This window comes from Aquarana catesbeiana, linkage group LG04 (assembly GCF_042186555.1).
Source record: "Aquarana catesbeiana isolate 2022-GZ linkage group LG04, ASM4218655v1, whole genome shotgun sequence".
Lineage (NCBI taxonomy): Eukaryota > Metazoa > Chordata > Amphibia > Anura > Ranidae > Aquarana > Aquarana catesbeiana.
Window position 1 is genome coordinate 643774284 of NC_133327.1, and position 72089 is coordinate 643846372.

Here is a 72089-nt window from a genome sequence, read left to right on the forward strand (position 1 = left end):
GAATATTCAAATTCCTACAATAACCCAATCTTGATAATAAACAAATCTAACCATTAACTGTGAATTACCCCTGTAACAGCATACTTACTTTAACTTGCGCCTAAAATACTAGCACCTTAGGCCACCGGCCCCCTACTAAAAATCACACACAGGGGTTGATTTACTAAAGGCCAATAGACTGTGAACCTTGGAAAGTGCAATTGCACTCTGCAAGTGCAGTTGCTCCAGAGCTTAGTAAATGAGGTAAAGCTTCACTTTGCAAAGAATACCCAATCACATGCAAGGAAAATAAAAAAAACAGCAGTTTTGCTTGCACATGATTGGTTGATGAAAGTCAGCAGAGCTTCTGCTCATTTACTAAACTCTGGAGCAACTGCTCTTGCCGTGTGCAATGGCACTTTTCAAAGTGCACATTCTTTTTGCCTTTAGTAAATCAACCCCTCAGTGTTGACATTCCCAGCTCTAAAGCCACTTATCCTAGCTAAAGGGTGTTTCTACATGTCTGCCTGTAGTAGTTCTTTGAAAAACTGGGGCTTTTCTTGGGGATTAGTCATGGCTGGCAAGCAAGCAGGTCTGGAGCTAATGCACCTTAAAGGAAACATGTACTGGGTATAGGTGTAGAGACACAGGTGCTGAGACTACTATTGAAAATGCTATTTGCATGTCTGCTTTTGCTCTAAATACTTTCTGATTTACTGACCTCGAACAAGCATAAAGATAGTGAAGTCAAAACAAAATCAGGGCTTCAGATCAGTTTAGTGCTACCCTCACAGGGGCCGCTTGGTAGATTGGGTTCCCTGTTCTTTTGCCTCAACTCTTTGTACGACATTAGCCGCTCTCAGAAACTAGGTTAAGTCAATGGTAAATGCACGGCTATTTGGGGCACAAATATAGATACACTGCACAAAACTAAGGTCCAGTATCGAAAAACAAACACCAGACTGGTTAGTGGTAAATTAACCCAGTTTATTGTTAAGGGTTGCAGTAAATAGCAGTATGCACATAAATAAGTAAAGTATTACGTCAATCACAGTTCACTAGACATTATGTTCACTAGGCTAACTCTGCATAGAATGAAGTTATATGAAGCTGAATAAGAGTAAACCTGGTAATCTACAAAATCAGCAATAAGTATTATTTCTGGCATTAGAAAACAGTAACAGCCATTATAATACTGCAATGACTCCTCTGTAAACAGTGGGCTATATCCACTTTGGAGTGCACTCTATATAAATGGTAGTGAAGAAATGTAGGACTCCCTAATAAGGTACGTACTGTGGACAATAGGCAAAGTTCTTGTGGAGCAGCTATCTGAATGAGCAGTCTCCAGCCCCTGTTCTTCAGCTGGCTAGAGTTGGGGCCCAGTCTTTATGGTGGTGGACATGAGTACAGTCCCAGTAAAGTCTACTTGCAGTAAATAATGCCGCTGGAGCAACTCTGGTCCTCAGCACATGACCTCAGGCTTGTAGCAGGTTGATGTACAAACAGGAGCAGCAATGTGCACACCTCAGTCACCTCGCAGCAAAGAGGAAAGTGCTTGGTATTCAGCCTGTAAAAATACAGCTCTCTTCTCTTTATACCCAGTTCGCATTGGGAATTGGTTGTGCTCTCAACGAAACTGTCAAACCATCCAATGGCTGGTGTCAACTGACCACATGTGCAGCATCATGGCAGTTGTAGATTAAACAGAGGCAAAGATGGCAGCTTCCTGGCTGAAAACGATAGGAGGGTTTACTTACACTTTAACTGCCATAGTAAGGTTTCTGTCCCGAACTTCATCTCCTGTGATTTAATGCTGCCAACAATCAAGTCTCTTGAGTTCCTTTTGCTTGTCAGCTCCCCATGATGGATGAAGGTAAGGTAGTGTTAACCCATTCAGCTGAAGTCCATTGGGAGTACAAAGGGCACTGCAGCACAATGACCTAAATCACTCTCTGTCTCCGCCATGCACCTGGCTACATTAGCCATGCTTGTTCTAGGCCAGTGTCTCAGAGAATATTGACGCTTTTGCCTAAACCAGTCAATCTTAACTAGGGTTGCGTGGAACCCTGTGGTTTCTCCAGACATTGCTATGAGGAGTTTCCTTGAGCTGTGGCTGATTTGCTTGCAATTTATTGGTGTCTGCACAGTTCAGGGGTCAATGCCACTTGACAAAGCCAGCAACATAACACCAATTATTTTTTAGCTGTATGCAAGGGTGGCATTTTGACCTGTAAGTGTTGCATTCTTCCTACCCAATGTAAGGGACATTTTTATTGTTGACCCCTAGTAAATTCACTTTAGTAATGGTTTCCAAAGAACTGAAAATTATTTTAGGGGTTCCTCTGGGGTAAAAAGGTTGAGAAATGTACAGTGCAATAAGGCAACAAACATTTTCAGAAGGAATGTTCAGCAATTGCAGTCTCTGTATCTTTTCAGTACAGGTTTTAAAATTGATTATACACATTTTAGGAAAAAAAAAACACATAGGCTATCGATGCTAAGCACTTTGTGAAAAAGTTTGCTGGCTCTCTCTGACTTTCTGACCTGGAATAAGGAAGTAGCAAGCAATAGTCGAAACTCCTGTTCTGCACAGGGATTGATTAACTAAAAGCAATTAGACTGTGCACTCTGCAAGTGCAGTTGCTCCAGAGCTTAGTAAATGAGGTAAAGCTTCACTTTGCAAAGAGTACCCAATCACAATTTCTTGCATGTGATTGGATGATGGAAGTCAGCAGAGCTCCTGCTCATTTACAAAGCTCTGGAGCAACTGTTCTTACAGTGTGCAATTGCATTTTGCAAAGTGCACAGTCTATTTCCCTTTAGTAAATCAACCCCAAAAAGTCCTATATAAGAATCTGTTCTGGCAATCGGGCCAAAAACACTTGAACAAGAGGGACAGTAGTCCTTTAAAATGCTCTCCCTTAGGCATTTGCCTAGTTTGCCTTTACGGCAAATGAAGTTCCCTGTGTTCATTACAAAGTGTGTTTTAAGTTATGTAACTCAGAGCTGAATTCTAAGAATACATTTTTCATAATCCAGGAGGACAGAGTGCGTTGCTCGCAGACCACAGGAATGTTCCACCACACCCTACAGCGTTGGGGCCAGATGGAACAGGCTCAGCATGGGTCTCCGAGCATCAGGTCCAGCATTGGATTCTGTGTCTGATACATTTGGCTTCTCAATGTTACCAGGCCTTAAAGAAAAAAGGACACTGCATTTTTACAGAGCATCTATTTTGAGTTACAACTGCACTGTTTGCCTTAAAGGAAAGGTGAACTAAGGTATCATAAAGGCAGCCATATCTGTCTTGATAATTCAATTGCATCAGTTCATTCAATGGCACCTAGCTGAATATGAAGTATGTAGATCAGGAGATATTTTTCTAACCTGCATGGCAACCAGGCAATGAGCATTTTAAAAGGAGGACAGCAATAGCCACCTACATATCTCTTAGTTTAGGTTTCTTTTAAAACCAAACTCCAGGTGGGACACCCCCTACCACCTTTGCTTTCCTTAAAAATTGTGTTCTGTGGTCCTGTCCTGCAATGTCATGGGTCTTCTTCCTTCCTTCTCTGGAGGTGAGCAGGTCTTAGATGCTGCAGAGAAGGGCACCACATAATGACATGAGTGTGGTTCTCAGTAGCATTCTCCCATATGCCTAGGTCAGCTTGATGATGAGCTCCCCGGGGGCATGTCCTTGATGCCCTGGGCTCACAGCAAGTGGGTAGAATGATGCTGGGTATCATTCAATCCAGAAGCTGACAATGAATTGCAGAGCAGTAAGTCTACAGAGGACAGCACCAGAGATAGTGTGGAGAATTGCAGCAAGAGCTAGATGTGTTATTGTAACTACTGCAGGACTTTTCTTAAAAAAATTTAATAGAGTTTGGCTCTGCAGTAAGAGTATTTACAGTCCGGCTTTTTGCGTATTTTTCTCATAAATATTGATAATTGTAAATGAAACACCAGAGGGAGATCTCTTTTTTATTGCAGTCACCCAGCCTCCTTCTCTGCATAGGGACTGCAGTGTTTCAGTGGTGCCAGCTGACTCATAGACTGCATGGCGCAGTAAAGCACAGGCAGGGCGTATCACTGGAAAGCAGGCAGCCAAACAGCACATATGACTGCCAAATGTGCACATTTAGGCCTTGTTTACATGGGGCATACTTAAGCATACACCCATGCGGGGGCTGTGTTTGCCCTCCTGGGGATGCACAGGTGTCCACTGCATTTGCATGCACGCAGTCCCATGTCATTTGCATGCACGCAGTCCCATTCATATCAATTGGGATGCAGCGGCTGCAGTGACACAGATGTTGCTTCAATTTTCCATCCATCACTTGCCTGACGAAGGGGTCCTGCGCGGCCCCGAAACGTTGCACCTCTTTTGTGATGTAACGTCTTTCCATTAAAAAACCTTCTTGGACAACTTTTTGCTGATCCATGGTGTGCTGGCGAAGATGTACGCTTGTCTGATGCTTCCAGAACCCAACTGGTAATCGCTGCAGCACCCATTATTTATGTGCCATTTGACTGGGAACGTGTGCGATTGGAATATCGAATAGGTTGCTCCAATTTTGACATGAGTGGGTGCGGATGTGTGTCCCAAAACGCAGACAGTGTGAGTATGGGTCCACACTTTCACACCCATACGAATGTCAGATTGAGAGCAGTGGTTGTGTTCATGCAGGCACTGCTTCCCAATTGTTATGAAGGGGACTACCTGCACTCGGATGCACCTATGCTTCCCCAACACGGCTCTCACATAGGTGTACACTTAAAGAGATTGTAAAGGTAAACATAACAAACATGTCTCTACTTACCTGCTCTGTGCAATGGAATATTGGCTGAGAACCACTTCTTCTTGGGTCCCCCGCCATCGCTCCTGCCCCCTCCTGTCTGTCCAGAAGCCACAGCCCATGGGGGCAATCATACGTCCTGACCCCCGAGCCCTGCTGCGTCCATTGACACAGACAGCGGTACTCGTCACTGGCTTTGATTGACAGCACTGGGAGCCAATGGCTCCTGGTGCCCCTGCAAATCCAGCGAGGCCCAGAAGTGAGGGGAGAGAAGAGCTGAAGATGTGCACAGCGCTGGATCGAATGAGGGTTCAGGTAAGTAAAATGGGGGAAAGGGGGGGGTGCTGATGCCTACACCTTTTTTACCCTAATTAAAGAAATGCATTAAGGTAAAAATGTGTAGGCTTTAGAACCACTTTAAAGAGGGAGTAAACCCTGATGGGTTTAACTTCCTCTTTAGTCCCCTGCACAGTAAAAGCATAATGGGCTAGTATGCATCGCATACTAGCCCATTATGTGGCACTTACTTGCAAACGAAGTCCGCAATGTCCCCGCTGGTGGAAACATCCATCTTTGTCCCTCTTCCTTCCGGGGCCGCGGACTCCGGCTTTGTGACTGGCCGGAGCCGCGTGACGTCACTCCCAAGCATGCGTGCAGTAGCCGCCAGTCACGGCACACGTTGGGGAAGAAACGGCACGGAGAGCCGATTCTTTACTGCGCGTGCGCCGATGATGTCATCGGCGCACTACAAGGTAAATACCTCCTAAATAGCGCACGTTTAGGAGATATTTTCAATACATATAGGTAAACCTTATTATAGGCTTAACTATATGTGAAAATGTCTTGGGGGGGGTTTACAATCACTTTAAGTACGCCCATGTGAATGAAGCCTTAATTACAAACTATGCATGCAACTAACCTTTTAAAAACATGAATATATATTGATAACATTGTATACAGCAAGCTGATCTCTTTATGTGTGGCTCTAATAATGGGCTATTTAAAGTATATCTAAACCTAAAAACAAAAATGTAATATATCTTCCCTCTTAGATTGTAAGCTCTAAGGAGCAGGGCCCTCTGATTCCTCCTGTATTAAAGTGTATTGTATTTGTACTGTCTACCCTCAAGTTGTAAAGCGCTACGTAATCTGTTGGCGCTATATAAATCCTGTATACAGTGGAACCTCGATTTGCGAGTAACGCGGTTAACGAGCGCTTCGCAAACCGAGCACTGTATTTCTAAAATTCCTAACTCGGTTTGCGAGTGTTGTCTCGCAAAACGAGCAGGATTCAGGCCAAAAAGCGGTGTGCAGTACTGAGGTGGGGGGCGTCGGAGCCGAGCAGAGCCGAAAGTCGCCGATCTGCGCTGTTCGGAAATGCACGGAAAGGCCCGAGGACAGTTTGGCTGACCTCGGCAAACCTCGGAAAGGCTCGTGAACGGAGTCTTTCCAAGCTTTGCCGAGGTCCGCCGAAGTGTCCCTTGGGTCTTTTCAGCCTCTTTCAGGCTCTCCGGTGCCCCCTGCCTCTGGCCGCATGCGATATTGCATCCCATTGAAGTCAATGCGTAACAAATTATTTTCGTTTTCATTGACTTCAATGGGAAAACTCACTTTGATACGCGAGTACATTGGATTACGAGCATACTCCTGGAACGGATTATGCTCGTAATCCGAGGTTCCACTGTAATAAAAATAATAATATTTTAGCTTACCTGTCCTTAGATGAAGTCCAGGTCAGGAGAGCAGCCTGGGGTTACAACGCTGCCCATCCATAGATAAAAGACAGGAAGTGCAGGATCACCAAGGTAAAAAAAACGGAAAAAAATCTGAAAAAAGGGAAACTAATGCAGCCACTGCATCTAAGGACTGGTAAACTGCAATCTATTAAATTTGTGTTTTGGGGTTTGAAAATGCTTTAAAAACTCAGCTAGCATTTATATTTTTGTAGCTATCCTTTAGAATGAGCACCATTATAATATTGCCCAATACAGTGTTTAGTATTACTTATTTACCATTTTGTTTATTACTTAAGATGGCTGCTGATTAATGGTAGACATTGAGGTACTTATGTATACAATGGTCAATTCATGTTTTCCTTTGTAACACTTTCCCTTATAATTTACATTGCGTTTTGTGTTTCCCATGGCTGACAGGCCGGCACAATTCTGAGAATTCTGTGAATTGCTGAGGATATTAAACACGCCGTATAAAATTACTCTGGAACAATGGGAGCCATTTTGAGCCATACTTTCCCACAGAGCAAACTTCTATGAGGTCCAGCTGCTTGTTTTGCTTTCAGACAGTGACTCAGAGGTCGGAAAGTTGGACCGCGGAGTGGGCAGGCATGAAATTTGGCAGCACAAAAAAAATATAGAAACCTAATTTAACCTTTGCAGACACTTAAAGGACCATCTGGCTGTTCATTGTTCCGCCAGTGGAATAACACAGCTTTCTAAAACCAGTTCACATTTTGGTAACCCTTCCCTTCAGCTTCTTTGTGAGGACGCATTATAGGATTTGATGGCAGCTGAGAATATATTTGGAGGGCTCCAAAGTGCACCTGTAATGTAAAAATCAAGGGGATAATTCAATTCAAGGCATGGTGAATGTAAAGCAATGAGATGTAGCTTTGTACCTACATTCCTAAATTGCAGACCTTATGACAAAAACCTATGAAAATGGGACTTTAGTGGTACTAGTCATTATATACCTCTATATCCAAATGAATAAACATACATAACTATTGTATAAAAAAAAAAATTACGTTGTATAATGTTATATTACTAAATCATTAAAACCTAATTTAAAAGATATCGACACCAGCATATGTATATTTATAGACAACCACCAAATAAATACCACCTCCTAGTCTTGCTCTGCTAAAACCTCCCTTCCATATTGTCTTAACCACTTCTGCCCCGGAAGGATTTACTCCCTTCCTGACTAAGCCCTTTTTTGCGAAACAGCACTGCGTCGCTTTAACTGACAATTGCGCGGTCGTGCGACGTTGTACCCAAACAAAATTGACATCCTTTTTTTTCCACAAATAGAGCTTTCTTTTGGTGGTATTTGATCACCTCTGCGTTTTTTATTTTTTGTGCTATAAACAAAAAAAAAGCGACAATTTTGAAAAAAAAGCAATATTTTTTACTCTTTGCTATGATAAATATCCCCAAAAAATATATAAAAAAAACAAATGTCTTCTTCAGTTTAGGCCGATATGTATTCTTCTACATATTTTTGGTAAAAAAAAAATCGCAATAAGCATATATTGATTGGTTTGCGCAATCCACGCATCCACAAAATAGGGATAGATTTATGGCATTTTTATTATAATTTTTTTTTTATTATTAATGGCGGCGATCTGCAATTTTTATTGTGACTGCGACATTGCGGTGGACAGATCAGACACTTTTGACACTATATATACAGAGATCAGTGCTATAAAAATGCACTAATTACTGTGAAAATGTCACTGGCAGGGAAGGGGTTAAACACTAGGGGGCGATCAAGGGGTTTAGTGCGTTCCCTCAGCGGGTTCTAACTGTATGGGGGATGGGCACACTAGAACATGACAGAGATCACTGGAAGCAGGAGATTCTGCCATGTTGCTAGGCAGAACAGGGAAATGCCTTGTTTACATTGGCATCTCCCTGTTCTGCCTCTCCGTGCCACGATCGCGGGCCACTGGCAGACATCGAGTCCGCGGGACCCGCGGGCACGCTCCTGCAGCGCTGATGACGGTGTGACATACGTGTACGTTGTTTTGCGCACCCGTGCCACTTTGCCAACTTATATCGAGGTGAGCCGGTCAGCAAGTGCTTAATGTAGTACTGGGGATGAGGAGGAGTCTGTACTTGATTGTGCCTTATACATTTTTGTAATTTTTTTTTAAAGACATACTCTATTTCTGTTGGTGCCTATGCATCTATGGAAGAGGAATCTTAGAACATCACTGTGACAGCAAATCCTTTCACAGTTTTTCTTTCCAATTGGTGAAAAAAAACAACATTAACCACCTTACATCTTTCTTATAAATGTACATTTTAAGGTTGTATGAGACCATATTTTTATTTTTTTTAATTGCATTTATCAGGAATTTATGTTTAAATACAATTTTTGTACTTCATGATCTAACCATCATGTTCCATATATGTGAAAAATCTGCGCTAGGTTGCAAAAATATAAACTGTATGTATTAAGCAGCTAGCTAAAAACTGTGATAACAATTTGTGTTCATTATAAACCAGAAAGCAGCACTATACAACATTAACATTAACATTAATCAACATTAACAAAAGTTCATATAATCATCAAAAGTTTACAAAGGTTCTACCAATGTAAACAGTAATAAATAATTCATAGCATACATAATTCATCAATGTTCCCAATCATAAAGTGCAAAGGTGCAATTATAGGCAACTGATTACCAATAAAGTGCAAATAAATTATAAAACTATCAAAAAGTTCAAAAGTACCAAATAGTGCATAAAAATATACACACTCTTTTGTCAAAATTATTGTGACGCCTGCCTTTACACGCACATGAAGTTTAATGGCATCCCCAGTCCGTAGGGTTCAATATTGAGTTGGCCCACCCTTTGCAGCTATAACAGCTTCAACTCTTCTGGGAAGGCTAACCATTCTTCCATAAAAAGATCAGGCACTGATATTGGATGAGAAGGCCTGGCTTGCAGTCTCCGCTCTAATTCATCCCGAAGGTGTTCTATCAGGTTGAGGTCAGGACTCTGTGCAGGCCCTATTAGCAGCAGCACTTCAAGCTGCACACGAGGATAACAGCTGAGCTCAGATTTCTCCCTCCTTATCTTGCCATGTTCCTCCCCTTCCTGCCAATTTGGCTTTATAAGTCCCTCACTTTCCTTTACAGTCCATGCATTTGAAAAAGAGGGCAAAGTCCCTGGAAACGCATCATGCACACCCCCTCTCCCGAGATCCACCAGGCATTTTGACAGCTGTCACCCTCGTGTGCAGCTTAGAAGGCTGCCGCTAATATCTACACTTTTTGCTGGCTGTCTTCCTGTCATCCTTGGTCTCTGTTTGCCCAGTGATGCCTACAGCCTCACACTGATCACAGCTGCTTGGTCACAGGTGTTCCCTGCTGTTTCATGCTAACTTTTATGTAAGTGTGCGGCTTATTATAATAAAGTGTTTTTTATTTGATACTGATGTCAATTGCCTTGCTGTGTGTGCCCAACTGCTGACCTGCGGAGCCCTCTGATGTGGTCTGCGATCTTCTGCTCTGGGACTGGTGGGTCGGCAAGCCCAGATCGTGGGTTACCAACCCGCCATCCCAGAGCACCAGTGTTGAGAATCAAGCTAGCGGTAGAGGAAACATGTGGCTGCAGTAGTGAGCAGAGCCAATGCTTCTGGTATAGCGCCGGCTCCTCTCACAGGCAGAGTGATACCAAATGCACTCTGCCTGGGACAGCAACAAGCGATACCTGCAAGATTCCTGAAGTGAAGATTAAGGTCAGTTTTGAATTAAAATCAAATAGAAATGGGCATATCTGTTCCCTGCACTGGTTACTCTGGGCTGTTTCAAACTGATCAGAAGGTGCAGTGCGGTTACTGCAGGCTACCTGCACTGAGCCATAGACTTAGTTATTAGAGCTTTCAGAAAGTGCACCACACCTGCAGAATATAATAGAAGTCTATGGCAAAGTGCAGCTAACCCACAAGAAAGCCACAGGTGCACTGCACTGTAGACATGTGCAATAAGTTTAGTTCCGAATTCTTTTAACAAATTTTGACAAATTCGTTAATTCCGAAATTTCCAAATTTCCAAATTTTTCAATTTCTGAAATTCCGCATTTCCGAATTTCCGAATTTCGAATTTCCAAATTTCAGAAATTACAAATTTCCGAATTTTCAGATTTCCGAAAATTCAAAATTTCCGATTTTCGGAAATTCGCAATTTCGGAAATTCGAAAATTCAGAAATTCGAATATTCGAAAATTCGGAAATTCAAAATTAGGAAATTCGAAAATTCGAAATTAGGAAATTTGAATGTTCAAAATTTCATAAATTTAAATATTCTAAAATTTGGAAATGTGAAAATCCAAGAATTATGCCCCGTACACACGGTCAGACATTGATCGGACATTCCGACAACAAAATCCATGGATTTTTTCCGACGGATGTTGGCTCAAACTTGTCTTGCATACACACGGTCGCACAAAGTTGTCAGAAAACCCGATCGTTCTGAACGCGGTGACGTAAAACACGTACGTCGGGACTATAAATGGGGCAGTAGCCAATAGCTTTCATCTCTTAATTTATTCTGAGCATGCGTGGCACTATGTGCGTCGGATTTGTGTACAACGGATTTTGTTGTCAGAAAATTTTATAGCAAGCTCTCAAACTTTGTGTGTCGGAAATTCCGATGGAAAATGTGTGATGGAGCCCACACGCGGTCGGAATTTCCGACAACAAGGTCCTATCACACATTTTTTGTCGGAAAATCCGACCATGTGTACGGGGCATAAGAGTGTAAATCTGGAAATTTAAAAGAATAAAATTCTGAGAATTAGAAAACCTAAAAATCTGAAATAATAACTAACTAATAATAAATATTAAATTATAGGTATTGGAATTTCCTTTCATATTTGGCTGTTTATGAACGTAACAAATACGAATTTATCCGAAGTTATGAATTATCTGAAAAAACGAATGCCGTATCTAAATGACTGGAACGTAACAATCTAATAATAATAAATAACAATAATAATAGTAATAATAAAACCTTTTTATTGTTATGGCACGTTTGAGCAATATATCATTTAGTGACAACTTTGTGCAAAAAAAAAAAAAAAAATTGTCTTTTTCCCGCAACTTGTGTCACAATATAAAATATTCCATGGACTCGACATGCCTCACACATCACCCACTCTTCTAACCACTTGAAGACAAAGCCCTTTCTGACACTTTTTGTTTGCATGAAAAATTGCAAGAAAATTACTTTGAACCCCCAAACATTATATATATTTTTAAAGCAAATGCCCTACAGATTAAAATGGTGGGTGTTTAATTTTTTTTTTTCACACAGTATTTGCACAGCAATTTTTCAAACACATTTTTTGGGGAAAAAACACACTTTTTAAAATTTTAATGCACTAAAACACACTATATTGCCCAAATGTTTGATGAAATAAAAAAGATGATCTTAGGCCGAGTACATGGATACATGCTTTAAAATTGCGCACAAACGTGCAGTGGCGACAAGCTAAATACATTTTTAAAAGCCTTTAAAAGCCTTTACAGGTTACCACTTTAGATTTACAGAGGAGATCTACTGCTAAAATTACTGCCCTCGATCTGACCTTCGCGGTGATACCTCACATGCATGGTGCAATTGCTGTTTACATTTGACGCCAGACCGACGCTTGCGTTCGCCTTACCGCGAGAGCAGGGGGGGGGGGGCAGGGGTGCTTTTTTTTTTTTTCTTTATTATTTCTTTGCTTTTTTATCTTATTTTTAAACTGTTCCTTTCATTTTTTTTAATCATTTTTATTGTTATCTCAGGGAATGCAAATATCATTGCTATCAATATCAATATGATAGCAATAGGTAGTGACAGGTACTCTTTTTTGAAAAAATTGGGGTCTATTAGACTCTAGATCTCTCCTCTGCCCTCAAAGCATCTGACCACACTAAGATCGGTGTGATAAAATGCTTTCCCAATTTCCCAATGGCGCTGTTTACATCCGGCGAAATCTAAGTTATGAAATGCTCGTAGCTTCCGGTTTCTTAGGCCATAGAGATGCTTGGAGCCACTCTGGTCTATGATCAGCTCTATGGTCAGCTGGCTGAATCACCGGCTGCATTCTCAGGTTCCCTGTTGAGACAGGAGAGCCGGAGAAAAACACAGAAGACGGTGGGGGGGGTCATTCCCTCCCACTGCTTGTAAAAGCAGTCTAGAGGCTAATTAGCCACTAGGATTGCTTTTACATGAAAGCCGACTGCTGGCTGAAAAGAATGATACCAAGATGATACCTAAACCTGCAGGCATCATTCTGGTATAACCACTCAAAGTCGTGAATGCCGTACCTGAAGACAAAAAATGGTTAACAATAAAACACAGTAAATGGTAAAGTATAAAAAATTGCATACCTGAAAAGCAAACATGATAAAACATAATAACAATAAAACATTGCAGAATAAAATACAGTAAAAAAGAGCAGAACAATAGAGAGAGAGAATAGAGAGAGAGAGAACAATAAAACAACAACTATTTTTTTTTATTTTATATATTTTTTTTTGTGTTTTTTTTTTTTTACACTTTTTTTTGTAACTAACTTTTATAACTGTAACCGGTTCCAGGTTTGGGTCTCTCAAAATGCGATGGCATCTCGGGAGACCCTGTGAAAGTGTGCCTAGTCTGTGCAATGCTGTACGCTACGCTAATACGCAACTAGTGAATGGTAGCGTTCAAAACATTCACCGATGCAAAGACCAGGATTGTCAGGACAGGAGGGACAATAATAGCGGGTGTCACGCCTATATCCGCGCTTGCTGCAGACACGACATCTTTTTTGGGGGGTTCGTTGGGTAGGGGTACTCGGGAGGACATAAAGAAAATGCCTCTCATGCAGCCGACTGCATTTGGTTGGGGATGTGAATGGGGGAAGTACGGGCGCTGCAGAAGTGGTGGGTTCCCAATTATTAGGATTGGCGAATGCAGCAGGAAGGGCACTATGGGCCGAACGGGCCTGTGTTTATCTTCTTCTTGGTGGCAGCGGGACACTACTTGTGCTTGCCATTTCACCAGCTTGAACTGCACTTATGGGACTCGCCACGTCACCAAGTGTTACTGCAGTGCTGGTTTGACTACGACCGGGGTGTACTAGGCCGCTGGTGCTTGCCAGTTCACCAAAACGCTACCAAAAAAACTGTTAGCGATCGCAGGGATCAGGCCTGACTCTGCGAACGCTGCAGTTATGCGTTTAGTGTTTTGTAAGTGACAGTGATCGATCGATACTGCACTTGGGTGGGCTGGGCTGGGCCGGGCGGAGGGGCAAAACGCAGGTGCTAGCAGGTATCTGGGCTGATCCGCTAACACTGCATTTTTGGGAACCCTAAACTGCTGGGGACGCTAGTATAGATCTGATCGGATCAGATATTGATCCGTTCAGATACTATACCACTAAGGGAGGTGTACGGTGCGTGCGTGGGTGTTAGCGCTACTGGCGCTAACCTGACGCTGCCTGGGGCTGGTGCTTGCCAGTTCACCAAAACGCTACAAAAAAAACCTGTTAGCGATCGCAGGGATCAGGCCTGACTTTGCGAACGCTGCAGTTATGTGTGTTTAGTGTTTTGTAAGTGACAGTGATCGATCGATACTGCACTTGGGTGGGCTGGGCCGGGTGGAGGGGCAAAACGCAGGTGCTAGCAGGTGTCTGGGCTGATCCTGCTAACACTGTGTTTTTGGGAACCCCAAGTGCCGGTTCACACAGGGGCGACTTGTCAGGCGACCTAACCGCCTTACAAGTCGCCTCCCATTCTGTACAATAGAACAGTTCTAATAGGAGCGACGCAAGTCGCTCCGACTTAGAAAAAGGTTCCTGTACTACTTTTGGGGCGACTTGGGGTGAATTGCATAGTCTTCTATACAGAAGTCATTTTGCAAGTCGCCGTGGCAGTCATGTGCAGGTCGCCTCGGTGAGGCGACCTGCAAGTCGTGCCGCCCCTGTGTGAACCGGGGCTAAACTGCTGGGGACGCTAGTATAGATCTGATCGGAGCAGATATTGATCTGTTCAGATAGTATACCACTAAGGGAGGCGTATGCTGCGTGCGTGGGTGTTAGCGGGACTGGCGCTAACCTGACGCTGCCTGGGGCGACGCATATCACCGCCGGGCGATCAGGGGGCTAAACCTTTATTAGGTAATAAACGGCGGGTGCCCTGACACTATAAAAAATAAACAAACTAACCAGCGTCACCCGTAAGAGTTATACAGTGATCACTGGTGAAAGGGTTAACTAGGGGGCAATCAAGGGGTTAAAACCTTTATTAGGTAGTATATGGGGGTCCCTGACGCTATAAAACGCTGACGGCGAACCTATATATTTACCTCCCTAACTAGCGTCACCAGTGACACTAATACAGCGATCAGAAAAACGATCGCTTAGTGACACTGGCGATGGGGGGGTGATCAAGGGGTTAAAACTTTATTGAGGGGGTTAGGGGGGTGCCCTAGACCTAAAGGGGGCTAACACTAACTGCCCTACCACACTAACTGTCACAAACTGACACCAATGCAGTAATTAGAAAAAAAAAACTTGCTTGGTGTCAGTGTGACGAGGGGGGGGGGGGTAGGGGTGATCGGGGGGTGATGGGGGGTGTTATGTGTTCCTGGCATGTTCTACTGTGTGTGTAGTGTTGTGCACTCACTCGGATGTCTTCTCTCCTCGGCGCTGGAACGGAAAATACCGAGCCGAGGAGAGATGACATCACTTCCTCTGCTGCTGTTTACTATACAGCAGCAGAGGAATGATTCCATTGGCCGGGAGCGATCGGGAGGGGGGGCCACGAATGGATGGCCTCCCCATCACCTCTGATCGGGGGAGAAATGCCGAGCGCCTCGGGCACCGGGGGGGGGTCCGATCGCCCCTCCCGCCCGCGGGAGGCAGATCACGTACAGGTACGTGATTCTGCCTGCCCGTGCCATTCTGCCGACGTATATCGTCGTGAGGCGGTCGGCAACTGGTTAATGCATAGAATACATTAAGATAAAAAACCTTCTGAATTTAGAACCACTTTAAGGGCACCAGTGCAGAAGGGCCCTCAGTGTGTATGGCTCTTATGGTAAGTACAGCCCTTGTCCAGTAAACCATTTTAGAAAACCCTGTAGAGCTGAAGGCCGGTTGTCATCTATACACAGAAGGTATAGAAAGGTGTTTATCTGTCTAGACACAATTTTGTCACCCTACTGAGCTTTTCATTTGCAAGCAAAATGCCAGAGAAGATTGCACATGAACACAATCCTCTTTCTAGATCACAAACTTTGAATAGGCTCTTTAAATTGCATAGTAATTTACTACAATAAGCTTTTTCCTGGTGATTTAAAGGCCTTTACATAGAAGATTATTCACACATGCTGATATGTATAGAAGGACAGGAGAGGGAAAGTATATGGATACACTTGTGCTTTGAAAGGCATATGGTATATTGTATCCCTTGTTGAAAATTCTAGGGCTATTAGGTGTCACTTTGGCTATGTGTGATGAAGAGACTAGAGGACAAGCACACTAAAGCCTCGAACACACGATCAGGCGGACAAATGTGTGTTGTAGGATTTTCCGAGCGTGTGTACACAAGTGCGTCGGACAAAAGTCCAAAGTACAAACACGCATGCTCGGAAGCAAGGACGAGCCGGAAGCGGTCGGTCTTGTAAACTAGCCTTCGTAATGGAGAATTAACATTCGTGACGTGGCAAATTATGAAATCTCGAAATGCAGCGCACAATTCTCTTCTTCTTTAATAGGATAATAATGAAGCTGCTTTGCTGGTGATACTGATGGAGTTATTGCAAACTAATTTTCAAAGGCTTTTTTTTTTCTAGTGATATCAAGAATAATATAAATAATATTATAATAATATTTTTTTTAATTATTATTTGGGAAAGTTACCACAATACCATTATCCCGTAGTTTTTAAGATCAAAGATACAACTATGTTGGTGTCCCTTGTTAAAGCGGAGTTCCACACAAAAATGGAACTTCCGCTTTTCGGAACCCTCCCCCCCTCCGGAGTCTATGCCTCTTCCTGTCCCTCCGCGCTGTCTCCTGGGAAACACACAGCTCCCAGGAGAGAGCGGGGACCACTTAAAATGCGCAGCGCGACTCGTGCATGCGCAGTAGGGAACCGGGAAGTGAAGCCGCAACGCTTCACTTCCTGATTCCCTCACCTAGGATGGCGGCGCCAGCTGCCGAGAACCGAGCGGGTTCTCGGCGTCGCCTGCCGACATGGCTGGACCCTGGGACAGGTAAGTGGCCATGTATTAAAAGTCAGCAGCTGCAGTATTTGTAGCTGCTGGCTTTTAATATTTTTTTTTTTTGGCGGTGTGGGTGGACCCCCGCTTTAATTTTAAATTGTATTTTTTAAAATGTAACTGCCTACTCCCAAACTGTCATTTGAAGTAAAATACATAGCCAAGTATTATTCTCCACAATAAAATTAGACATGCTATCTGCCAACAGAACTTAACCAAAAAGTGCATTCTATGCATCCAAAAATATAGAAAATACCAAATCAAATCATTATTATTCAACCAAAAAATAAAATAAAAGCCTCATGCATGTGTCCTACTTCTTAATATAGGGGGTCAACAATGCCAAGAGTTGGTGAAAGCAGGGGTCCGTTATCCGGGGATAATTCCGAAAAACATCTGGATTTTCTGGATTATTCTCCTGGAGCTCCCGCCGCAAGGGCACATAATTGGTCACGATTAATAAAGCAACTAATTTTTGGTCCAATAACTCCTCCTCCTCCTGTTCCTGGACTGGACTTGGGTCAAAGCAATAACTCCAAGGCCAATAATAAATAACATGTTATCTCCTCCGATTCCGCAACATGGCTGGTTGATGAACGGCCGTTCAGAAACAAACTGAAAAGCGAGAAATGAAAAGTGCGAAATGAAAAGTGTGAAATGAAAAGTGCAAATCAACACTCACCAAACTTCTTCTAACACGAAATTAGCAGAAGGAGCCCAAATGGTGGCGCTAAAGAGCTGAAGAACAACATAGTACGTCACTACGTTCGTATTTGTTGGCCGTCAATTCCTTGCCATTTGTATGCAAGACAAGTTTGGGCCAACGCCCTTCAGACAAATGTCAGCGGTTTTGTTGGCCAACAATCCGATCGTGTGTACGAGGCTTAACTCTCATATCCCCATACACAGTAGGGTTGATACATACTAAAACTGGAGAGTGCAGAATCTGGTGCAGCTCTGCATAGAAGCCAATCAGCTTCCAGTTTTTTTTGTCAAAGCCTAATCAAACAAGCTGAAGTTACAAGCTGATTGGCTACCATGCACAGCTGCAGCAGATTTTGCACTTTCCAGTTTTAGTAAATAAACCCCAGTAAGTAAAATTAAATTTAGGGGCACATGTAAATCTTAAAGTGGTTGTAAACCTTCATATTTTTTTATTTTATTAAAATAACAAACATGTCTATACTTACCTGCTCAATGTAATATTTTGCACAGAGCAGCCCAGATTCTCCTCTTCTGGGGCCCCCTGTCGGTGCTTCAGGCCCATCCTCTTTGGTGGTGCCCCCATGGAAAGCTCCCGAGTCCCGCTGCTGCATCCATTACTCAGCCCCGCCCCCACTTCCGTGTCACAGCATTTGATTGACAGCAGCGGAAGCCAATGGCTCCCACTGCTATCAAGCTGCCCAATGAAGAGGGAGACAGCGGCGGGAGCTTCTGCTGTCGTGCACATCGCTGGATCGGGCACGGGGGCGGGGAAGGTGCAGCACAGAAGGTTTTTCCCCTGAATGCAAAGAAAGCGTAACTCCACTTTTGTTGAGAAAAAAACATTCCCCTCTGGGTGATCTGTGTACATTGGAAGGATTATAACAACCTTTGATGCATATTCCTACCTTTTGTTATTCTGAAGAAATCCCTGTGTGTGTGTCTGTGCCTCTGTGCTAAGTGGGTCTAATGGGAGTGGTTTCATAATTAACTGTCAGGTGTGGAGCTACAGGGCACTAATGAGGAAATCTGCTGGGCCTGCATCTCTTTAGATGGGTTTCTATTGAAAGTATCTCTCAAAAAATTACATTTTTGTTGCAAGGGATGCCTGAAATCTGACTTGTATCTTTGGCAGACTTCTGGGAAAATTGGTGAGCCAATCACACAAGCAGGAAATGATGTTTCTGGGGAGTGGTCAGTACACATTCTGTATACAGAAAACTCCAGGTACCCATATTGCAATGTACTCTCAGAAAATTACATTGGCTGCAGATTGAAAAGGAAAGGTCATATTTAATAACATTCAATTACAAAATGATTAGTGTTGCAATCATATGTGCTATAGTATTTTTTCTTTATTTTCTATTTTTATTCCCCACAAAAGTGGTGTTACCCTTTAACCTCCCTGGCGGTATGATTATTTCGGATTTTAGGTGCTGAAAGCGGTACCATTATTTTGCATGGAAATTTGGCGTTTTATATTGTAGGTCTGTAAATCTTAACAATAACACACTTAAATCTGTCCAAACAAGAGTCTAGTAGATATCCCGGGTATGATAAAGTTTGAAACACAAAAACATAAATTTTAATATAATAAATAAAAATAAATAATTAAAAAAAATTTAAAAAAATAGTAATAAAATAAATTTCCCCACAATTCACTATCGCACAATTCTGCAAGTGTTCTAATTTACTATCGCTGTTTTCTAGCTGGTCTAAAGCCACTTTTGACGTAAAGGGACACTTTTTGGTTGCTATGGACAATCTCCAGTTTCCAGGCAGAAAGAACAGTGTATATCATGTAAAACTGCATGCAGGGCATGGGCCAAAGCACTGGGGACAAAAGGGATGTGAAATCATTTCATACAGTACTGTAATCTGTAAGATTACAGTACTGTATGTGTTATGATTTTTACTTTTTTTTTAATTTGCCGCCAGGCTCCGCCCCCGTGCGTCACGCCGCTCGCAGGGAACGGAGCCTGGCACGGAGAGGCTTCGGAGGAGGACGGAGCCCTCGGACACTGCGGGTGACATCGCAGGATCCCGGGGACAAGGTAAGTAACACCGCCCCAGGATCCTGCAATGCGATCCCGAGTGTGGCTCGGGGTTACCGCTAATGGTACTGAATTTTAACCCCGAGCCACACTCGGGAAAACCGCCAGGGAGGCTACGGCTTTACAACCACTTTAAATAGGTTACTTAGTGAGTAAAAAAAGTATTTGATCCCCTACCAACAATAATTCTGGCTCCCACAGACTGGCTACAGTATGTGCTCATGTGGTAAACAGTTTAGTCCTGTCAAGAAGGTGCTCCTAACAACAACTCGCTATGTGTCTGAAAGACCCCTGTCCACAGAATCTCTTTCTTCCTTTCAAACCTCACCATCATGGGCAAGACCAAAGAGCTGTCAAAAGACATCAGGGGCAAGTTTGTAGACCTGCACAAGGCTGGAATGGGGTACAAGACCATCAGTAAGAAGCTTGGTGAGAAAGAGACAAATGTTGGAGCGATTATTCGCAAATGGAAGAAATACAAAATAACCATCTATCGCCCTAAGTCTGGGGCTCCATGCAAGATTTTGCCTCATGGGGTAAGGATGATCATGAGAAAAGTGAAGGATCAGCCCAGAACTACACGGGAGAAGCTTGTTAATGATCTCAAGGCAGTTTGGACCAAAGTCATTAAACAAACCATTGGTAACACAATACACCACCATGGATTTAAAACCTGCAGCGTCCGCAGGGTCCCCCTCCTCAAGAAGACACATGTATAGGTCTGTCTGAAGTTTACCAATGAACATCTAAATAATTCAGAGAAGGATTGGAAGAAAGTGCTGTGGTCAGATGAGACCAAAGATTTGCTCTTTGGCATTAACTCAACTTGCCATGTTTGGAGGAAGAAAAATGCTGACTATGACCCTAAGAACACCATCCCTACAGTCAAGCACGGAGGTGGAAACATGCTTTGGGGCTGTTTCTCTGTTAAAGGTACAGGCTGACTTTGCCGCATTGAGGGTTCAATGGACGGGGCCACGTATTGCAAAATCTTGGATGAGAACCTTCTTCCCTCAGCCAGAACACTGAGGATGGGTTTGTGGATAAGTTTGTGGATGGGTCTTCCAGCATTGATCCAACAATGACCCAAAACATACCACCAAGGCAACAAAGGAGTGGTTCAAGAAGAAGCACATTAAGATCATGGAGTGGCCTAGCCAGTCCCCAGACCTTAATCCTATAAGAAATATATGGAGAGCTGAAACTTCAAGTTGCCAAGCGACTGCCAAGAACCCTTAAGGATTTAGAGAAGATTTGTAAAGAAAAGTGGATCAAAATCCCTCCTGAGATGTGTGTAAACCTGGTAACCAACTACAAAAAATGTCTTACCTCTGTGCTTGCCAACAAGGGTTTCTCCACCAAGTACTAAGTCATGTTTTGCTTGGGGATCAAATGCTTATTTTACTCACTGAACTACAACTCAATTTATAACATTTGTATCGTGTTTTTTTCTAGATATTTGGTTGATATTCTGTCTCTATCATTTGAAATTCACCTATGATAAAAATGATAGACCCTTCATTTCTTTGTAAGTGGGCAAAATTACAAAATCTGCAGGGGATCAAATAATTATTTTCCCTACTGTACATATCTATAATCATTTTAGAATTGCCTTTTAAATTCTTTTAAATGCCCAATCGTGGCTGGTTCTCTTTAAGACAGTCAAACAAAGGGTCAGCCACCACCTTCTCAAAATTTGCCACCCTAGGCCCAAGGGGCCATGAGGCCTCTCCACTAAGCCAGGCCTTCTGCCCAGCATGTCATTAAAACCACTAAACACTCAACCAGATTTGTTTTCATCCTCTTAGATTTCCAATTTACAAGCTAAAAATCCTTTTCAGCTGGATCAGCATCCCTGCATCGCCCCGGCCGTCCAGACCATTAATGTCCTAACCAGTACACAGAAAGCAAGCAGGGAACCGCTCCAACTATAACATTAGAAAGGTCTCGCCTTAAAACTGTGGATTTCCTTTCTGGAGTTTTCAAAGAATGATTCCACAGTTCAGCCTTGCAGCTCGTCCAGCGGTGCTGGGATGTGTCTGCGGTTTTTGCCTCCACAGTAACCCTATTGTTCGTAGACTGCAGCCAATTTATGGAAAGAGAAAAAAATGTTTATGTAACATGTAACTTGCTTCACTTTAGAAGTTTTTTTTTTTTCTTTCTTAAAGGAAAAAAAAAATTTGGGTATGGAAGAAGGCCAGTCCAAACATAGGTTTTCCTCCCCTCTGGACGCAGATGTTGCGAGGGGAAAAAAAAATCTTTGTCTAGATACTTAAACTAACAGCATTTCCATTTATAGAAGTTGTTTTGCAATTATGTAGGTCAGTCGTGTAAGCTGAAGCAGCATATGATTACTTTTTATTAGCATGGATAGAACTTATTTTCAACACTCTCCGCGGCCTGCAGGGCCTTTAACACCCCAGAGACAATTGGCATGCCTCGGAACTCTGGGAAAAAGACAAATTAAAATTTGCATTTGTGCTATTATGCTCGGTGAAGAAAAGAGACTTTAACGTGGGGGAATCCACATTTCCTTTTTTATTTTAAGCTGATCTGGAGGAGCATTTAAAACACCACCATTTAACCGCTATACGTCGGCAGAAGGGCACGTACAGGCATATTAATGTACCTGTACGTTACCCTTCAAGAAGCATTTTGCGGGCGCGACTGCGCCCGCCGCGAGCTGCATGAGCGTGATCGCGGGTCCCACGGACTCGATGTCCGCAGGGGTACCCACGATCATCTCACGGAGAGGAAGGACGGGGAAATGCTGATGTAAACAAGCATTTCCCCGTTCTGCCTAGTGACAGGACACTGATCACTGCTCCCTGTAATCGGGAGTGGTGATCAGTGTCGTGTCACACATAGCCACGCCCCCGCACAGTTAGAATCACTCCCTAGGACACACTTAACCCCTACAGCGCCACCTAGTGGTTAACCTCTTCACTGCCAGTCACATTTACACAGTAATCAAAGCATTTTTAATCACACTGATCGCTGTATAAATGTGAATGGACCCAAAATAGCGACAAAAGTGTCCGATGTGTCCGCCATAATGTCGCAGTCATGATAAAAATAGCTGATCGCCACCATTACTAGTAAAAAATAAAATTATTAATAAAAATGTCATAAAATTATCCCCTATTTTGTAGACGCTATAACTTTTGCGCAAACCAATCAATAAACGCTTAATGTGATTTTTTTACCAAAAATATGTAGAAGAATATGTATCGGCCTAAACTGAGGAAAAAAAATGTTTTTTTTATATATTTTTGGGGGAAATTTATTACAGCAAAAAATAAAAAATAATGCGTTTTTTTCAAAATTGTCGCTATTTTTTTGTTTATAGCGCAAAAAATAAAAACCGCAGAGGTGATCAAATACCACCAAAAGAAAGCTCTATTTGTGGCGAGAAAAGGATGTCAATTTTGTTTGGGAGCCACGTCGCACAACTGCGCAAGTGTCAGTTAAAGCGACGCAGTGCCGAATCGCAAAAAGTGCTCTGGTCTTTTGCCAGCCAAATGGTCCGGGGTTGAAGTGGTTAATTTCTTTACATATTCATTGTGGGAGTTGTATGAAAATGTTTCTCTGCGTATGGACAGCATACTGTATATAAAATTTGGCACACTAGATCAAAGTATTGTCAATCAGACTGAAACCATTCAGAAAGCACTCTTGTCTTCAATCAGCATTATGCCCCGTACACACGGTTGGATTTTCCGATGGAAAATGTCCGTTCGGAGCGTGTTGTCGGAAATTCCGACCGTGTGTGGGCTCCATCGGACATTTTCCATCGGATTTTCCGACACACAAAGTTTGAGAGCAGGATATAAAATTTTGCGACAACAAAGTCCGATCGCGTCAATTCCGACCGTGTGTGGCCTGTTCCGACGCACAAAGTGCCACGCATGCTCAGAAGACATTCCAAGACGGAACAGCTCGGTCTGGTAAAATTAGCGTTCGCAATGGATACAGCACTTTCGTCACGCTGCAATGTTAAAAATGGTTTAATACAGCGCACTCTCTTCTTCTTTATAATGTGACAAGAATTAAGTAGTTTTGCTGCTCATATTCACACACACTTCTCACAAACATATTTTTTTTTTTTTCCTTGGGATTCCCTGAATATATTGTTATTTGTCACATCGTACAAAAATTTTTTTTTTTTTGTTTTGATTTAAAGCCATTTTTTTTTCGATTTTATGTTTGTATTTTTTCTGGCTGAAAGGCTGATCTTTGTTTTATTTTATTTTTAGTTTTACTCCAGACTATTTTTGTGTGTGTGTCAAGTTACCACAACACCATTATTATCTTTTATTATTTAATCTCAAAGAGATTGTTTGTTGTTGGTGTCCCTTGTTAATTTCACATTGTATTTTTGAAATGTACCTGAATCCTCACAAACAAACTGTCCTTTTTGAAGTAAAACACACATAGGCAAGTATAATTCAAACCAAAAATCCTTTATTAAGGGCTCAGAACCAAACAAAGAGGGAGGCAACGCTGGATAAACAGGAGAAATTAGCGAAGCCTGGGACCCCCAGGGCAGACATCAATTCTTGAACATCAAAATTGGTGGCCTGAGGAGTCCATATGTAAGGGAGGGCAGTCTGGTCCAGAAGTCCCAGAGATCCGGAAAGCAGCAGATGACATCTGTGTCCCCAGGCTGTGGTACCACAAGAGGCTGCATCTTTTGGCCGACCAGACTGAACCCAGGGTCCTCACTTTCTGGTCTTCCTTCCACGCTTCATTCCGGGCTGTGGCTCTGCTATTGGAGATGTGGCAGGAGGAGGAGTAGGACCTGGAAGAGGAGGAGGACTAGGAGGACCTGGAGGAGGAGGAGGAGGAGGACCTGCAGGAGGAGGAGGAGGACCATGTGTGAGTTCACAAAGGTGTGTATCAGATGTAATTTGGGCCCTCATTCCCTTATTAAGAGCCTCCAATATTAACGACTCACACATGAGTTGTTGTCCCTCTTCCATCCTCTGCATTTTATAGGCAATGATGGCAGCGAAGTCATCCTCCACGGTGTATGGTGCTCCCAGGGCCTCTGTAGCCCTCCAAAAGAGGCCTATGGCAGCCTCCTCTAGGACACTCCTCCTCCTGCCACTTTCTCTTTCCAGGTGTTGGGGAGGGACCTGCAGATCAGGAAGCCTGCTCAGCCTGGCCACCTCCTGGCTGAGATTTCCCTGTGTATGAAAAAGGGACATGGTTTTAGTTTTTGCATCATCAATCACAATCAGAAATTAGTACTTCAAACTAACATCTAGTTAACATCATTGATTGGACAACCAGCAATATTTAGAGGAATGCTATACCTGGCTCAATCTGGGCTCTTCCACATGTTGCTGCCTGGAAGGCCCAGGTTGGACGTCAGAAGCCTCAACTGGAGGGGAAGGAAGCGTGGAAGGAAGACTGGAGAGTGATGACCTGGGTTCAGTCTGACCTTCCAGAAAATGCAGCCTGTCATAGTACCACATCCTGGGGACATAGATGTCATCTGCTGCTCCGGATCTCTGCGAATCCTGGACTTTCTGGCGCTCCCTTACATATGTGCTCCTCAGGCCACCAATTAAGATCTTCAAATATGTGATGTCTGCCGTGGGGATCACCTGCTTCACAATTTCCAACAATTGATCCAGCGCTGCCTTCCTCTTTGTTTGGTTCCTGTAATGTGGGGGCTTGATCTCCCACAGACAAGGCAGCTCCCTGAACATGTCAATGAATATTGCCATGAAGTCATTATCTTGCAAGATATCCAATTTCACTGCAAGACACAACACAAGACAAACCCTAATGTCAGGCCAAACTCTACTAATCTTGTTACAATATAGGCCTCAATGTAGAAGCAGTATAGGCACAAGTATGTCTCTTACCTTCGTTCTTACGATCGGCGCCTCCAATGCTCCTTCCTCTACTCACAGATCGTACGTAATACGCACGTGTGGTACGCTTTATACACACTGCGCATGCGTGTAACTCCGCCCGCCCCTGACGTTCTTTCTAGTCTATTCCCCGCCCCTTTTCGTTCGGCGCAGTGGGTGAAGAGCACATGGCGGAGTCAGAGCAGGTGCGTGCTAATTACAGGAACGAGGAGGAGGGGGAGAAAAGCCCGGATCCGGACACGTCCCGATCCAGAAGGAGAAGATTTAAGGCCACAAATATGTCCTTTGGGGAGATGTTGGAGATGGTCGACATCCTGAAGAAGGCTGACTATGATGGAAAGTATGGACCTTACCCCAACCCCAATATCAGAAAGGCCAAGATCATTGCGAAAGTGGTCAAAAGTCTGCACAGAAATTTCGGGTACGACGATCGAAAGATCAGCTCAGGAAGCGGTGGTTGGACCTGAAATTCAGAGAGCCCGAGCAGTACAGAAAGATCCGGAGAGTGCTGCAAAAAAAGTAAGTAGTTGTGCTGTGTTCCTATTCTTTTTGTCTTTATTACGTTCGTGCTGCTCCATATGCTTTTCTTAAGTGTTGTACAGTTTAAAATGTCAATTTTAATGTTCATGGGCCCATTATTTGTTCGTATCAAACATTTTTTTTTCGGCCTCTAAAACACCATTGTTTAGGCCATATGCATTTTCCTACATTTTTTCGGGCCTACTTGGATGCAAAATATTTGGTTGTGTAGATGGCTTTGTTACTAGAATGAAATGCAAACTAGATTCTGTGTAAGGAGAGGACACTCAGCAGCTGTTTTCATATCTGGACACTGGAGCACTAGTGTGGGACACAAGAACACCCTTTTTATTAGGGGGGGCACACAGGTGCTCCAGTGTATACTATAGGGGGGCTCCATCTGTGAAGCTTGTACCAAACAGGTAAAGTATTGCAGGTTGACAAAAGACACTAAAAAAGCTACATCTTGGAACTCTGCTAAAATTGACAATTGTACCCCACTTCCAAGCAATGTTTCCTATTTATAGTTCTGCCATCAAACATCTGTGTGCTAATTATACCATTTTTGTTTTACATAGGGGAGAAAAGACTCGGAGGACACCCCTCATCCGAGGAGACCAGAGACCCCCCACCTCTGGAAGAAGGTGAAATAGCCCCAACACAAGCTGAGCAGGAGGAGGAAGAAGATGTGGTGGAAATTGGCACCACAACAGGTGAGTGTCTGCGACCACAGGCTCAGGTAAGAGATGGATGCTGGCAATTTTTTGATACCTGTTTTTGTTTGGTTTCTCTCTTTTTAGGTGATCGTGATGTTATGGATCGAGATCCTTTCACATCAGAAAGTGCCCAGATCCTGATCGGGGAGATCATGGGGTGTAATTTAGAATTGGAAAACCTCAAGAAAAAAATCAATGATGTGATTAAAAAATATAATAACATCATTGATGTTTTGGGGCGAATTTAAAACCCCACAAAATCACTATCTTTTTTTGTGTGCTACAATCTTTTAAACTTTTGAGTGATGTTTCGAAAAGACAAATTTGGAGGATGCACGCAGTGTGCCAACATGTGCTATCTGCCATCACGGGAGATCAATGGCCGCGTTTTGGGGGTGCAACCCCTTCCTCAATAATAAAGTAGATGTGAGGAAGGGGTTGCTCCCCCAAAACATGTCCCTTGATCCCCCGTGATGGCAGCTAGCACATGTTGACATTCGTAAATTGGTGTGCATCTTCCAAATTTGGCTTTTCAAGGGGTGACTTCACCCCATCTGAACGCAATATCAAACACAGTTCCTAAATATTCATGTCTGATATTGCCTTCAAGTTTTACCATATGTGAACTTTGTAAGTTCAAGTTTTTTGTGTTTCTTGTTGGTTTTACACAGGCCTGTTTTATCGTAAATGGACATTTCTATTTTTGATAATGCCACCCCAAAAATTGTTATACAACAAACATGTTGGTTTGTTTTAAAAACCGTTTCTAAACGCACATGTGATTGTGCAGGTATTAAAAAGTTTGTTAATCAAGAATGTGTGCATTATTGTCTCAACGCTACAACACTTTTGTGGTGATGTAATTGCTGTTTTCTGAGAAAATGGTGGTTATTTCCTAAGGGCAAATCCTCTTTGCACTACAAGTGCAGTTTCAGTGCAGTTTCAAGTGCACTTGTAGTATAAAAAGTGTATACGCCTTTAGTAAATAACAGCCAACAGTGCTTTGTATAAGGTTACACCATAACGCCATTTTAAGGACTCCACACATTGCTGTCAGCTAAAACAAACACAAGCAGTAAATGCCACCAAAGATTAATTTTTCTTTTTTATTTGATAAATGCTTCACAAATTGTCTGGCATATTGATGGCCCCCCTACCCGCAAAGAACTCAAGGTATCTTAACCAGACATCACGGGCACTCAGGGAGGGCAAGCCAGGACGGCCACTTTCAAGCGCCGTCAGGGTTGTATCATGTAGATTTCTGGCCTCAGGCCCAACTGAGCCAGCATAGTTGGCAGAATGTTGGCATAAAAATGGAGAACACAGCACGCCAGGATTAGATGATTAAGTTTATACTCCGCCATGTGGATGGGTGTTCCAAATGTGTTCTCCACCACTCTTCTGGCTCTGGCCAGCTGGTAATTAAAAACCCTCTGTTCCGGGGTGAGGGTCCTCATCGGGAATGGCCGCATAAGATGGTCCCCCAGCGCAGATGCTTCATCCGCAACGAAGACGAATGGGAGTCCTTCCACATTGTCCTCTGGAGGTGGCAAGTCCAAGCTGCCATTCTGGAAACGCCTGTAGAACTCCGTCTGGGTGATGACTCCACCATCGGACATCCGGCCATTCTTCCCCACGTCCACATACAAGAAGTCGTAATTAGCCGACACCACCGCCAACATCACAATACTTTTGAACCCCTTATAGTTGAAATAGTACGACCCCGAGTTGGGTGGTGGGACGATGTGGACGTGTTTCCCATCAATTGCCCCTCCGCAGTTAGGAAAGTCCCATCACTGGGCAAAGTGGGAGACCACAGTCTGCCATTCCTGTGGCGTGGAAAGAAACTATTGAGGAAAACAAAAATAATTTACTATTTTTGCACATAAACATGGCAAGCAGATTAGGCACAAACATTCTTGGCCAACCTCCAGATAGCATTTATTAAGGGAAAATTAACACCAAAGTATAAGGTACACCTATCATATCCCCCCCCCCCCCCCCTCATGGGCCATTTCTAACATTATGGGGGGGGGTGGAATTTTGGATAGGTAACCCTGTTCACTTCATTGAGAGATGAATGCCTAAATACAGGGTATTAGTTGGAACAGCCCCTCCTTAGTTACACTATTGGCAGCCCACTGGACAGGTAAGAAGTGTCATAATACAAAGATATAAATACACACTGTACACATTTGAGGACATTTGGACATTATGATATTACCTATCAAGATAATAATAGAATACAAAAACTTTAAACACTACCATTGGAAAGTATACAGGCAGGCCCTTGCACTACATGCTTTGGGGAATTCATCCATAAATCTGACCACTAAAGAGATGGGTGTAGTGTGTATGGGTTTGGCAAAGTCAGCAGATAGATGATTGAGGATAGATAGAGAATTGGGATCAGCTGACTTAGCAGTTGGGGGGAGGGAGGGTTACTAAAAATGATTTGGGGACACCACAAAAAAAGCCTCTGGCACTCTGCCTAAATTTAAAGCAACAATCACATTTCTAAACATTTTAGGGGGTGTTTGGGGTAAAGCACTACTATGGAGCTGATAAAATACATTGTTAGGTGACTGCATGAGGTGACTATAGGGGCAGGAGAGCATGTTGGGGAGGTAAGTGAAGGCAAATATGTATGAAGGAGTAAAAAAATAATTACCTAAAAAACCAGCATGAATGAGGACAAAGGGGACATTCACAGCATATTACAATCATGGTAATTAGGGAATAAGGAAAGATATACAATATCTTAGCAAACATTAAATACAATCAAATGTGATATTAAAGGATAAAAATCTTACCTTCATATACTCCTTCTGCAGGACCTGGATGATGGCAGAACAGGTCTCTGGGATAATGATACCCAGAGCCTGGGGGGAGATGCCTGTTGAGAACTTGAGGTCCTGCAGGCTTCTCCCTGTCGCCAAGTACCGCAGGGTAGCGACCAGCCTCTGCTCTGGAGTGATGGCTTGCCTCATGCAGGTATCCTGCCCGCTGATATAGGGGGTCAGCAAAGCCAACAAACGGTGAAACACGGGGTCCGTCATCCGGAGAAAGTTCCTGAAATCATTAGGATTATTCTAACGGATCTCACGGAGCAAAGGCATATGACAGAACTGGTCACGCTGAAGCAACCAATTCTTGGTCCATGAACTCCTCCCCACCCTGTTCATGGACTGGACTTGTGTCAAGGTCAGGACCCCAACACCAAGCTCCCGCACAGCACGAACTCTACGAGGAGTACGCATACGCAACATGGCTAGAAAACGGTCGGCTGCTCAGAACGAAGTAACAGAACGCACTGAAGAACAGCAAGGCCTGTGAAGAGCGACCTGAAAAACAGTAACGAACGAACAAGAACACAATGACTACTTAAAGTCAGTCGAAACTTGCTTGCACGCACTGAAGAGCAGATACAAACCCACAAGCACAAACTGAACCGCAGAAAACGATCTGAAAACCACGAGTCTGAAAAAGCGCGAATCGTCTCTCAACAAACTTTTACTAACACGAGATTAGCAAAAGGAGCCCAAAGGGTGCCGCGCTTGGTTCTGAACCGGCCTTTTCTAGTCTCGTCGTACGTGCTTGACGTCACCCGCGTTGTTGGCGATCGGAAATTCCGACAACTTTGTGCGACCGTGTGTACGCAAAACAAGTTTGAAAAAATCCTAGGATTTTGTTGTCGGAATGTCCGAACAAAGTCCGACCGTGTATACGGGCATAAGTGTGTATTTTATCCACTTGCCCTCTGGAAGGTTTAACCCCCTTCCTGATCAGGCCATTTTTTTGCTATACGGCACTGTATTCAATTAACCGACAATTGCGCGGTCGTGCGGCGCTGTACCCAAATATAATTGATGTCCTTTTTTTTCCCCACAAACAGAGCTTTCTTTTGATGGTATTTGATCACCTTTGCGCTTTTTATTTTTGGGCTATAAACAAAAAAAGACAATTTTGAAGAAAAAACAATATTTTTTACTTTTTGCTATGAAACATTCCAATAAAAAAATGGAAAGAAATCGAATTTCTTCATCAATTTAGGCCGATATGTATTCTTCTACATATTTTTGGTAAAAAAATCACAATAAGCGTATATTGATTGGTTTGCGCAAAAGTTATAGCGTCTACAATCTATAGGATAGATTTATGAATTATTCTTTTTAGTAGTAATGGCGGCAATCAGCGACTTATAGCGGGACTGCAACATTGTGGCAAACAAATCAGACACTAATGCCTCGTTTCCACTGAGCGGATCGGTTCGGGTTGTTTTGGTACAATACGCTATTTTGAGTGTTTCCGTTATGAAAGCGGCCCATACAACCGAACCATACTGCACCATTCATGGTCCTGCTTCAGATGTGGGGCCATAGAAAATGGTATGGTACGGTTAGGGCGGAGCTACTGGCATCACACGATACATTCCACTGATTGGCAGACAGAAAAAACGTCAATGCTCACGTCAAAGGCATTTTTTCTAAACCCTGTATGGCCCCTGGTGGTCCGACTTGCAGTGGAAACGCTCACCTGAATAGGCCGGTCCATTCTAACCCTTCCAAATTGTACCGAGCCGAACCGTTCCGCTCAGTGGAAATGAGGCATAAGTGACACTTTTTGGGGACCAGTGACACCAATACAGTGATCAGTGCTAAAAATATGCACTGTCACTATTAATTACACTAGCAGGGAAGAGGTTAACATCAGGGGCGATCAGAGGGTTAAGAGTCTTGAGACAAACCATTTAACACTAACAGGTGTGCTTAAAATGATCTGCTTTTATTTATCTATTTATATGTAAAACCTTTATCCCAAAAGGAAAATGTTTGCTGTAACTGCTTGTATAACTGCAATGTGAGCTGAAGTTTGGCATTAATTTGTTAGTGTATCTAAATCTGCTAGTACATCTTAGGCTTGGTTCACAATGCCGCAACTTGGGATCTGACTTATGGGACCCCAAGTCACATGACATGTGAAATCCCATGTTAGTCAACAAGAGCTGTCTTAATTATCACTACTGAAGTTGCTCCAGCTTTAGAAAAGGTTCCTGTACTACTTCAAGGCTAATTATATCCGACTTGTGCCCATAGACTTTAATTGAAGTCGCCTCCAAGTTGGATCCTCATCTATATTGATGTGAATTGGATCTTATGTTACAGGAATATTACCCAGGCATTCCAGAAAGTCGCTTCTAAAGTCGCAACAAAGTAGTACTCAAGTCACCAGCAAGTCACCTAGCAAAGTCGCACCGTAAGTCATGTGACTTTCAGGTTGCGGTAGTGTGAACCAAGCCTAACTCTCCCCTCTGCTCAGACTGGCAATGCCGCTGTCCAAAGGTGCCCCCTGTGCTCATTCATCCAGATTGGAGGCACTCTAATACAAGAGGTGTGTTGGCCAGATCACCAGGTGAAAACAGAGGGAAAAAAAACAAAAAAAGAAGGAAACTATTGCAGCCACCACATCTAATGATTGGTAAGCTGCAATATATTACATTTTTGGTTTGGGGTTTAATACAGCTTTAAAGCTGGAAACTAGTGAATAAAAATACATCAATAAATTCACTTATGTATTCATGAAGAAAAAAAAATTAGTTTTAACCACTTGAGTATCAGCCTCTAATACCCCTTCATTACCAGGCTATTTTTCATTTTTCAGTGCTGTGATAGTTGGACTGACAACACCGAAACAAAATTAATTTAATAGCAATCTTTTGAGGCAGATAGTGCTTTCTTTTAGTAGTATTTTTAAACTTGTTTTTATTGGAAAAAGTGGCATACAAAGAGGACATATAATACAAGTACCAAAAGCACTTTCCAAATTGGTAACCAACAGGATACACATAAGCTATCGGCAGTCATTAAAATGTATAATTTAATTATTCTGCGCTCACCAAACTAGTAACGTGATTAATATTATAAAAATATTGGGTAAAAAATACAATTCATATGTAAAAAAAATGAAAAAAAGTGAACAAAAATGTGTGTATGTATGCTGCTATCTCAAAGAATGAAATACTCAATTCACAAACATAGTCATTACAGTCATTACAAAATCAGAGAGTACAGGAGTATCAAAAATCCACTATTCATTATATAAGTGCAAGCAGGGCTAATTTGGCAGAGAATAGGTGCAGGTACTCCCCCTTTCCAAGGCACCCCATGTCTCCATCCCTTACCCACCTGCGAGCATTGTCTCATGGTTCTACCCCCTACTCACCTCCCCTTACCACCCTTTTTAGAGAATACAGAATCAAGTATCATTCTAATTTGTAATTGTAATTTGTAGGAATGTGTTAATGATAGCAAGAAAAGCAGTACAATGAACCTCCCAAAGACAGCAACAATAGACCCCCCCCCCCCCAACAACAAAAGATCTCCCATCAGCAACAACAGATCCCTCCAGCAACAATAGATTCCTCCAGCAACACTAGAGCCTTGGCAACAATATAGCCCTGCACCACAGCAACAATAGACCTCCCAGCAGCCTTCATTAGTAGACTCCTCCCCCAACAATAGATTCCTTCCAGCAACAATTAGCCCCCCCCCCCCTCAGCAACAATAGGTCCCCCAGTAGCAAGCATTAATAGTCCCTTCAGCACCCCTCAGCACCCATTGCCATTACATACATTTAGTGCTGGAGGTGCCGGAACTGCGTTCCCAAAAAAAAAAAAAAAAGCCCTGAGTGCATGTATACACAAGTTACGAACAATAAAAAAGGAAAACAAAGGGGAACATAAAGAAATAAGAAAACAGGGAACCACAGTAAACAATCATGAGTGTGAATCAATACTAAAATGTGTGATCACGCTGCCTCTAAATCAAGATAAAATAATAACTAGAAAGTGACAATAAATGCCTAAATGGGTAAGTGTTTCATATATATAAAGTGTAATCGCAAATTAAATCCATAAACAAACATGTAATGCAAAAAAAACAATGCAATAAATAATAAAGCTACTTATAAATTGTGTAATCAAAAAAGTCTCTATTTGATAAGGTGCTTCATAAAGATGACACCACAGTGTAACATCAATTTTCCAATTGTGAAAGCGGAATTTCAGCCACAAACATGTTTTTTTTAAAGTCAGAAGCTACAAACACTGTAGCTGCTGACTTTTAACCACTTCATGACAATTGCACGGTCAAACAACACTGTACCCAAACAAATTTTTTATCATTTTATTCCCACAAATAGAGCTTTCTTATGGTGGTATTTGATCACATCTGCGATTTTTATTTTTTGCGCAACAAATAAAAAATACTGAAAATGTAGAAAAAAAAAAAAAAGTTTCTTTGTTTCTGTTAACATTTTTTGTAAATAAGTAAGTTTTCTTCTTCAATGACGGGCACTGATATGGCTGCACTGACAGGCACTGATGAGGTGGCACTGATGATGATGAGGTGGCACTGATGAGCACTCATAGGCGGCAATGATGGGCACTCATAGGTGGCACTGATGAGCACTCATAGGTGGCACTGATGGGTAATTATGGGTGGCACTGATGGGTACTGATGGGTGGCACTGATAGGTGGCACAGATGGGCACTGATGGGCATGGATGGGCACTGAGAGGTGGCACTGATGACACTGATGGGTGGCATTGCTGGGTATCACTTGTCTGTACTGATCCATAATGTTGCCAGTCAGTACCCATTTGTGGGCACTGATTGGCATGTATTGGGCATATTTTTTTATATGTGGATGGCCATGAGGGAAAATACCTGGCCATCCACATGCTGGGGGCTTCCCTGGTGGTCCCGGCGGCTTCCCTGGTGGTCCAGTGTGGGCACCTGTGGGGAGGGGGGGATGCACTGATAAACAATCAGCGCAGACGCCCCCTGTCAGGAGAGCCGCCGATCGGCTCTCCTCTACTCGCATCTGTCAGACGCGAGTGAGGAAAAGCCGATCAATGGCTCTTCCTGTTTACATCGTGATCAACCGTGATTGGACACGGCTGATCATGTGGTAAAGAGCCTCCATCGGAGGCTCTTTACCGAGATCGGTGCAGCGGTGTGTCAGACTGACACAAAGCACCACCGATTGCCGTGATGCGCACCCCCCACGGGCACAGCCATTAACAACAAAAGTGAGTACACCCCTAAGTGAAAATCTCCAAGTTGGGCCCAAAGTTTCAATATTTTGTGAGGCCACCATTATTTTCCAGCACTGCCTTAACCCTCCTGGGCATGGAGTTCACCAGAGCTTCACAGGTTGCCATTGGAGTCCTCTTCCACTCCTCCATGACGACATCACGGAGCTGGTGGATGTTAGAGACCTTGCGCTTCTCCACCTTACATTTGTGGATGCCCAATGGCGTCCCTAGGGGACCCCCCAACATTATGCTGTGCCCCACCATGTGCCCAGCCCCCCCCCCCCCCCCCCCCCCCCCAATTAAAAAATTTTTTTTTTTTTTTTTACAAAAAATCAATGTCTAAGAGGGAGAGAGTTCCCAGTCAGCTCCTGCGGGTGGTTCCTCCCCCCTCCCTCTGCTCGCTGACACTGCATAATGCGAGCGCTCACACAACCATGGCCGCCCAATCTGCTCCTTCCCCTGCATCCTCATTGGCAGGGAGAAGAGCGAGTTGCAGGAAGGACTCCACCAGGACTCTCAGTTACTGAAAAAACAGACTGATTTCTCCCATCCTTAGGACAGGAGAACCAGCCTGTAAATTCCAAGAGATGCCAGACCAGAGCTGTCAATAGCAGGGGCAGGACAGCAAGAGGAGGCTGGGGAACCCCACAGTGGCAGAACACCAGGGCCCAGTGGCAAGACAACCTTTGCAACCCTGATAGTTCTCCCACTGCTTTGGATTCTTATATTTTCTTGGTATGCTGGTGACATATATCTCTTGTTTTCTGCCACCCTGGGGGGGGGGGGCTCCAATACAGTAGGAAGGGAGCTCACTGCAGAACATGTGAAAGGGCCATTGTGGGGTTGTAGTAAAGGGCCCAAGGATATATATATATATATATATATATATAATTGCATTTTATAGTTGCCCCCCTACTTTTGTCCCTGTCCCCCCATGTGCCCCCCCTAAATATGAAAGTTTGAGACGCCACTGTGGATGCCCCACAGATGCTCAATAGGGTTTAGGTCTGGAGACATGTGTAGCACCCTAATGTTTAGGCAGGGTTACTAGTAAATGTATTTGCCAAGTGATAGTTGCCTTGGCCAATTGATAGGAGGTCAATTGATATCACCCCAATTCTGGAATTGCTGCATGTCTCTCTTCTGTCACTAGATGGCTGGGTATCGAGTGGCATTAGATAAGACAAGGGCATTTCAAGGACAGATTAGAAATGAATGGGGTGTCTCTGCCAATGGGCAGGGATTTTCTTGGTTCCTTGGACTGCTGTGAGAGCCTATTTATTTGGGTGATGTCAGGTGATCGGGGTTCTGTGCCACCTGGACAGCTGTCTGGGTGGACATGTGTTGTGCTGCCCTGGGCTGCTAGGCCAGAGCCCTATACCGGGGACATTTGGCTGCTAAGCTGTCTGAGGGCCTATCCAGAAGCAAGAGAGCAGTGTAGGGTTGGGATTGCAGCTTGCAGTCCAACCAGAAGTGATGGCTCTGCTGGCAAGAGAACCTGTCAAGGGGAAGCTGTCACCACTAAGTGACTATCCACCTTACTACCAGGGGCCACTGTGAGTAGTTGAAGCAAGTACCAAAGCAGAATTCTCACCAACCGTGGACAGTGAAGAATTGGGAAACTTCAGCAGATGTCAAGCCAGGGACCCAGCCAGTGGAGGTGATGCTTGCAGAGCAATATAGTGTGTCAAGCCAGGGACCAAGCAGGCTAGTGGGGTGACTCTTAAGGAGTATCTGTGAGTGCCAAGCTAGGGACCCAGCAGGGACGCGGGGGTGACGCTTGAGTAAGATACTGAGAGAGAAGATTGGAAGAGCTCAGGGGATCCAGTGGCAGTGGATCAGGAAGTCTAATGAAAGACTGGGAGCTCAGTTGAGTGAAGATCTACAATAGGAGATTGTAGAAAAAGTGAATAAGTTCATTACAACTTTTGTTAGAAACTGTTTCAAGATTGTTGCCATATAAGACAGCGGTCCTACTCATGCAGATGTGGTGTCTTGCTGGATGCCTTTCCTTGCACAGCTGTCTTCCTGTATAAGTCTCAGAGTCTGTCAATTAACATTGCAACTACTAAAGGGTGTCCTGGCCCTAACCCTCTCTCCCACAGTTCTGTTTAAGAGACAATAAATCTCTTTGCATTCAAGAAGTGTCTGGCGCCCATTAATCTACCTTGCATTACACCCACCATGCATTGTAACCCACTCTACACAGAAGGATGTCAGCTGTCCCTAACTCTGGAGGTCATCATTAGGCCTGGAGAGGCCTGGGACTTGGCTACACATGTTTGACCAGTCCATCACCTTTACTCTCAGCTTCTTTAGCAAGGCAGGGGTCGCCTTGTAGGTGTGTTTGGGGTCATTATAGTGTTGGAATACTGCCCTGTGGCCCAATCTCCAAAGGGAGCATGCTCTGCTTCAATATGTCACAGTATATGTTGGCATTCATGGGTCCTTCAATGAACTGCAGGCAGCACTCATGCAGCCCCAGACCAGGGACACTCCCACCACCATGCTTGACTGTAGGCAAGACACACTTGTCTTTGTACTCCTCACCTGGTTGCCGCCAAAAACACATGACACCATCTGAACCAAAAAAGTTTATCTTGTTCTCTTTAGACCACAGGACATGGTTCCAGTAATCCATGTCCTTAGTCTGCTTGTCTTCAGTAAACTGTTTGCAGGCTTTCTTGTGCATCATCTTTAGGAGAGGCTTCCTTCTGGGATGACAGCCATGCAGACCAATTTGATGCAGTGTGCGGCGTATGGTCTGAGCACTAACAGGCTGACCCCACCACCCCTTCAACCTTTGCAGTAATTCTGGCAGCACTCATACGTCTGTTTCCCAAAGACAACCTCTGGATATTACGCTGAGCGCGTGCACTCAACTTCTTTGGTCAACTTGGCGAGGCCTCTTCTGAGTGGGACCTGTCCTGGTAAACTGCTGCATGGTCTTGGCCACCATGCTGCAGCTCAGTTTCAGGGTCTTGGCAATCTTCTTATAGCCCAGGCCATCTTTATGTAGAGCAACCATTCTATTTTTCAGATCCTCAGAGAGTTCTTTGCCATGTTGAACTTCCAGTGATCAGAATAAGAGAGTGAGAGCGATAACACCAAATTTAACACACCTGCTCCCTATTCACCCCTGAGACCTTGTAGCACTAACGAGTCACATGACACTAGGGAGGGAAAATGGCTAACTGGGCCCAATTTGGACATTTTCACTTAGGGATGTACTCACTTTTGTTGCCAGCGGTTTAGACATTAATGGCTGTGTGTTGAGTTATTTTGAGGGGACAGCAAATTTACACTGTTATACAAGCTGTACACTCACTACTTTACATTGTAGCAAAGTGTAGATTCTTCAGTGTTGTCACATGAAAAGATATAATAAAAAAATTACAAAAATGTGAGGGGTTTACCCACTTTTGTGAGATAATGTACATTAGTTTGTAGAGCGGGAGCTTCATTTTTAATTAGTCGATGTGTAGAGGTTCAGAGAGTATCCATTATAAAACAATGGTTTTCCTGATGTAGCCAGGTGCAGTCTACCATATTATGAATGCAGTGGACATTACCTTCATTGCTGCAGACCCAGTTTCCCCCTAGTGCTGCACTCAGACTGCTTGCATCACATCTCTGAGCCAAGAAGCAAAGGATTGTAAGACTTGTAGTCCTACGTTCAGCCATAACTGGACCCCTGGGTCTCTCTTACACTTAATCTCCCAGCAAGCTTCTAATTAGGAAGGGGATTATGGGAGAGGCTATTTAAAGAGATGTTTTTTGCGGGCCCTCTCTCTTCACCCCAGGATCCATCAGTGAGCATCAGAGCTGCTGTCCTGCTGCTAGGACCACTGCCTACCAGGAGCCTGAGTGCCATCACTGTCCCTGCCTGAGAGGGTCTGCATCACTGTGCGACATTAGAGGATCCTCTGTCCCTCCTGCTGGCGATCGGCAGACTGCACTGCAGGCACCAACCTGGACCGCTGAGTTCACATCCATGCTGCAGCCATCCTTGCACTGGCTGTGGTACAGACCCTGAATCGCTTCCTGTGTGAGCTTCTTTTCAGCAACATACAGCACATGGACACTGTATACAGACATCATATCCCAGATTACAGAGGAACTTGCCATTCTGGCTATACCCATTATTTGCTTGCTGACTGCTTGAATCTTCTCTCCTCTTCTCTCCCTGAGGATTTTCCTTTCAACATCTTTGAGCTCCAACATGCCGGTGAAGGCTGTGTTTAGGCCTGACACTTGGTCTACCCTTATCCCATCATCTGCAGTGTGTGAGTTGGCCCAAATACTGCCTAAACTTTTTTCCCCTCCATATGAGTAGAGTTCTCTGCAGGCCAGCCTTTCTCTAGTCATAGTTTCCCCGCTTCCACCATTGAGCTCTTTGGGCACAGTCAATTATTCATTGTCCACCATTTTTGCATATTCAAGTGTTATTATCCATTCGTTTCTTTTTGTTATTCTGAACATATCTAACTGCCGTGTGTCCAACTAGACCAGTCTTGGGTGCTGTTGCAGGGTTTGACTGACTGACACCTTTTTGTACCCACTGTTTGTCTTGGTCAATACAGAGTCTGTTGAATTCAGTTTACATTGTGTCTGTGGTTCATCTAAAGGGGTATACATCATGTCAGGGCTAGAGTGTCAGAAGAGCTGGGAAGTTCCCAGGATCAGAGGCTGTATCCAGCGGCCCTTAGGGGGGTAGCGCTACACTAGTATAATAAAGTAGCAACCGAAGAGCTTGTGTAGCCCTAGCAGTAATCTCAATGTCATCAAATATACCCAGTAGGCACCATTTAGGGTTACAATTGTTGGGGAGGTCAAAATTGGCTGAAATAAATGCTGTAATGTCAGACCAAAAATCCCCTTGTGCATTAGAAAAAGTCTCTTAAGCGTATAACACATTGTAAATATCTCAATTAGATGGGTTTATCCCTAACGGATATAACCGTATCCGAATAGGAATTAAACACCTCCTGCCAGTTGTCAGGGGAGAGGTCAGGAATGTCAACTAGCCATCGAGCTTGTAGTTTAGAAAGTTTGGCTAAGGATCTCTCCATGAGCAATGTAAAGAATGTAGAAATAAGTGGTGTGGGATTCAGGGAGAGTAGTGCCCATTCTAGTTTGGAATTACATAGACGCACATCTCTAAGCCCCAATTGTGCTTTTGTTCCTTGTCTGAGTTGGAGATACCTAAAGTGTCATCAAGGGGGGAGTCTCAAATCTTGTTGTAATTGTGAAAAAGTCTTAAAAATACCTTATTGATATAATTGTATTGTATTGTATGTACCTTAAGCATCTCTGGGCCCACTGCAAACCATCCGGCAGGTTAGGAAAGTGGGATAATTGGGAGTTGTGCCATAAAGGATGATTGGGAGAGAAGATATGATCAGCTTTGGCTAGTAGGTTCAAACAGTGGTTATAAATTCACAGGGAGGATTTTAAAGTTAGTGTACCACTGGTAGTATTAAACGTACATCTGTAAATGAGATTGCCTAAAGTTTCATATGAAGAAACCACTGCAGCTTCCGCCGTAGCAGCATTATTCAGCTGAAAAGCCACCACTGTATGCAAACCAACTGGGCTACATCATAATAAAATCAAAGATTGGAAAATGCCAAACCCCCTCCAGAGGTGGGAAGCTGTATTGTCTCCAAAAAGGATCTGGGCATCTTAGGATATCAAAGAAATTCAGAGAGAATCGAGACAATTTCTTGAAAAAGGTTTTTAGTGATATATAGTGGGGCAGAATGTATAGACATTTTGGGAGTAAAACCATTTTAAACTGATTTACATGTCCCCGTAGAGTGAGAGGAAGCTTAACTCATTGGGTTGTCTAGGTATGAAAAGAGGAGATGCATGGTAAAATGTTATTCTCAGTGTACTTTTCGAATGGTAACTGAATATCAACACCCAAGTATTTACATTTATGTGTAATCTGCAGTGGACAAGACCTGGGTAATTGCAAGGGAGGTTCTACATCGGGAACATACAAGATTTTTTCCAATTAACCTTAAAACCAGAGTATTTTCCAAAACTCTGAATAAGATCTAAAGCGGCTGGAACACTACGTAGTGGGTCTGAGCTCAACTGCATATAAGAAAACTCTTTGTTTCAATGGGCTATTCTGGAATGCCCCTACGCAAGAGAGAAACTCAGAGAAGTTCCACCAAAGGTTCAGTTGCAAGGTCAAACAACAGGGACAACAGGCGGAACCCTGCCTGTTGCCTCTCTGGATAGAAAAGGGGGCAGATATGCAATCATTGACTCTAATTCCTGCTAGGGGTTGGTTGTATAGGATTTTTATTCAAGAAATGAAGACTTCACCAAAACCAAATTTCTGTAAAACTTGAATTAGATATGGCCATTCAATGGAGTCGAACAAGGATATCCAGGGCCATAAGCGCTCTACCTGAATTATTGGGAATCTGCAAGTTATTAATCAGTCTCCGAAGATTTATGTAGGTGTACCTGCCAGGAATGAAGCCAATCTGATCAAATTTCATTAGAGAGAACACAATAGAATTCAGACAGATGGCAAGTAGTTTTGACAGGATCTTAAAGTGTTACTAAACCCACAACAGTAAAATCAGTCTGTATATGCAGTAAAGCATGCTTGTTATACTCACTGTGGAACCGAAGGGGTTAATCCTGCGCATTGTGTAGAAAAGCTGTTTGATCCTGTCTCCTCTGATCCTCTGATCCTGTCCCCAATATATTTCCTGATAATACAGAGCCAGGGAACAGGCTGCACATGCTCAGTTTGGTGTGTATTGCTAGAGATTTTTTTTCTTGGGAGGGTGCGTGTGATCAGCACAGGGCCAATCAGCAATGTCCAGATAGAGGGTCAGGGTCCTGCATCCTGATAGGACAGTCAGTGCAGAATGAAAACTCCTCCTACAAGCTTTAACCAGACACGCATCAAAGTCACAAGACTGTTATATACCTCTGATGAGAAAATGTATGTAGCAGGTTATAGTTACTAAAATAATTGCATTTTCATGTTCTGTGCATTGTGGGAGACCAGATATTGTGAATGCAGGGTCCTGGGTTTAGTAACACTTTAAGATCAGCACTAATCAAGGAGATAGGGCAGTAAGACTCAGTAATTAAGATCTTTATATTTTTTTTATTATTTAACCACTTAAAGACCGGCTCACGCCGATATACGTCTGCAGAATGGCAGGGCTGGGCAAAGTAACGTACCTGTAGGTCACTTTAAATTTCCCTTCGTGTGCGCGCGCCTGCCGCAAGCTCCGTGACAGTGCCCGCGGGACCCGCGGACTCGATGTCCACTGGGTGCCCGCGATCGTGTCACGGAGCTGAAGAACAGGGAGATGCCAGTGTAAACACAGCATCTCGCCGTTCTGTCTTATGACAGGACACTGATCGTCTGCTCCCTCTCATCGGGAGCAGCGATTAGTGTCGTGTCACTGCTAGCCCATCCCTCTGACAGTTAGAATCACTCCCTAGGACACACTTAACCCTTTCCCTGCCCCCTAGTGCTTAACCCCTTCCCTGCCAGTGACATTTTTACAGTAATCAATGCAATTTTATAGCATTGATCGCTGTATTAATGCCAATGGTCCCAAAAATGTGTCAAAATTGTCCGATGTGTCCGCCATAATGTCACAGTCATGCTAAAAATCGCTGATCGCCGCCAATACTAGTAAAAAAAAAAAATATTAATAAAAATGCCATAAAACTATCCCCCCTATTTTGTAGACGCTATAACCAATCAAAAATGCTTATTGAGATTTTTTTACCAAAAATATGTAGAAGAATACATATCGGCCTAAACTGAGGAAAAAAATTGTTTTTTTATATATTTTTTGGGGATATTTATTATAGCAAAAAGTAAAAAAATATTGCTTTTTTTTCACAATTGTCGCTCTATTTCTGTTTATAGCGCAAAAAATAAAGAGCTGATCAAATACCACCAAAAGAAAGCTCTATTTGTGGGGAAAAAAAGACGTCAATTTTGTTTGGGAGCCACGTCACAGGACTGCGCAATTGTCACTTAAAGCAACGCAGTGCTGAATCGCAAAAAGTGGCCTGGTCATTTGCCAGCCAAATGGTCCAGGGATGAAGTGGTTAATAACTACTGGGCTTTATTTTTTTACAATAGGAAGGAAAAAAGACCAAAAATCTTGAAAAAAGAATGGTTTCCCTTGCGTTCTATGACACATATAAAAAAATAAATGCCAGAAGAGTATGAAAACCCACAAAATGACCCCTTTTTGGAAAGTAGACAACATGATCTCATTTTTTGCAAATGAAGAAACATGTTGATACTGAGGCAGTTAAATAGGGAGCCTGGTAATAGTGCACTAGATACATTAATGTATAGGTCATACGCAGCAGGAGGAGGAGATGCATGGGTTAATGTGCAGATGTGCATGATAAGGGAGGTGAAGACATACAAAAAATCTACAACAGAATAAAATACAAAGGTTGGGGAGCAGATGTGTAGGAGAGGAGAAGGGGGGCGAGAAACAATCCCAGGTTCAATGAATATCCGTCACTAATAATCTGTTGCTGGGGTAATGGGAGGAAAAAAGCAAGGGCTATTCCAACCGAGCCCTACCTCCCCATAAAGGAATTATTTGACTATAGTGGTACCCAATTGAGACATGAAACATAAATAAAATTTCAATTTATTAAGTTACAAAATAGTAAAATATCTACAGTGTACAACAAAACAACTTGGGAGCTGTTGCAACAAGAGACATACATTAAAGTAACAATGAGTACAGCCCACATGTATAAGTGAAGGCACATTGATGTACTAAAGGACGTTGGACCTCAACAGTTTCGCGGCCAATGCCGCTTCTTTAGGAGGCGTCCAAATATAACATCAACAACTGCCCCAACAGACAGGGAACGGCAGTTATGAGATGCCCGGATCGTGGGCGGACACGGGGGGCTCGATGAGACGGGCGATTCAGAGGGCAAAGTTGAATATTAATAATGACACCTGGGAGTGGACAACTAAATCCAGCAATGACGTAGAAAGGTTTTGTCCATGCTGGTGTAGTGGAGTCCCGGGTGTCTGCCGTCTGCCGTAGATGTGGCCTAAGGGCTACCATTTGCCTAGGTCAGGATTAGGAGATAGTCGGACAGATTGGGGTAGGGAATCCCAGAGGATGGGGGAGACTTAAAAGTCCTGCCTATGTTCCACCCAATGCATGAATGCACGTTGACTCACATAAGAAGATGCTTCACCATGAATTTAAACCGTGTGTTAATGCGCACAACCTGACATGAAAACACACGCAATAATGTGCATCATATAGGCCCCTTACTGAATGTGAATGAGTGCTTAAAAACTTTAAAAGTAATCACACAAGCCAGGTTAAACCTGTTATAATAGGCGCTTATTGAGAAATGCAGGGTTCCAGACAAGCGACTGGACTCGGGTTCCCCCCATCCCTAATTAGATGCAGTTGAATTAACAATTCTGCATTCACAAAAAAAGCCTCTTTAATGTTCTGCACTTCTATCATCGGTGTAAGTCTTCCGCTGCACAAGCCAGATTCAACAAACAGCCCATGAAAGCAGCTTTAAAACTGTCAATGAGGCATAACAGGACTCAAAGACACTCTGTTACACAGCCAGACATTGTCCTGTTCTGGAGAGGTGTGTTAATGATGGGAATGACATGGGGGTTTCAGCACAGGAAGCAACTAGCGGTTGGAAGCTAATTATCAAAAGGGCAGTTGTATGACTCAAGGAAAAAATTTTGGGGCTCAGGTTTTTTTTGAAATAATAAAAAATAAATCAATAAAAGACTTTCTTCAGACACGTCATCACGTAGGAAAGTGTTTTTGTATAGTCTGCATTTACAACCATTTAGTTTACATCAAAGAATACATTAATCATAGATGCCAACTGTCATGGATTTGCAGAGATAGTCTAGCATCTATGCCCTCTGTTACGCTAATGTTGTGTCCCAGGCCATGTTCTGGAATCACAGCATCAACCTTACTCAAGTTACTGCACATGTGCAGAATGGGAAAGAAATTCCACAACTGGCAACAATTTGATCTGCTGACTTTCAGCACTGCATAGGAATGAAATTAAAGGAGAAGTAGGGCCAAAGCTCTTTGCAGAATGAAGTGCACTCCTGTGACCCATTTTTATCTGGCAGTGGGCTAAAGCCTGCTGTCAAATGATGCAACAGAGCTGGTCCAGGCTCTGGAGAGATCCCAACTTAAATGTTGCGATCCACCTAGATGCCTGGGAGACTGAGCCAGCCGCTCCCACAGAGCAGAGATTCGATGACTGACAATCACCGGCTTTCTGCTCACTGAATACCGAGATCTGAGCTATCAGCGGTGTTTGATCGCTCAGTTCTTGGTCTTAGAGGCAGCAGGGGACAGATGCGGCATTGGACGGATGTTGCATCCACCTACGTGAGTATAATTGTTTTTTGTTTTTTTTTTTCAATTCCCGCACTTCTATTTTAAAGTATAACTAAAGGCAAAACTTGTTTTAGTTTTGGATAGAGTGGAGAGGGATTAGAACACCTGTCAGCTTTTATGGCTGTCTATGCTCCCGCTAGAAAGATTCACCTTCTCTTTGTCCTGTTTACCTTTATCATCGAAAGTGAATGTAAAAGAAAATTCCAAATTTTGAGTTGACACCAGAACAGAAATATGCAAGGCAATTAAATCACAGTTTAACCAACCCACTGGCCTATGTGCTCAGGTTTGAACGGGAGAAAGAATGACGTCATATCCTGAGACCACGGGCCCAGAACATAAATGTACAGTGCTATATAGAACAATATTAACTTAAACTTTTTACTTTTTAAGTGAGCGTTCCCCCTGTGTGCCAATATTTTGCACTAGAGTCCTTACAGTTGCAGAAGAAGGAAATGTGGGGGTCTTTGCAGTGTAATTATCCGGCATCTTCAGCTAGCTCAGCAAGGGCCTAAAGAGATCTCTGTACAGCGCTGACCAGTAGCAAGAGATAACTTATGCAAAGTATCTCCTGGCAAGGCTCTAGTGCAGGAAGATGAGGTAAAGATGTCTGCATGCAGTGTCTCCTTCACAAGGTGGGCTTCTGCCCGCTCACCAATCCTTGTGATACTAAGGCCCAAAGGAAGGGATACCCCCACAGCTGCTGTCTCTCTCCCTCTGGCAGCAGTGACTGCCGGCTGGCTGGGTCATCTGCATGTAGAACAACAGAAATTGAATAATGGATTTGACACAGTGCTGTACATTTTATGTTTAAAAAAAATATTTAAAAAAAAAAGAGACAAGGCAGGCTTTATGTTGTGTGGCTATTACCCCCCAGGGGCTGCTGGAAATAACCCAGGTCTCCCTTACTTATCTAGAGGCTGCCAGACCAGGTACCAGAGCACACAACAAAGTTCAGGCTCAGTCTAGGAGTGCCTTTTGAAGATTTATTGCAGTACTTGAACACTGGTGGGTACAGGTATGAGGGTGCAGATTAGTCCAAAACACATGCAGGTATCAGGAAACAAATCCTCAAGCCATGTTCCTCAACAGCAGTTTTGAGTATTGCTGGAGGTAGCACCAGCTAATCTTCGATTCTGTAAGAACAGTCACAGTCTTTGCAGCAACCCCAGGCGTCTAACCCTCAAATCATAGGCACACCTGGAGCTCTAGGCAGGGTCATATTCACAATGTCCAGAGACAGCTCCCAACTAGCTTCCCTGTAACACTCTTAATTTAAAGGACTACTTCGCTAGCCCAGCTTCCTAAGAGTCCTTTCACACTGGGGCGGTTTGCAGGCGCTATTGCGCTAATAATAGCGCCTGCAAACCGACCCGAAAGTGCCGCTGCCTTAATTCCAGTATGAAAGCCCCGAGGGCTTTCACACTGGAGCAATGCGCTGGCAGGACAGTAAAAAAAGTCCTGCTAGCAGCATCTTCGGAGCGGTGAAGGAGCGGAGTGTATACCGCTCCTTCACTGCTCCTGCCCATTGAAATCAATGGGACGGCGTGGCTATACCGCCGGCAAAGCACCTCTGCAGAGGCGCTTTGCGGTGGTTTTTAACCATTTCTCGGCCGCTAGCGGGGGGTAAAACTGCCCCACTAGCGGCCGCATACCGACGGTAAAGCGCCGCTTACAATAGCGGCGCTTTACCGCCGACGCCCGCCCCAGTGTGAAAGGGCTCTAAGGTAGTGCCCTCCAGCAAATTCTCTGTAATTCATGTTCCTCCAGGCCCTCAGCCAAGCACATACTGAGGCCTGATAACAACAGCTCTTTAGTAACACAGGCTTCCTTCCAGGGGCAGAGGCCCCAGGAGAGCACTAATCAGAACCCCCTAAACCTTTATCTTCTCTCCAGGCACACATTCTGGGCCAGCCTCCCGGGGATTGGCTGAGGCCAGATAAATATTTATAATCCAGCAGTTAACCCTCCTACTCTGTTTCTGGAAACCTACTTCCAGAGGCAGACATGAGCAATCAACCACCAGGCCTAGGGAAAGACCTGACCAGACCTGAAAAATAAATTGCTGCTCAGCTGAGTACAGCAAAAAAAGCACCTATGCTTACATCCATGCCAAGGGCCATTCACCTGCGGGGACACAAACCTGTACCTGCACGGCTTCCCAACTGGGACTAGCGGCTATGTCTTTGCAGTCACTGCATCACAATAGACATGAATGGGACTGCCATGTGGATGCACAGAACACCTCTGCACCCCTTCCTACAGGTGTATTTATAGATATGTCTGTGTTTGAACGAGGCCTGATAGTTCTAAGTTCAGGTTAAGGTTTCATTCTGCCTGCTGTTGTGGAGAATACCTGGCAATAGCGTGAGAAGATCCTGTAGTCTGGGTTAATAAAGATTTATATCTACCTGGCCATCCACTAGGAGGCTTATTGCCAGCAGTGCATGCTGGAGAAGGGTATTGATATTTGGGGGAACCTTCTGGAAACTCTCCTATTTCCCAGGCTTTGCCTGAGGAGGACGTGATCTCTCTGTATTCTGATGTCCCAGGCCTGGAGTTCTTGAGAAAGGTAGGTCCACATCTGGGCCCTGAAAATGGCTAAAAGACTGAAGCTAGATGCTGGATAGGAGCACGAGGGGTGAACTGCTGCAAAAGGAATGTCCAGAGAAGCTGGGTACACATTTGGAACTCGCAGGAAGTTTGATGGCTCATGCAATAAGTTGAGTGCTGCTACTGCTTTGTCGATCTGGCTTAAAGGTGCCTTTTCTGTAAGTTTTTCAAGTCTGCGTATTGTTCTTTCAAGTGTCCTGTGCCTCAACCCTCTCTCCCTGGAGTTTGTGGGCTTGAATAAATTCTATTAAGTGTCCACCCATCTGCTTACATGCTTACTACAAGTCAACAACTAATATATGAAGTGAAATGTCAGCCCACCTCACCCCTGGCAGTCCCTATTAGCCTCTAGAGGGTGAGGTGGTGCAACACTTGCATGAAAAATCAAAGTGTATTATCTGAGTGACAATAGCAACAAATATTGTTGAGTGGATACAATATAGGAGGTAGAGAGGAGGCAGGTTTAATCATGAAATAAACATGAGTTAATTATTTGAAAGAGCTGTGGTCCAGCTGCAGGAAAGCACTGGAGTACGCTACAAACCTGAAAACACATTAGTAATGTGACAGCTGAGGTCTAGCTGTCATAAGCTGTGGCCCAGTGTGGCTCCTGTCCCCAAGGCATATCAGCTACTCAACAGCATGGCAGCATTGAAAAAGAAGAAAAAAGACACACTGTGAATGCAAGGGGGCACACAAAAATATGTAGCACACCACACTGCAATCCACAGTAATTTAGCACATTTTAGTACAGTATAGCTCTGTACCTCAAAAACAACTCTTCCTACACACAGACTGTCAGCTCTTTCTAAACTATTCCAACACACACTGACAAATGGCTTCTGGGAACTCATACTTTTATATAAGGGGGTTAGCTTACACAAACATCCACTTATTGGTCCTTCTAAGCCATCTGTTCTGAGTTCAAAGGCCAGGAAGTGCATTATGGCTAGTTGGTTGCTATGATGGGCAATTTGAGCATCCATTTGTCACGTCCATGAACCATGAATGGGTAGGGTTATCCTCAAACCCTTGGTAGACCCAAACCCGAACCTCAAACCTAGCTGTGAGGTGGAGAACTGCTTTTTTATATTTATAGCAGGAAAGAGTTTTTTTTTTGTTTTGTTTTGTTTTTTTACTCAAAGTAATATTCTGATTTTGTATGGTCACATGTCTCCCTAATTAAAAAAAAAAAAGATAGTAGAACTATAAATGAAAAAAGGTAAAAGAGAACTAAAGGGATCCTTACTTACCTTTACTTCAACAGCCCCGTCCCTCTCTAGCGCCGGCATCTTTCTCTGTGTGCCAGTCTTCGGCCATCACCATTGGCAGGTGCAGGATTACATCTCTCCTGCGCATGTGCAGTAGCCAGTCATCCCGGTACACAGAGATCAGCCTGGCACTTTAAGCTGAGCGGTTCAGTTTACATGCCGGAAATTTTATTTTTTCACAGTTGCTAGGTGCCATACACCTGCTCCTTTATCATCCAGTGGTCTGTCTATACAACTGCCATTTTCAATCTTTTTAACATGGAGGAACCCTTGTATTAACTTTCCAGGATCCCTGATAATAATTAGTATATCTACAACTCCCAGTACATTAGTGTGATGGTCATTGGGAAGAATTCCCCCCTTACAAATAGCTAATTGTTGGCAGTAGCTACTCATCTGAGAGGCAGAAGTTGCTCATCGCTCAAAAACCTCCTAGTAACCTCTGGAGGAAGCCTGGTTGGGAATGGCTTCTCTACAACCAACATGATCAAGCAGCTTGGTAGGACATACAGTGGGGAAAATAATTATTTGATCCCCTGCAGATTTTGTAAGTTTGCCCAGTTACAAAGAAATGAAGGGTCTATGATCTTTATCATAGGTGTATTTTAAATGTTAGGGACAGAAGATCAACCAAAAATCCAGAAAAAAAGTGATACAAATGTTATAAATTGAGCTGCAGTTCAGTGAGTAAAATAAGTATTTGATAAGTATTTGATCCCGAAGCAAAACATGACTTAGTACTTGGTGGAGAAACCCTTGTTGGCAAGCACAGAGGTAAGACGCTTGTTATAGTTGGTTACCAGGTTTGCAGGAGGGATTTTTGTCCACTGTTCTTTACAGATCTTCTCTAAATCCTTAAGGTTTTTTTGATTGTTGCTCGGAAATTCGAAGTTTCCCTCCATAAATTTTCTAAAGGGTTAAGGTTTGGAGACTGGCTAGGCCACTCCGTGATCTTAATGTGCTTCTTCTTGAGCCATTCATTTATTGCCTTGGAGGTATGTTTTGGGTCATTGTCATGCTGGAAGACCCATCCACAACCCATCTTCAGTGTTCTGGCTGAGGGAAGAAGGTTCTCATCCAAGATTTTACAATACATGGCACCATCTATTAGTCCCTCAATGCGGCAAAGTTAGCCTGTACTTTGAGAGAAACAGCCTCAAAGCATAATGTTTCCACCTCCATGCTTGACTGTAGGGAGGATGTTCTTAATTTCATAGTCAGCATTTTTCTTCCACCTAACACTGCGAGTCGAGTTAATGCCAAAAAGCTCAGTTTTGGTATCATCTGACCACAGCACTTTCTCCCAATCCTTCTCTGAATCACTTAATGTTCATTGGCAAACTTCAGATGGGCCTGTACATCTGCCTTCTTGAGGAGGGGGACTTTGCGGGCGCTGCAGGATTTCAATCCATGGTGGCGTATTGTGTTACCAATGGTTTGTTTGCTGACTGTGGTCCCAACTGCCTTGAGATCATTCACAAGCTTCTCCTGTGTAGTTCTGGGCTGATCCTTCACTTTTCTCATTATCATCCTTACCTCATGGGGTGAAATCTTGCATGGAGCTCCAGACCGAGGGCGATTGGTGGATATTTTGTATTTCTTCCATTTGCGATTAATCGCTCCAACAATTGTCTCCTTCTCACCAAGCTTCTTGCTGATGGTCTTGCAGCCCATTCCAGCCTTGTGCAGGACTACAATATTATCCCTGACATCCTTTGACAGCTCTTGGGTCTTACCCATGATGTTGAAGTTTGAATGGAAGAAAGAGATTCTGTGGACAGGTACCTTTTATACACATAACACGTTAGGAGCACCTTCCTAAATTGACAGGACTAATCTGTGTACCACATGAGCACATACTGTAGCCAGTCTGTGGGAGCCAGAATTATTGTTGGTTAGTAGGGAATCAAATACCTAATTTATAACATTTGTATCGTGTTTTTTTCTGGGTTTATGGTTGATATTCTGTTTCTATCATTTAAAATACATCTATGGTAAAAATTATACCAGGAGGACCCTCTAATGGGACTTTAAAAGGGCATAGACTCCAAGAAAAAAGGTGAAGTAATATAAAAGTACAAAGTTTATTGATACAAATAGTAAAGGGGTTGATGCAGAGTTAAAACATGAACATATCGATGCGGTTACAGTAAATACATAACACGTGCAAAGGAAAATAACAATGATAACCACAACCCCTTTACTATTGGTATCAATAAACTTTGTACTTTTATACTACTTCCTCCTTTTTCTTGGAGTCTATTCCCCTTTAACCACTTCAATACTGGGCACTTACCCCCCTTCCTGCCCATACCAATTTTCAGCTTTCATCGCTGTCGCATTTTGAATGACAATTGTGCAGTCATGCGACGCTGTACCCAAACAAAATTTTTAATATTTTTTTTCCACAAATAGAGCTTTCTTTTGGTGGTATTTGAACACCACTGGGGTTTTTATTTTTTGCGCTACGAATAAAAAAAATACCGAAAAAAAAAGTTTTCTTTGTTTCTGTTAGTAAACTTTGTAAATAAGTAAGTTTTCTGCTTCACTGATGGGCACTGACGAGGTTGCACTGACGGGCACTGATGATGAGGCACTTATATGCAGCACTGATGGGCACTAATAGGCGACACTGATAAGCAGCACTGACGGTCACTGATAGGTGGCACTGATATGCAGCACTGATGGGCACTGATAAGTGGCACTGATGGTAGAGACTGATAGATGGCACTGTTAGGCAGCACTGATCAATTGGCACTGGCAGGAATCACTTATGGGCACTGAATGCCATGGAGATTGATTGGCATACCTGGTGGTCCTGGGTGGGCAGCCCTGGTGGTCCTGGGTGGGCAGCCCTGGTGGTCCTAGGTGGGCAGCCCTGGTGGTCCTGGGTGGGCATCCTGGGGGGGACATGCTGATAATCAATCAGCGCATACCCCCCTGTCAAAAGAGCAACCGATCGGCTCTCCTCTACTTGTGTCTGTTAGTGCAAGTAGAGGAAAAGCCGATAAACGGCTCTTCCTATTTACACTGTGATAAGCTGTGATTGGACACAGCTGATCATGTGGTAAAAAGCCTATGTCAGAGGCTCTTTACCAAGATCAGAGATGCGATGTGTCAGACTGACACACCACACCACCGATCGCCACTCTGCGTGCCCCCCCGCGGGCGCACGCTGGCTTGTTATCCTGCTGGACGTCATAAGACGCCCAGTCAGGATAACTGAACCACTTTCTGGCCGTCATTCTGCATACGGCGGGAAGGAAGTGGTTAAAGTCCCATTAGAGGGTTCTTCTGGTATTTTGTCAATTAGGGTTGTGGGCATTCTCTCCTAATCCCCTTTACAGCAAAAAGTAATCTATATTTATGGTAAAAAATGATAGTCCCTTCATTTCTTTGTAAGTGGGCAAACTTACTTACAAAATCTGCAGGGGATACATTTATTCTTTTTCCCACTTTATAAAAACACCCAGCCAATAGCAAGGGGAGAGCAGATCAAAAAACCTAAAGGATGGAGCGACACCAGAAGTGCTATTTGGCCTTTCATTTTTCCCCTTGTGCTACCTGGAAGTGGTCCTTTAGAACCATGATAGGGATGCTTAGCAATTGGAAAAAAAAGTCCTTGAAGTTTGATTACCATGCTGTTCATTCTCTGAAATATGATTGTACTGTCCTTAGTTCATTGTCACAGGTGCTCCAATGTTTCATTACACATGCTATTTTGCTTTTATATTTTGATGACCTTAAGAAACACTTAAGCTTAGAAAAAGGGAAAAAGTACCGAATATTCATGCACCAGCATTACAATAGTAAAGTCCCATTGGAGATCGTTTACTAAAGTGCTTGAGCACATCTGGTAAAAGAATGCATATTGTGTATGAAAATGCTGTAGTGGGTGAATGTGGGGACTTAGTGGAGAGTTAAAGAAAAGGTTTATTACAAAAGGGATCTTTCCCATGCAGGCTTATTGCTGCATGGCGGTTGTCTATTTTCCTCAGAAGCACAATAAATGGAAGCAGCCGGGAAAGGCACAATGAAATGTCGGACCTCATCTGACTCTCCTGCAACCTAAATGAAGGTCAATACATCTTTATTATAAAATGTTACACCATGCCACAAAGTACTATTATGGCTGACTGTCTTTTATGGTTATTTAAAGTGGACCTGTCAACTACAAAGGACAACATATTATATAAAAATTGCGATCTTCTGCAATTACAGCAATGTTTTTTTTAAATCAAATATTCATCTTATAGTGCCTTGCAAAAGTATTCACCCCCCTTGACATTTTTCATGTTTTGTTGCCTCAAAACCTGGAATTAACATGGATTGTTTGAGGATTTGCATCATTTAATTTACAGAACATGCCCACAACTTTGAAGATTTTAATTTTTTTTTATTGTGAAGCAAACAACAAATAGGACAAAATAACAGAAAAAGTCAATGTGCATAACTATTCACCCCCCTAAAGTCAATACTTTGTAGAGCCACCTTTTGCGGCTATCACAGCTCCAAGTCACTTTGGATAAGTCTCTATGAGCTTGCCACATCTTACCACTGGGATTTTTGCCCATTCCTCCTTGCAAAACTGCTCCAGCTCCTTCAAGTTGGATGGTTTGTGCTTGCGAACAGCAATCTTTAAGTCTGACCACAGATTTTCTATTGGATTGAGGTCTGGGCTTTGACTAGGCCATTCCAACACATTTACATGTTTCCCCTTAAACCATTCAAGTGTTGCTTTAGCAGTGTGTTTTGATTGAGTCATTGTCCTGCTGGAAGGTGAACCTCCATCCTAGCCTCAAATCACACACAGAGTGGTACAGGTTTTGCTCAAGAATATCCCTGTATTTAGCACCATCCATCTTTCCCTCAACTCTGACCAGTTTTCCAGTCCTGACTGCTGAAAAACATCCCTACAGCATGTGCTGCCACCACCATGTTTCACTGTGGGGAGGGTGTTCTTGCTGAAAGTAATGGCTTTCTTCTGGCCACTCTGCCATAAAGCCTAACTCTATGGAGCATAGGGTTTATTGTCATCCTATGGACAGATACTCCAGTCTCTGCTGTGGAACTCTGCAGCTTCTCCAAGGTTACCTTAGGTCTTTGTGCTGCCTCTCTGATTAATGCCCTATTTGCCGGTCCGTGAGTTTTGGTGTGTGGCCGTCTCTTGGCAGGTTTGCTGTTGTGCCATGTTCTTTCCATTTGGTTATGATAGATTTGATGGTGCTCCTAGGGATCATCAAAGATTTGGATATTTTTTATAACCCAACCCTGACTTGTACTTCTCAACAACATTGTCCCTTACTTGTTTGGAGAGTTCCTTGGTCTTCATGGCTGTGTTTGGTTAGTGGTGCCTCTTGCTTAGGTGTTTGCAGCCTCTGGGGCCTTCCAAAAAGGTGTGTATATGTAATGACAGATCATGTGACACTTAGATTGCACACAGGTGGACATTATTTCACTAATTATGTGACTTCTGAAGGTAACTGGTTGCACCAGAGCTTTTTATGGGCTTCATAACAAAGGGGATGAATACATACGCACATGCCAATTATCAGTTTTTTATTTCTGAAAAATAGTTTTACGTATATGTTTTTCTAATTTTACTTCACCAAAAAAAATAAATAAATGTAATGTGGTAAAGCTTCACTTTGTATAGCCAATCATGTGCAAGGAAATTATTTTAAAAAAGCATTTTTGCTTGCAAATGATTGGATGATAGAAATCAGCAGAGCTTCTCCACATTTACTAAGCACTGGAAAAAATGAGTGCAACTGCACTTGCAAAGTGCACAGTCTTTTTGCCTTTAGTAAATCAACCCCTATGGTCAGTGTGTGTTTTTTTATGATAAATGGAGATTAACTGTTTAAATATGTAACTTTATTTCCAGCTAAATGGCCATAGATTTGTTAAAAAATGACAAGGACTGGGATCAAACTGAAAATCATTTGATAGTCACATACATTAAAGCTCTTTCATAAAATATAGCAACATTTTTAGAGATGGTTGAATCATGTTATATCTTACCAGAAAAAAGTAGACTAAAATAAAAAAAAATAAAAAACACCAGGGTGGATTTAATAAAGGCAAATGGACTGCGCACTTTGCGCAGTTGCTCCAGAACTTAGTAAATGAGGGAAGCTATGCTGACTTCCATCATTTCAATCATATGTAAGCAAACATTCTGTTTTTTTTTTTTTCCTTGTACCTGATTGGGTATTCTTTGCAAAGTGAAGCTTTGTCTCATTTACTAAGCTCTGGAGCAACTTCCAAAGTGCACAGTCTATTTGCCTTTAGTAAATTTCCTGTGACATGATTATACAAGACAGACTTCCCACTTGGTTTTAGGAATTGATTAGAGTGGCTGATCTCGGTATTCACAGAGCAAAATCAAGGACAATTTGCCATAAGATTTGATAAAATCCTTGCAATGTGTTTAAAGTAATTACTCTGATCAATGTGGAGTTTTAGCTTTGGCCAGGATACAAGTATTGAAATATTTGCATATTCTTAATAAGCAGCAAATGATCTTTAAACAAGTCCTCACTGACCTCTGCAGCTTCAAGTATTTTGGATCAATTATTTTTCAAAATTCATCTCAGAAGCACTATTTCCCCTGCTTCACCCTTCCAGCAGTAACTCAGCAGCTCAGCTAACCATGCTGCCCCACCCCCCCACCTTGATTCCCCATGGAGGGTACACCTTGATTCCTTAGGGAGGGGAAAGGAGAGTAGCTGAGCTGCTAAGTCTTTGCTGGGAACTCCATGAGCTAAGCTGCTGAGAGAACCACGTGGATGATTTAGGTGCTTCTGCTGTAAAGTTTGAGAATTAATAGCTCCACAGTGCCTATAACTACAAAGGCCAACAATAGCTTGTTTTAAAGCTTATTTACTGCTTTCTAAGAATATGTAAAGTATCTTAACCCAGAATAAACTAGTGCAAGATTTAATGCCCCACTATTTGCCCACTTTTGGTTTCACCCACCCATAGCTGAGCTTGGACAGCTAGACAACTCAGCTTTTCGGCTGAACTACTAGATGATTCTTACAAACTAAATAGAATCCAGCAGTTGCAAAAGTAGCTTTGATGGAGAATCCAGTCATTAGCCCGTTTATAGCTACACCAGATGTGGGGAAAGGTCTTCCTGCCAGGCTATAAAAGCTTGGCTAGCTCCATCAAAAATCGAGATATCTGTCAGATGGAGTTTGAATGATTTGCTGTAAACATCCAGTAAACTACATGGTACTGTTTCTTATATTTAAATTATAAATTAATCAGTTGAGGATGAATAACTGAAAATGAAACACTTTTAAATTAAGCACCTGCTGAGCAAAAAAAAAAAAGAAAAAGAAAATACAGTAGAAAAAATAATTCTAGCTGAGTAGTTTTTTCCAGTTTGCAGAATGCCTAATTGCTTTGTTAATGCTTATTTAATGTACTGTAGATCAGTTAAATGGAGTGAAAAATTACAAAAGAGGATTAATGAGTGCAATTAATCTTTTGAAATCAAATACATTTGATAAGGTACATTTTGTGTGTCTACCGCCTTCACAGCTTTGTGACACTGGGAGTAAAGCTACAAACTCACAAAGTGTGAGCGGCGGTACTCAGATCATTATAACTAGGCAACAGTGCCAACTGCACCCAATGAAATGCGATCTTGCCAAGTTTCCCCAAAAGAAATTTATAGGTACAATTACTGTGAATATATGATTATCCGAAATGGCTTAGTTAGCACTATTTATTTTAATACAACCACAGGTAGCTACTGATGGAGGTTGTATATAACACTGCACACGTAGCTAAAATGTATGTAAACCCAAAATCTATATTTCTCAGCATGTTTGGATTCATGCCTTTTATACTGTTTTCTTAAGAATGTTGTTTTTTTGAATATATTGCAAATTTTTTTTTTACCTGGAGATCCTGCCAGAAGCAACACTTCCTGTTTCAGAATGACAATGCTAAGCCACTGCTCCACCATTAGCAGCTGCATTGTCTGTCTTCAATTGGCTTTTGGGCTGCCTGTCAGTTCTAACACGTTGGCAGACATATGTCAGACTGAAAAAAAACACTTGATAGGCTGACAATGTTCCTGCTAATTGCAAGGGATAGAGTTAGCACTGTTAGCCTGAAACAGGAAGTTATGTCACTAGCAGGATCTCCAGGTGAGAAACTATGTAACAGATGTTCTAAAAACAATTTGCTCAAAAAATAAAACTCTATACATACATAAAAAAAACTCTTTCGAAAAATATTGAAAAATAATAGTGATTATGGTGGTAACCATAAATCCATATATATATATATATATATATATATATATATATATATATATATATATATATATATATATATATATATATATATATATATATATATATATGTATATGTGTGTGTATATATATATATATATACATATATATATATATATATATATATATATATATATATATATATATATACACTCTGCCCTACAGAAATTCTTTGGTCCCCAAAGAACAAAATTGTGAACACAAATTTAGGTAAACAAAACATAACATTCGCATAGAACAAAATAACAGTTTCACAAATGAATGTGATATTTAACACAAAAAACAAAATGTAATATATCGCAGGCAGCTTAACATTTTTTATTAAAAATATAATATATAAAATGTCATACAAAAGGGGAGTAAAGGTTATTGTACAGATCTAGTGGTTAAGATCATAAGGCTTCATGCACACAGGACGTTTAAAAAAAAGGCAAACGCTGCCCAGAAAAAGTGTGTTAAAAATGTGCTTTTAGCCATGTTTTTCAATAGCGTTTACAGGGGTTTATGCGTGTTTAGCTGCATTAGCATTTTTTCGCTTCTTCACAGTAAAAACACTCCCTATAATGTAAAAATGCCTAAAAGCAGCAAACGTGACTTGTTACAATGTTGAGCTGCATTTAGCCAAGGCAGTTAAAAAAAAAAAAACGCCAGATACCCCTAAAAGCAGCTGTAGAAACGTCCTGTGTGTATGAGCCCTAAAAATGGTCCAAAAACATTTTAACATGTTAAGTTTATGGGCTGGGTGCAGCATGGTGAGGCGGACAGTGAACATACAGAGTTCAAGTTCAAGAAAATGAGTATATTGTGGAAGCTCAGCAATACACACAGACAGGCCCGACAGCGAAGCAACCCACTCGGAGCCACTTACAGTGTGAAACAGAGATGTGACGGTTGTGGTGTGGCCAATGGTGCCGACAGCATCTGCCAAGAGGAGTGGAACCCAAAAAGGGGAGGCTTCCTGGAAGGATGGCATAGTCCCTGAGCTTTCCCTATTCCTCCGGAACCTTTCCCTGTCGCTAAGTCTTAAATAGACTCTGCCTGACCCAAGATGGCCAACAAAGTCATATGTGGTGCCAGCATCCCATCAGATATCTGCCTTTCTGTAACCTAGGAAACCATAGAGGAACTAAGTTCCTCTCGACTTCCTCCCCCCTCTGCAATGCCGCTGTGGTCGAGCACCACCTGAAGTGGAGAAAATAGACTGCATCTGCCAATAAGCTGAGGTAACTATAAATACAAAGTCACTGGGTATTCTCTTTTTTCCAAATACAACAACACAACAATACAACAACACACAGTGCATCAAAACTCATATCTGCTTTAAAAGACAATACCAACAGTGCCAGATCACATTATAAAAGGAAGAAAGAGTCAAAAGAAAAAGCAAGGATACAATAAGAGGGAAGAGTGGGGGGAAGGAAGATCCCAAGGACAATACGGATGACTTGCTGGGAAGCCCATGGTTCAGTGGAAATTATAGCTTTCTTACTTACATCTAGTGATGGTGAGTTTGACTGCTAAGAGGATGTCAATCTCTGGGTAGTTTTAAACATTCTCAGGTGGCTCATTCAACAAAGCTACATCTTGAAGATTGAGAAATAGAGACTCCGGTCACCCACCTCAGAAGGGCAAAACTTTATTTCAGTAGTCCCATAATTGGGGGTATTCCATGGAACATTGTACCTTGAATTTGATACCCCCTAAAGCATAATGGTGATAAGCCCGGGAATAGTTTCAACAGAAGGGTCAGAACCATATACCACCTGGTTAAAACTTTTACATTGGCCTCTATCAATGGCACATTCAAATTACCCTTATAAGCCCATTGGAAACAGGAGTCCCATGAGTCTATTTCTATTTTGCCGGTATTCTAATCTCTCTTGTACTGTAATTGAATGGAGGCCGTATAGTGGAGATTCCCCCCTCTAACCTGTTTCCTGTTTACACCATTTGTTGTAAGGTGCGACCTTAGGGTCTACCTTGGATTCCATCCATATGGTATGTATAAAGTGAGAAATTTGATCAAATCAAAAAGTTTCTGACATGGGCATTTTCAAATTTTCATGACAATGACGTAGGGTAAAAGGTGCCCTGTGAGTAAAAAAGTGGGAAATCCTTTATAAGCCAATATTCAAACACCACCAATGTTTTCTTTGTAACTTTTTCTTTCTCTATTTTCACCTGGTGATCCATCTAGTAATTCTGTTATTTTTCTACTTCCTTTAACAGCCAAGTCGTCCAGAAAAAGTGTCAGTTAAAGGGTTTAGATAAGTCATTTACCACTGACAGGGGTGTTTACAATGGTCAACTTTTATTAAAGTATATGTAAACCCTTTCCTTGTAAAACAGCTCATTCACTTTAAAATAGGAACAAAAGGCAAAACATTTGTACATATACATATAAATATTAACACATACCTTTTTTTCCTGTTTCATAAGTGATCATATTCCCACCGTTCTCAGCTGAATAAGTATCTCTGAGAGCTGGGGGAGGGGAAACAGCAGCACACTGATCTTCTCAGTGAGTGGCTGTGCATGGGGGGGGGAAGGGGGGGCATGTCAACACAAGCCTGGTCATTGGATTAGCTCCCAGCACAGCTAGAAAACTGGCCAAATGTTCTCTCATGCCTAATGTAGAACACCAGGGGTTTGACACAAAGGAAGCGATACAAAGTACAGCAGGCACACAAAAATAAAAAGAAACTGTTGCTGTAACTGCCTAAAATGTTGCTTTAATTTGTTACATAAGTCCATCTAAATTTGCTAGTGCAGGGGTAGACAACCTTTTGAGCACAGTGTGTCGAATATTTTCAAAGAAACTGAGTGTGCCGATTTTATAACAAAAAAATGTCAACTTCACACACTTAATCAAGAAAATGATTTCTTATAAAGTAAATGCTGTAAACTAGTAGTGAGAAATTAACATCCTGCACTCTCATGCCTCAGATCAGCCCTAATGTATGCACCTTCACACCTCAGATCACTTTATCCCCCTGCAAATCTGTTTCACCGCTGTACCCCCGGCTCATCTGCCCGACCACTGTAACCTCCTGCTCACCTGCCCCACCACTGTAACCCCCTGCTCATCTGCCCCACCACTGTAACCCCCTGTACATCTGCCCCGCCACTGTACCACCCTGCTCATCTGCCCCACCAATGTACCCCCTTTCTCATCTTCCCCACCAATGTACCCCCTTTCTCATCTGCCCCATTACTGTACCCCCTGCTTTTCTGTCCCACCGCTGAACCCCCTTCTTGTCCCTCCCACCACTGTAACCCCCCTGCTCATCTGCCTCATCAATGTACCCCCTTTTCTCATTTGCCCCACCACTGTACCTCCCTGCACATCTGATCCACCACCGTATCCCTATGCTCTTCTGTCTCACTACTGAATCACCTTCTCACCTGTCCTAACACTGAACCCATCTGCTCATCTGCCCTATCACTGTGACCCGCTTTCTCATCTGCCCCACCAATGTACCACCTGCTCATCTGTCTCACCTCTGTTCCCCCTGCTCTCCTGCCCACCACTGTAACCCCTTGCTCATCTGTCCCACCAATACACCTCCTTTCACATCTGCCCCACTGCTCTACCCCCCTGCTTTTCTGGCCCACCACTGAACCCCCTTCTCATCTGCCCAAACAATAAACCCCCCTGCTCATCTAGCCCAACACTGAACCCCCCTGCTCATCTGGCCTAACACTAACCCCCCCTGCTCATCTGCCCCTACACTGTACCCCCCTGCTCATCTGTCCCACTGCTGAACCCCCTTCTCATCTCTTCCACTACTGTACCTCCCTGCTCATCTGTCCCACCTCTGAACCCCTCCTGCTCATTTTCCCACCCCTGTATCCTCCTGCTCATCTGTCCCACCTCTGAACCCCTCCTGCTCATTTTCCCTACCGCTGTACCCTCCTGCTCATCTGCTCCACCACTGTACCCTCTTCTCATTTATAATATGCGTGATATGCAGAGTGGTGAAAGGAAGCAGAGATGAGACACATTTACGTGTCCTGGCACACTCATCCTGCTGATACAACTCTCACATCCAGCCCACGTGCTTGTATGTGATATATGTGATGTATGTGATGTCACATACAAGCATCTGGAATGGATGTGCAATGATGAGCTCAGGTCAAGGGCATATTCTGAAAACAGTGGGCCTGTGTGCAGGATCATAAGTTAGGCCCCCTCAGCTGAGAAAAAGTGCGGTGCTCTGCGCCACAGGAAAAGTTGGGTGTGATTTTCATTGCGCTGAATATTGGCGCTGGCTTAAGGAGACACAGAGCGCAGGGGTTCAGTAGTAAGTGATGCAAAGGTTCAGGAATATTTTCAACGTAGTTCCCAGAAGCTCAACAGTAATTCCACAAACTGTCAACCGATTGTGGTTTTCTCAATCACAGTGAAATCCCTTCTTTCTGAGATTGGTAGTGGCAACCAAGCGAGTCATCTTCCTCCAGATGGTGGGCGAGCCTAGCAGGACTGTGATTGGCTTTAGCAGTGGCCAATGACAGTCCTCCCCCTCCTGGAAACAGGGACCCCCCCCCAGCAGAACTGCACTCAATCTCTTCCCCATCACAAAAGCTGACGATCGCAGCTACAGCAAAGTTAGAGAACCAAACAAAGTTTCCGATATTTTACAATGTGTGGGGGCACAGTGCCTCCCCTTCAGTGCAGGTGCGGTGTGGGGAACTCTGAAATTGGAATGCAATTGGTGTCTCACTGACATTTCCCTGCTCTGCTGATGGGGAGGGAGTTGAGTGCTGGCAAAAGAGACCTTGCGTGCCGCTTGCGGCAGCAGTGCCAGGGGTTGCCTACCTCTGAGCTAGTGCATTGACAATGCTGCTATCCAAATATGTATTTGTTTCTCCTCTAGTGGAGTGCAGACACCTTACAGCGGTTCTTCAACCTAGAAACAAAAAATGTAAATTCAGCAGCTACAAATACTGTAGCTGCTAACTTTTAATATTAGGACACTTACCTGTCCAGGGATTTAGCATGGTCCTCACCCAAGTCGGCTCTTTGGCCATCTTCGGGTCCAGTTCTCTAGAACCAGACATTGGTACATTGACAGAAACCTGGGGTGCACACTTTTTGATGAAGATTCACATCTAGAGGTGATTGGAGCTAGTAGTCATCTCACCAATTCCCTGTGCTGGTCTCCATGATCAAAGAACCTTCTGTGGACCCTAGAGGTTGGGAACACACAAAGGTTTTTGAATTCAAGGTTCATGGTTGACCTACAACCAAGGGGTCAAATGATATCTTGATCTGCAGGTAACCATCTCATGAGTACTTCTTTGCCCCGGCTTTAGCCTTTAAGCTCTCACGGGGCATATATATATAGCAAGGGCTTATCGTAGAAATGTTGATACAGCAAAATCACTTGGTCATCAGGATCGAGGAGAGCTCTCATGTAAATTGCTGTCAAATGCTTCTACTTGAATTGGTAAAAGTGGCTGAAGTAGCAGATCTAGTTGACTATCCTTTTTCACATAAGAGGTCTTGGAGGTTGACAGTCTTCCCTTTCTGAAACAGCATTTTCAATCCTTAAAGAGGCATCTTTAATGATCTATTTTAAGTATTGCTGAAGGTTTAACTAAAAGTCTCCCCCTCTTCTTTTTTGCATCACTTCTTAGCTGGAGACTAGCTGAAGTGGTCTGGCACCTGTCTGACTCTTTCACCTGGGGCCAGCCAAAAGCTGAGGTGGCCTGGCACTCGCCTGGTTATTTCACAGGGGAACTCTGAATTTCCTCTGAAACATCTGTAAGCTTTCCATCTTTGACAAACTTGGGCAAATCTGTAGTGGGCTATGCCCACACAATTGTAACCGAACACTGACCCTTCCAACTTCTTTGTAATGTTTTTGATGTTTTTCTAGGTTGTGCTGTGGTTCTTGTTGCCAATGGGATTACCATCTCCCTCATTTGAGTCAGCTGTTTTCCCAACGTGGCTATTTTGGAGTTGATGTCTGTTGCACTCATTCATTTTATTCCAACTAACAGTTCCTGTTCTTCACACAACCTAGCAGTGGTGACCAGGTCCATCCTAATAACTTCTCATCTTCATGTCTCGCGCTTCTTTCACACTGTAAAAGGGGCCAAAAGGATCCTGGATGAGCCTTCACATGTAGCGCTTACCCCCTCAGGGGCTGCTAAATTTTGAGTCCTGCCCAAAGATGACCCACCTGTACCTGTACCTGACAGACACTGACACAAGTGGAAATGTGGAATTGGCTTTATTAAACAGGCAAAAGCCCTGAAATGGTAGTTGGGTTAGGTAAATGCAATTTCATTGTGTTTTTATCCAACTTGAGATGTTTTATATGAATCAATTGATCTATGGGTTTGTAGTTGTCCTGTAGCCCTGATGAAGGGGGAGTGCTTTAGACCCTGGGAATACTGTCTTTTGTTATAAACTAACACCAACAATAAAAGATTGTGGACTCTTAGATCTTTTGACTGACACTCTCTGCAAAATTGGAGAAGCGGTTTAACCTCAAACTGTGTAGGGGTTTTTTCCATTGTCAAGGCAGTAGGGATGTGGAACTCGCTTCCACATTCGGTGGTGTCAGCGGGAAGTATTGATAGCTTCAAAAAATACTTAGATGGCCACATAGGAACAATAGAGAACACACTGGAAGAAACCATTACCAGAACCAATCAAAACACTGAATGTATTGAGGGCATACATAAGGGATTGGAAGATGCGCGAAATAAGATTGACGACCTGGAAAATCGGTCTCGCCGTTATAATTTTCGGGTTCATGGCATCCCAGAATCCTTTTTTGATCCCGAAGCTATCATAAAAAAATGTATTAACCACCTCATTCCTGACATGCCTTCCCACAAGATGGAGCTGGATAGAGTCCACAGGGCCCTGACAGCGCCCCGGGGATGATGGACTGCCAAGGGACATTATAGTGAAGCCTCATTATTACGCGGTCAAAGAGCAAGTCATGAACAGAGCTAGAGAAATAGCTGACCTGAAATTGCGGGACCACAAAATCCAGATCTTCGCTGACATTTCACCAGCTACTATTCAGAAGCGCAGAGCTTTAAAACCTTTGCTACAGCCCGATAGCCCAAAATATTAAATACTACTGTGCCTTCCCTTTTCGACTGAATTTTACTTTGCGCAACAAGAAATACTCTTTCTCCACATTCCTAGAGGGTGAAGTCCTGCTGAAAAAACTGGGACTTATATCCGTGGATCCGGAGAAATCCCCCAGCTCCTCCCAACCTAGATCACCTGCCACCAAGCCCGCGCAGAGTTCTCCTCCCCCAGTGTGGCGCTCTACCAGAAGGCAAACCAGGCTCAAAAGCAGACCCCCATGAAAATGAAGGAAAAGACGGCTCTTGAGTTCGATGGAACATTATGGAGTGGAAAAGTCTTTCTTCTTTTTTTTTCTCTCCGGTTGTTTTCCAGTTTTTCATTGATCCTAGGGCAGGATCACAAATAGATCATTTAGGATGCTTCCTGAAATTTTGTTGCTAAAAGTGGGAATGAGGGACCATGGGATTTAGGTTATACTAATTAATATGTCCCTTTTCTCGCTTCTCGGGGGTCTTCTGATTCCCACAGTTATAGCTCCTTATGTTAATGTTGATATTTTTCAAGGCAGGTTAAGGCTAGTGGCGGTTGTCATGTGCCAAGTTTGTCTTTGTTTCCCTCCACCAGCAAGGGGACCAGAGCCAAACCAGGTCCTGGGCTTGCCCCAGGGTGAAGTTTGTAGTCACCCAGGGGGACCTTTCTTCCTGGTTTGGAATACATTTAGTTGAAGTTACTGTCTACTATTGCATAATATCTGTTGATTTCTTATTTACAGGACAGTTCTACCATTAGAAATTCTTCTGAAAAACTTGTTTTTTGTTGTTCCGTTTCTTTTGCAAGTCTACTTTTTCTTTTCTTTTTCTTAACATTTCCCCCTTTTCCTTTTACTCCGGGTCCCCTTGGAACTGGGCCTTCAGCTGCTGAACGTTACTGCAAACCAGGAGGGGTGACCGTCAGTCACAAGGAGGTTGGTGAGTGATCCTTCTACTTCCTTTGTGCACCATGGCAGACAGTACTACAGGGGTCCCCTTCAAATTTGTCACCCACAATGTTAAAGGGCTAAATTCTCAGTTAAAACGGAGGATGGCCTTCCAACACTATAAATCTCTACGGGAGATGTTCTCCTCCTTCAGGAAAAACACTTTCTGCCAACATACAACCCAAAATTTTTACACCATTATTACCCCCACTTCTACTTGGCAAATGGCCCAGGGAAGACGGGCGGTGTGACGATTTGCTTCTCCAAGAGGGTTTCTTTCACACTGGAAAAGAAGATCTGCGATCCAGAGGGACGCTATCTAATGCTTGTAGGGCATCTCAAGGGCTCCCCTAACGCAGGTCAACTTCCCTTCTTTAGAACTTTGCTTCATGCTGAGTCCCCTGACATGAGGGGGATGGTACTCTTAGCAGGGGATTCCAATGTAGCCCTAGACACCATATTTGGCAAGACCAGAAGGCCATCCACCACTGCCAGGCATTACCCTAAAATTGGGTCCAAATTAGCAAAAATGTTACATTACCACAACCTGATTGATATCTGGCGGGAGCTCAACCCTTCCAGGAAAGATTAAACGTTCTTTTCCAACGTTCATCACACCTATTCCAGAATCGATCACTTTTTTACCAACCCTGAAACGATACCCCTCTTCCGGGCAAGTAAGGCAGTAGACGTGACATGGTCAGACCATTCTTTGCTCTGGACATCGTGTGACTCTTTACAACTAAATAGGGGTCCTGCCACTTGGAGACTGAATGAATCACTCTTGAGTAATCCGTCAGTCTGTTTTGATATAGAACAACACCTTAAGAAATACTTTGCCTCAAGCAAACCGGAAGACACCTCACCAGGGATCAATTGGACGGCCCACAAAGCCACGATTAGGGGTTACCTGATTCAAAAAGCATCCCTTCTCAAGAAAACCTCAAATGCTCTTATTCATCATAGAGAAAGAGCTTTGTCTGACCTACTGACCCGACATAAACAAAACCCAAATTTAGACCTTAGACCTTAGAGACAAAATAGACTCAATCCAGCTAGAATTGAAACTCTTGAAATCTGATGACTAGGGCAGAAAAAAATCTTAGATGCTCCCAAGCCTCCTTCTACACGCTAAAAGATAAACCGGGCACCATGTTAGCCCGTAAACTAATACCCTGAGTCCGCAGGACGGAAATCCCTAAGATTAGACGCAAGAACGGCACCCTGACACAAAACCCACAAACGGTAATGAATTTGTTCCACGACTACTATTCTTCGCTATATGGTGTGCAGGAGAATGTATCAACTGGAGCCATGAATGATTTTATTAAAGATCTCGCCCTCCCTTCTCTCTCGACCTCCCATCGGGAGATTTTGGAGGGGGGAATCACGATAGAAGAGGTGCTGGCAGTAATTAAACAAGCTAAGACCTCTAAAACTCCAGGCCCAGATGGCTTCTCTACAGCCTATTACAAAAAATTTGCTATCCAGTTGGCCCCCCATCTTCTCTGGTTCTTTATGGCAATATGAGATGGCACAGCCCTTGATACAGCCTCTAACAAAGCTAACATATGTTTAATTCCAAAACCGAATAAGGACCATACTGACGTGGCAAAATATTGTCCAATATCCTTGATCAATAACGACTTAAAACTCTTGACCAAAATATACGTGAATAGATTCAATTCAATTTTAACACAATACATTCATCGACCAGGTAGGATTTGTTCTGGGTAGACAGGCCGTGGACCAGATTAGACAGGCCATAGACTTGATTTCTGCAATGCATTCTAATTGGGACGGAGGAGATAATCGACAGGGCATGCTATTGTCACTGGACCTATATAAGGCCTTTGACACTCTTTCCTGGCCTTTTCTGTTCCACATATTGAGGAAATGGAATTGTGGGACAAAATTTCTTAATTTAATGAGTACTTTATATTCAAATCCGTCGGACAAAATTTATTGGGTTTGGTCGTACATCGGACCTTTTGCAAATCCAGATAGGAACTAGGCAAGGATGTCCTCTGTCAACACTCCTCTTTGTGATCGCAATTGAGACACTGGCAATAGCCATTAGATCTAACCCCAATATCCATGGTATCGAAAGTGGCTGTAAGACACATAAATGTGGCCTATTTACCGATGATATGCTACTATTCATATTGGATCCTATCACGACCCTATCCTAATTTTCCTTAATGTCTGATTTCGGAAACATTTTTGAATTGAAGGTAAATCAACTGAAATCGGAGGCTCTAAATATAAGCCTCCCAGAAACAGTCTAATGCTGCGTACACACGAGCGGAATTTCCGTCAGAAAAAGCTTGGATGGTTTTTCCCAAAGAATTCCGCTCAAGCTTGCCTTGTATACACACGGTTACACAAAAGTCCTCTGAACTTTCGAAACGTCAAGAGCACGGTGACGTACAACAGTACGACGAGCCGAGAAAATGAAGTTCAATGCTTCCAAGCACGTGTCTAATTGTTTCCGAGCATGCGTGATTTTTTGCGCGTCCGAATAGCATACAGACGAACGTTTTTCGGATAGGAACTTTTTCCGACCAAAAAATAGAGAACATACTCTCAATCTTTTGCTGGCTGGAATTCCTCCAGCAAAAGTTCGATGGAGCATACACACGGTCGCATTTTCCAACCAAAAGCTCACATCGGTCTTTTGCTGGCGGCATTTCCGATCATGTGTACCTGGTATTAGACTCTATACGGCCATTCTTCTTATTTAAATGGTGTACGCAGGTGCTCCCATATCTCGGAGTCAAACTGACCTCTGATATCGTCACACTGCATAGAACAAACTACAGCCCTCTTTATGAATCAACAGAATGTGACCTGAAAAATTGGCAAAAACACGATATTTCCTGGATGGGTAGCATGGCGGCAGATAAAATGACCGTTCTTCCTCGAATACTTTATTACTTTAGGTCCCTACCAATTCCGGTCCCCCCGGTCTTCTTCCGGAAGTTACAATCCCTGATATATATATTCATTTGGAACAAGGGAGGCTATAGAGTAGCCCGTTCTACCCTGTATAGATCTAAATGTCGAGGTGGACTAGGAGTTCCGCATTTTCTGTGCTACTATAGAGCGGCACAATTGGTCCAATTAGATCAAATTTTTAACGAAAGATACAGACCTGATTGGGTCCACTTGGAGGCACAGGCCAGCCCCACCATTCCCTTAGATCTCCTTATGTGGCTTATCTGACTAGTATTCGACAAGATAGGCAAACTAGGTTTGAAAAAGTGTGGAACTCCTGGATCGCTTATCACCAGGCTCCTTGAGAGAGTGGCTGGTTCGTCGGGAAATACCCGGAGTGAAGGGACCTACCCAACCCTACTCTTTTCTAACCCCCTCATGCAAACATATCTCCCCCTTCCCCCTTCTATCTCTTTTCTCCTCCCCCTTTTTTAATTTTTTTTTAAATAAATTTATTTTACTCAGAACCTTCTAGTTTTTCACTGGGATCATGAGCTTGGCATGGTGGTAGGAACCTCCTGCCCTGTCTCCCCCCTAGGCTGCAGTAGCAGCCAATCAATATCCTCTTCTGCTCACCTCAATCTCATGCAAGAAGGGAGCAACCAGCTGCTGTAGGTAGAAACATTATGACAGGTGGCTTAAAGGGGCCACTAGCGAGTGCTAAAAAAAAAGGAAGCAGTGCTGTGTCTCATCCATACCATCACGTCTCAAGTGCCAGATTTAGACCCTGGAGGCCGGGGCACTTCAAGTTTTGTGGCCCCTCAAAATAGAAATTAAATTATATGACAAATAAAAAAAGCAAACTGAAATTAATTATTCACCACATAAGTTCTAAACAAATATGTTAGGTTCCAAAGAAGACACTTGTATGATTTTTTTTCCTCAATTTTATTGACTGTAAGAATACACATTGTGCAGGTAATTGGAGCTGACAAGTCAAACATCAGAGTTATGCATTACACTACAATATTTACAAAAGTCTTTCTTCCTGCACTTAGCATCTTTAACTAATTCATCAAACTGTATCATCCTGAGGACACAGTTCTCGACAGCCAGTAGGCACAGAGCACTTAGTCTTTTATGGGTCATCGTAGTTCTCAGATATTTCTTTATCAGTGCCAACAACCTTTCTCCCGAACAACTAGTGACCATCATGTTCAAACATATTCTAATGGCTACATTAACACCTAGAAAGGTATCAGCAAACCTTTCATCATGTAAAAAACTGCCTGTTGAGATGGAGTGAGACATGACCAGAGCTTGGAAAAAGGCTGCAAACTGGAAAATTTCCTCAACTAACACATTACTGAAGTCCTGAGGGGAAATAAGCTTAATTTTTTTATAAGACAAGTCTTGGGCACCCTCTGGCAGAGGGGCCCGGGACAATTGCCCCCTTTTAAATCTGACATTGGACGTCACTATGACTGGCATATCAATTGTCGCAAAGGTCTGCGCTACAATTTTTTTTTCAGTGGTTGCTTATCTGACTGTCACAGGCAGTTATATAATATATAACTATAGCCTTGACAGAAACATATGGATCTGTCATTACTGACCTAAAAATGCTAGAGGAAAATAGACTAAAACTCCCTAATAGAGAGTAAAAAAAACATCCAATAAAAAAAAGAGGCACTGGGACTTTGATATGAATTTATACAAGGTAGTGAAAGGGCAAAAAACATTTGAAGAGCCCATTGGCTCAGGTTAGATTGCTCACAACAGACAAGGCTACCCTCCAGTGGGTACTCCAGCAGGATATCAGAAAAAGACGTGCATATATGGAGAGAGCACCAGACTAAATAATAAGAGTCCGAATTCATTCATTGACTTGTTTCCACTGCTCATACTACTGGCCAGGAATCCTTTTAATCCAGCAAACAGCTTCCCTGTACAGGTTCAAACAGGAAAGTTTTACTTTCAGTCCATTCAAGTTTCTAATTTTTACCTGAAGCCCCGATGAAAGGGGAGTTCCCTTAACCCTCAATGTGTTGGCTGTCTTTTAGCACAGTATCAAAACATTCATTTGGACTTTTTTATCTTTTGGTCTGGTGCTCCTTCCAGGAGCAGGAATTTTAACCCCCTTAACATTCTATTCAAATCTAAAGAAACAAAGTTTTGGGAATAAATATACTTTTAAGGGAAACTATGTTGGTTTTGTGTCATTTGTGTTTTTTAAGATAATACTGTACATACTGTAGATTCCCTTTAAAGTAGAAATATGATCAAACTATAAAATCAGAATTGTGGTATAGGCTTGTAGGCAGGTGCAGTTTATCCCTCTTCTGTAGATGGTGCTGTGAAATGGAGGAGAAGAGGAACACTGTTCCTCTGCAGCCACTATAGGTGTCATCAGGGGATCTGTGGTCCGATTGGACGCTGCAACACTGGATGACCTCAGCAGCCATCTTTAGTGAGGGCAATGTTAATAAACAGCAGAGCCCCACTGCTGTTAAGCCAAGTGCCTAGCCCCTGCTCTTCAATTGTTATTTGTTACCTTCACTCAACTGAATAATATTTGTGCCTCCTTACTTGGTCTTGGTATGCCATTTTTCCTTATTGGGTACCGACTAATTGGCCCCACCCAAAGTCTGCTCATACCAGTAGGATTAGGCTGTCTTCTTTTTTCTAAGTAATCAGAAATAATCTCTGCACCCCTGTGGTCTGGCTGACTGCTATTGGCTATTGCATTTTGAAGCACAGTACTGAAGCCCTCATATGTGTATTTTGAAAACCACTCTCGTGATCTTTTGATGTGCCTTTTGTATTTTTTCTTCACTAATCAGATCCATTCTTACCATTCCCTTGTCCAGAAAAAGCAAACACAGACATATAAAATGATTCCGTCTTTCCGGGCAGCAATGTGAAGTAATCCAATTTTTTTTTCTGGCAAGCAAAGACTTTTCAACAGAAACTTTCACCACTCTTTAAAATGGACGCAGTAGAAAACTATCAATTGCATACGCATGGGCTGCAGAGATAAGTGATATCATTAGCAGTTTGCAGCTGGAATAGACAGATATGGCCACACACATTTCAATTTCACAATTTTATTTTAAACTGACTTCCAAGCAGAGCAGTGTCTTGCTTTACCAGAGTAATGCTGGCTAGCAAAGCAGAAAACCTCTGTAAAGGCATCTGAAATTTAACAGCAAGGCCGTTATATTCATTTTCTCATGACCAATTGTTGCTGCCTGCTCTCATTGAGCAGGAATCCGGTCAGCCCTACTGTAGATCAGATTCCATTACATCCTCGCTACATGGGGGGTGAAGCCAGTTTTTGCTTCTGACCACTCATTTTCCTGCCAGTTCACTTTTTTTACCCACTCTCAATAGTGAGGAATAGTGAGGAATTTGGGCCATCTTAATGATGTCACAGTTAAAACAAACGAACAAAAAAAAAAAAAAATGCTATAGGCCGATCTTGTGGAAAGGGGGGGGGGGGGATTGAGAGCATTGCAAGGAGTTCGGCTTTAATTTTAACTAGGGTTTGCCACTGAATGATTAAAACCATTCAGTGGCGCCATATATGTGCTTGTTGTTGTTCAATATATTCTAAACTGATATAGAGCATTTTTATTTTTATTTATTTAGAAGGGAATGTGTATTGGTTTCCAACATATCTTCCTTCTTTTTTTATTATGATCAAATAAGGAAAAAAAAACG